The sequence below is a fragment of the Staurois parvus genome, unplaced genomic scaffold (genome assembly GCF_062004578.1).
Source record: "Staurois parvus isolate SC_StPar_1 unplaced genomic scaffold, SC_StPar_1.0 ptg000394l, whole genome shotgun sequence".
NCBI classification, from domain to species: Eukaryota; Metazoa; Chordata; class Amphibia; order Anura; family Ranidae; genus Staurois; species Staurois parvus.
In genome coordinates, this window is record NW_028318190.1 from 1,349,739 (window position 1) to 1,421,827 (window position 72,089).

The following is a 72,089-nucleotide window of genomic DNA, read 5'->3' on the forward strand; positions in this document are numbered from 1 at the left end:
CCATGGCATCCAAAAATCAACCCTTTAGGTCAAAAGCGGTTTTAGACCAGCTAGAGAACAGCGATAGTAAATCAGAACCACTTGCAGAATTGAGTGATAATGATTTGTGGGGAAATTCGTCATCAGACACTGAAAACGATTTTGGGACTTTGCTCAGCGATGTGCGAACTTGGCGCTCTATTTCAAATTTCAGTGTTTTTGGTTTGATTATATTATTGAATTAAATTTATTATTATATTATTATTTTTTATGATTATTTATTAAATTATAATTTATGATTTCGTGTTTCAAATTGTAACATACCCAGGATGTTTACTAGACTCTTGTTCGGACAGATTTCAGTGAGTTATTCCTAAAAATTACAGGCCTACAATAAAAAAAAATACATATTTCCATGCAAAAAAATGGTACCGCTTTGAGCACAGAAATATGGACATAATCAGACCGCTAGGGAGGTTAATTATTATTATTATTTATTTTTCCCCTTGCATGATAGTCTCATAAAACAGGATTTGATGAAAGCCATTCTTAAGCTGGCCATAGATGGACAGCAAATTCATCTGGTTCAGCAGGGACTGGCAGCAGTTCCATCCATGTGAGACCACTCCTGAACAAAAGGAGTTGATCTAATGATGGGCTTTAGTCAACTGGTCTTGTTGAAAATGTTTCTTTATCAGCAGCTGCAGCTGTGTATTCTGAATACAATTGTTTCACCAGGGAGGATTCCTTTATCCACCTCAAGTGTGTGAATGGAGGAAACCTTTTGTTTTTTTGATCCATCTATAGCCAGCCTTATGCCCCGTACACACGATAAGAAAATCGTACACAAAATTTTGCGGAACCACTGATCGAACGATTTTCTCTTCATTGATGAGCAGAATGTTTTAACCGATAACGATATTGTGAACAAAAAATCCAGCTGAGCAACAGTGAAAAATGTTGTCATTTCGCATACAAACAACTGATTTTCTATGCGGTGGTATGACGGTCGTACGAAAAAAGCTATTACGCATGAGCGGAAACAGAAGATGACCCGGATGTTTATGTCCAAGGAATCTTCGTAAACACGAACGAAAAATCCAAATGTTAAAAGTAGATTGGCCTAATGAGATAATGAAACCAGAATGATGCATATTATATTTTATGTATCACTATTTATGTATATAGATAATGTAATAAACGATATTATACTCATTGCTGTTAATTGTTATGTATATCGCTCGTTCTGGCCGGAAGGGCATGGCTACAAGGTCACACGCACACTGCATCACTTCCACTTGTACGGAAGATGTCAACACTACGTATTGCCCGATGAACTATTTTTCCAGATTGGTTAATGTGGGCCACGATTTTGACCAATGAACAAACGCCTCTCAGTCGACAGATGACCAATCGCTCAATTTTCTAATCGTGTATTCCCACCTTTAGGCAGGCCATAGGTTGAAGGAAAGAAAATTGGTGGATTCCCCCATCAACAGATTCTGTGAATCTATTCTGACAAGTTTCCCAACCATCAGAACACAATTATCACTGCTAGCAGCTATAGCCACCTGCAGTGATCGAATTAAAAAAACCCAACAGGCTGCTTTTGCTGAAATTGATAGATTGACTTCAGTACAATCGGCCTGCTCATAGATGGATTGAAATTTGGCCACTTCCTGCTGAACAGGCCAATTTTGATCTGTCTTTTAGTGTACTTTATTACAGCCATCCTATGTACAGTTTGTACCCCATATCTGACACCAAGGAGAGTGCAAGCTGTGCTAGCACACAAAAGCTATCAAAATGCCTTTTTATGTCATTGAAAGAAAAGAAAAAAAAAGGACACTGCAGAGCAGGGGCGGACTGACAACTCATGGGGCCCCCGGGCAATAGGGGATCATGGGGCCCCTGTGTCCTTGCCCAAACTCAAAAAAGCCTATGAAAAAAGGTACCAGGGGCATCTCATGGGGCCCCCTACTGACCCCAGGCCCTCGGGCAGTGCCCGAGTTTCCAAATTATTATTATCGATATTAGCAAAACTATACATTGAAATATTGGTGCCCAACTCTGACTTCTGTGTCCTGCAGTGACATACGGGACCAGTGCATAGAACCACAGAGCACAGCGGAGATGCAGGCATTGGATACTCCTGGGAGTGTGTTAGATCCAGAAGATCCAGATGGAGTTTGTAACGCTTGAAGCAAAGTGAGGACTCGCCACCTACCAGAGAGGTAAGCAACAAGTCTTCCTTTGCTGGTAACTTTGTTAACTCAAGTAATAGGATCACTTTAAAGGATATGTTCACCTTTTAGGCAAAAATAATACATGCACATTTTTTGCATTTATTATTTTTGTCCAAAGGAGCCTGGAAAGGATTGCACCAGCGATCAGTAGATTGCTGGTGCCATGCAGGTCTCCTGCAGACCTGTCAGTGTATCTGCTTGTCATACGGGATGTACAAGCAAGCAGCTATACTGATAGGATGCTTCAATGAACTAGAACGGCATTCCACAGCACAGTGGTACTTCATTGAAAACTACAAGCCCACAGCCGCTAAGGACTTGTAGGCACTCATTCGCATGACTCTGTGAATGAATGACGCGGCTGTGTGGGCGGAGCCCCGTATGGCTGCGCTGTTTTCAAATCTGACAGATAGTATGGGGAAACCTCCGGGTGGAGGGGGAGAGGTGGCGGACGCGGCTGTAGCTACGGGTGGAACATGTAACATGTTCCCAAAGCTGAACTTATCCTTTAATCAGCTTCTCATGGTGCCAACAAACAAAAAACTGCCAGAGGTGCATCTGTACCTACCTCTGTGACCAAGCCCTGGTGGGCGGGGTGAAACACATCAGAGGGCGTGGCCGTAGCAGCGGCTGAGACAATCTCATATATCGGACTCTCTGGGCTGGTCTAAGCAGCATCTGTTATGTCAAAGCAACCGTGCTGCTAGACGTGTTAGGTCACATTTCACCAATGTAACAATTTATAATCAACTAGAATGCATGACTCTATTCCGAAAAGCGGAGCATTTGGGAAGAGGTAAAAACAGGGCTCAGCTGCAGGGTTTTACCGCCCCTCAAGCCCTAGTTTGAACAATCCTAAAATAGAACCATTTTTGAAATATTGCTTTATATTTTCAAAGGGGTAAATATTAAATGCTGCATTTTATTGTGGTTACTAGACTGAGTTTATGTTTTAAAACAGATCAAAAGTCTGTTGTTTACAGAGCTTAATAGGTTGTGCTAAAGGTAGAAGGTTTTTTTACCTTAAAGTGTTACTAAACCCAGGACCCTGCATTCACTATATCTGGTCTCCCACAGTACACAGGACATAGAAATGTAATTATTTTAGTAAATAGAAACTGCTAAATACCTTTTCTCATAAGCAGTTAGAGCAGTCTTGTGACTTCTATCAGTGTTCAGCTGAGCACTGGTTACAGCTTGTAGGAGTTTTCATCCTCCTGTAGGAGGATGCAGGACCCTTGATCTCTGTATGGACAGTCCTGATTGGCCCTGTGCTGATCACATGCACTCTCCCAAAGAAAAAAAAAACTCTCGCCATAGACACCAAACTGAGCATGTGCAGAATGTCTCCACAGGATATGTCTTATCAGGAGATAAGAGGGCAACACTGGAAGGAGGGGAGGAACAGAGAAATCAGGATCAAACAGCATTTTAACACAATGAAGAGGATTAACCCCTTAGGTTCCACAGTGAGTATAACAAGCATGCTTTACTGCATATAGACTGATTTTACTGTTGTGAGTTTAGTAACAGTACTCACAGAAAGGTCCCGATCTCCTCTTGCGATCGGGACCTTTCCCGATCACCTGACCCTAAAACCCCACCCCGCCTCCCGGCTTCTGAAACCCTTTCGCGGCAATGATCGACAAATCAGCAGATCTTTTTACCGATTTTGACCTGCAAGAAGAAGGAAAAGCAGAAAAAAGAAATAGAATATGAATAAGAAGACAAAAAAGAAGAAATAGAATATGCATAAGAAGAAGAAAAAGAATATGAATTAGAAGAAGAAAAAGAGAAATAGAATATGAATAAGAAGAAGAAATAGAATATGAATAAGTAGAAAAAGAAGAAATAGAATATGAATAAGAAGCAGAAAAAGAAAAAAAGAATTTCAGTCCAATATTATATTTGACATTTAAAAGTATTGCAGTTGCAACATTGTATCTGTTTGTATCCGAATAGAAACATCTGTATCCAAAATGGATATAAATAGATACAATGTTGCAACTTCGCTATACTTTTAAATGTCAAATATAATAGAGGAGCTCGCTGCAGGGACACCGCTATTGTATTTGCCGGCCGTAGACAGGACGAAAATCAGCCAACTTTTTTTTAACCAATGGTGGTAACGTCGGCCGATTGAACGACCGATTTTTCATTTTTCTAAGAGAAAAAATGGCCGATTTTTGGATCGTTAGTGGGGTAATCGGTCTGCCATTTTTCGTGATTTTGACACTTTTTTTGTCGGTAATGTTTGAAAAAAATCGGCCAATTTTGTCGGTCGCCCGATTTTCGCAGCAATGATGGACAAATCGGCCGATCTTTTTACCGATTTTGACCTGCAAGAAGAAGGAAAAGAAGAAAAGAAGAAATAATATATGAATAAGCAGAAGAAATAGAATATGAATAAGAAGAGGAAAAAGAAGAAATAGAATATGAATAAGAAGAAGAAATAGAATATGAATAAGAAGAGGAATAGAATATGAATAAGAAGCAGAAAAAGAAGAAATTAGTGGTTAGCATGTCTGCCTTGCAGTAAATGGGTCATGGGTTTGATCCCCAAGCATGGCACCTCCTGCATGGAGTTTGCATGTTCTCCCTGTGCTTGTGTGGGTTTCCTCTGGGTGCTCCGGTTTCCTCCCACACTCCAAAGACATGCTGGTAGGTTAATTAGATCCTGTCTAAATTGGCCGTAGTATGTGTATGTATGAATGTGAGTTAGGGACCTTAGATTGTACACCCCTTGAGGGTTAGGGACTGATGTGAATGTACAATATATATATGTGTAAAGCACTGCGTAAATTGACAGTGCTATATAAGTAACTGAAATAAATAAATAGAAGAAATAGAATATGAATAAGAAGAAGAAATAGAAGAAAAAAAAAATTTCAGTCTGATATTATATTTGACATTTAAAAGTATTGTAGTTGCAACATTGTATCTGTTTGTATCCGAATAGAAACATCTGTATCCGAAATGGATACAAATAGATGCACCTTTGCTATACTTTTAAATGTCAAATATAATAGCGGAGCTGTCTGCAGGGACACCATTATTATATTTGCCGGCCGTAGATGGGACAAAAATCAGCCAACTTTTTTTTTACCAATGGTGGTAACGTCGGCCGATTGAACGACCGATTTTTAATTTTTCTAAAAAAAACAGCCAGTTTTCTCCCCGTCTATGGCCTGCCTTAGACTCTGTTCACACCTATGCCGTTTGCTTTTTGTCCGTTTTGCAGTACTTTACGCAGTTCGTTTTGCGTTTTTCTACACACATTTTTATGTGTTTTTACCACATTTTATGTTGTGTTCAACTGTTTTTAGTTTTGTTAAAGTGGGCAGAATAAAAATGCAAAACTCAAAAACGCAGCAAAAACGCACTACCATGCATTTCAGCAGCTTCTCCATTCAACTCTATTGTAGCAAAAATGTTTCTTTTTGCTTTTAAAAAAGTCCCTGACCATTTCTCTAAATGCAGCAGCTCAAAAAAGCATAGATGTGAACATGTTCCATAGGAAACCATGTTAAATGGACTGTAGTGTGTTTCTGCAAAAAGCACTAAAAAACGCACTGGTATGAATGGAGGCTTTGAAGAGGAGAGAGAGGCTACAGTCAAAGCTGTGATTCTGGGTGGGGGGGGGGGGGGGGGGGTAAAAGTGGCAACAAGGTCTTGATGAGGGACGGCGTCGAAGGTGGTGGGTTTTAAAAATGTCACTATTAATGATTGTTGAATTATTTTGGAGGGAGGAGAGTTATAGTGTTTGGGGTTTATCCATCTAGCCGTTGCACACAATGCAGTTTCATCCCCAGGGAACATTTTTTCACTAATAATGAAAAGCAGGCACTTATTAGACTACTAAGGCTAAAGGTGGGAATACATAATTAGAAAATTGACTAATCGGTCATCCGACGACTGAGAGGCGTTCGTTCATTGGTCGAAATTGTGGCCCACATTAACCAATCTAAAAAAATAATTCATTGGGCAATACATAGTGTTGACGTCTTCCGTACAAGTGGAAGTGACGCAGTGTGCATGTGACCTTGAAGCCACGCCCTTCCGGCCAGAACGAGCGATGTATACAACAATTAACAGCAATGAGTATAATAAGAAAATCATCCGAAAAATTTTGTGGTACCACTGATCGAACGATTTTCTCTTCGTTGATGAGCAGGATGTTTTAACAGATAACGATATTGTGAACGAAAAAATCTGGTTGAACAAAAGTGAAAAATGTCGTTTCGCATACGAACAACCGATTTTCTGTGGTGGTATGACGGTCGTACAAAAAAAATCTATCAAGCGCTATCACGCATGAGCGGAAACAGAAGATGACCCGGATGATTATGTCCAAGGAATCTTCGTAAACACGAACGAAAAATCCAAATGTTAAAAGTAGATTGGCCTAATGAGATAATGAAACCAGAATGATGCATATTATATATTTTATGTATATGGGTAATGTAATAAACTATATCGGGTGTACGGGGCATAAGTGACCTAAAACACCAGCACCGGCCCAGGGTCAGTAGGGTGCCCCATGAAATGCCCTTGGTATCTTTTATAGAGTTTTTTCGTGTGTGCTTTGAGTGTGGGCAAGGACACAGGGGCCCCATGATCCCCTATTGCCTGGGGGCCCCATAAGTTGTCAGTTCGCCCCTGTTCATATCAGTCCCTAACAGGGTGGACTGACAACTCATGGGGCCCCCGGGCAATAGGGGATCATGGAGCCCCTGTGTCCTTGCCCAAACTCAAAAAAGCCTATGAAAAAGGTACCAGGGGCATCTCATGGGGCCCCCTACTGCCCCCGGGCCCTCAGGCAGTGCCCAAGTTTCCAAATGGTCAGTCCGCCCCTTTTCCCTAACTCTCAAGGGGCGTACAATCTAAGCTCCGTAACTCACATTCATGCATACACATACCAATTTGGACAGGAACCAATTAACCTACCAGCATGTCTTTGGAGAATGGGAGGAAACCCGTGTAACTAGAGGAAACCCATGGCACAGGGAGAACATGCAGGCAGGTGGTGCTGTGGTTGCGAATCGAACCAATGACCCTAGTGCTGCCAGGTGGAAGTGATAACCATTTAGCCACTGTGTTCTTCTACTTATATCTGGTGATCCAGCCAGCAAGTCTGTTGTTTTTCAAAAGAACAAGCAGAATGTATCAATTACAGAGATGAGACAATTATTTTACGCTGACAGGGGTGCTTACAATGATTAGCATTCATTTATTTATGTAAAACCTTTGACCCAAAAAGAAAAAAAAACTGCTGTAACTGTGTAAAAATTGTTAGCTGGAGTTTGGCTTCAGTTTGTTAGTGTATTTAAATCTGCTAGTCCATCTAAGGCTGGCCATACACTATACAATTTTCTGTCCAATTTCTGCCCAATTTCCTTTAGATTTACCTTCAACTATGTAGTGCAAGAGCCTGCCTAATTGGATACAATTGAAAGTACTGTTTAGGTTTGACCTCATATTATATGGTTTTTGGTAAATCTAAAGCAAAATTTTCAAGAAAATTGTATAATGTATGGCCAGCCTTACACTCCCCTCCCCCAGACTGACAATGCTGCTGTCCAAAGGCGCCCCCTGTGCTCCTTCATCCAGACTGGGGGCATTCTAATACCGGAGGTGTGTTACTGGCCAGATCACACGGTAAAAATAGAGGGGGGAAAAAAAAGCCTAAAAAAGAAAACTATTGCACCCACCACATCTAATGATTGGTAAACGGCAATATATTACATTTTTGGTTTAGGGTTTAATACTGCTTTTAGGCATTCTGACAGCTGCTGGTGCCAGCTGTCTGAATAAAAAAGCCAGCGCTGCAGTTTCCTCTATCCATACTGTAACTTGGATGTGAGAACAGGGGCAGACTGACAACTCATGGGGCCCCCGGGCAATAGGGGATCATGGGGCCCCTGTGTCCTTGGCCAAACTCAAAAAAGCCTATGAAAAAGGTACCAGGGGCATCTCATGGGGCCCCTGGGCAATAGGGGATCATGGGGCCCCTGTGTCCTTGGCCAAACTCAAAAAAGCCTATGAAAAAGGTACCAGGGGCATCTCATGGGGCCCCCTACTGACCCCCGGCCCTCGGGCAGTGCCCGAGTTTCCAAATGGTCAGTCCGCCCCTGTGTGGGAATCAAGTGACTCCTCTTGTTCTGAAGAAATCTGATGCTGCATGGCTAGCTTTAGACAGTTCCCATCAGAATTGGCATCCCCATCGAAAAGGGTTCCCCTCCATTGCTGATCGGATGACAACTGGAAAACTGTTGGAATTTCCATCAATAGGTAGACACAGAGAAGGTGCATCCACCAGTCAGGACAGAACTAAACACCTGACAGGGATTCTAACCTTTCCTTACTCCACCCAAAAAATAACAAAAAATAAAGTTTTGAGTTTAGAAACACTTTTGAACCAACATAATAAGATGGTGCCACATACTAATGTATTACAAGGATTGTAAATTCTAGAAAAACCCTGCATTACTACACCCATAATAAATGAATCTATGTTGATGTGCTCTTTCTTGACATCAGAATGTATTTTTATAATGACTGGTAAAAGGTTGTTCAGACGCTTTTAGTCCTCATGCATGCGGGACGTTTTGATAACACTGGTAACGTTAGCTGTGTAAAGTCACGTTAAAAACGTGAGTTTTTAGCATCTTTGCATTAGTATTTAGCAGTGTTTTCGTGCATTTTTAGATTAAAAAAAGTCCAAAAATGGCAGTTTGCGGCGTTTTACAGTGTTTTTCAGCATTAGAGTGTTTTTACAGCTAAAAAACTCCTCTAGAAACCCACTAGTCCTGGGGGTTTTTTCCAGCCAAAAAACGTCCCTGCCAAAATACGTTGATTACAGCCTATTTATAATGTACAGCGCTGAGCAAACTGTTGGCGCTATATAAATACTGTATAATAAAAATAATAATGTGTGCATGGACACATAGGATAACATGCTGGGGGGTTTGCTGGCTGTAGAAAAAACCCTCAAAAGCTAAAAACAGCCGCTGTAAAAAAATGTACAGTGTACACGAGGACTCATTGCACACTGCAATTTTGATTACAACACTGATCGGTGCCCCATTGACAGCCAGAAACCCTACATTAGCATTGATTGACCCTTCAGGTGAAGCTGTGTATTCCCAATACTTCAGTGATCTGGATTATAATGAGCAGATACAGTTGAGTGTCTTCCTAATGGGTTATCTAGCAGTGTGCAAAGGTGAATTGTAAGCAGGGACATTAGACATCATCTTCCCCCACTGGAAAGGGGCATTACATTGCCTATTAGGCTGAAGAAAACCAATTGCCATAATCTCCTGTTAAATGCCTGGTTACAGACCACCCATCAGTTGCTCTTGTTGGTCAATGAATGAACCATGGGAAATTTTTGGCCGGCTGCTTGCTTCCCCTCCCTGTAAATTGCCAGGAATCCCAGCTATGTTGGGTATATTTATCTTCCTTTCTGCCCCCACTACTCTTGTTTCCGTTGCCTAAAAAGGTGAAAGCAATCGGAAGCTCTCTCCATCCCTCCCCCCACCCTCATGTTCCAGCCAGAAGAGGTGATTGTGACCAGCTTCCCACCCACTGTTGGCCATGCTGGACCCTATAAACCCAGTGATGACCCTACATGCCATTAAAGAGACATCACTGCTATGAGCCATCTTGTATTCATCAACTGTGTATGGTGTCTCAATCCCAGTGTCATTACCTTTCAGCAATTGATTTACATTCCCATCGCCTGTGCAGCATTTAGGCCCCATTCACAGTAGTGTAGCATTACATTGGACTTTGTGGATATGTATGTTTTTTTTGTGCCTTGCTGCTCGCAAGTAGGTCAGTCCATCATTTTAATGGGCTGCCCAACACAGGACGAATGCGGCAACAAAGATAATGTACTCATTTTGCACTTTTAGTAACACATGTTCTTGCACATTTTTTTTGTACGCACAAGAACTCATGTCTTGCTTGGTGCACTTGGGGCACCATTGCGAGGATTGGCTGAAAAGCGTGAAAAGTGTGTTTCACCAAAAACTGTGCAATTTTGCATGCCTTGTCACGCTATGTTAGAGTAAAAGGGACTTTAATAAGGTCTCCACTCTATATCTAATGACATCTCTGCTGTGTGTAAGGCTTACAACATTTATAGTATCCCATAGTCTCCTAGATTGTAATCTCTAATGAGCAGGGCTGTTATGTCTACCTTAATTTTGTAAAGCGCTGTGCAAATAATGGCACCACCTGCCTAGAGTTTGCAAGTTCTCCCCGTGCCTGTGTGGGTTTCCTCCGGGTACTCGGGTTTCCTCCCACACTCCAAAGACATGCTGGTAGGTTAATTGATTCCTGTCCAAATTGTCCCTAGTATGTGTATGTATGAATGTGAGTTAGAGATCTTAGATTGTACACCCCTTGAGGGTTAGGGACTGATGTAAATGCACCATATATATGTAAAGTGCTGCATAAATTGACAGCGCTATATAAGTACCTGAAATAAATAATAAACTGTTGCCGCTATATAAATCCTGCATAATAATAGTAGTTCCACAGCAGTATAGAAAACACCAACTATATCCTGGGTAGACAATAAAGAAGAAAATGGGGAAACAATTTTAAATTAAACTTGTGCTCTATGGCCAACACATTTCCTAAATTTGTTTTCTCCATAGCGCCATAGATGTAAATAATTATACACATCCTACACACAAGGGACATATATGAGGCAAATATTATTACAGGTACTTATATAATCAATTTACACAGTGCTTTACACACACATATGTATATATATATATACACTAATATTGTACATTCACATTAGTCCCTAACTTACATTCATACATATACTAGGGACAATTTAGACAGGATCCAAGTAACCTACCACAATGTCTTGAGTGTGGGAGGAAACCAGAGTAGCTAGAGGAAACCCACGCAGGCACAGGGAGAATGAGCAAACTCCAGGCAGGTGGGGACATGGTTTAGATTGAAACCAACTACCCTAATGCTAACCATTTAGCCACTGTGCTTTAAAAATTCACATTTCTAAATTTAAAAAAAAAAAAGACTGAAAACAATGGTATGAGACTTTTAAAACAAAACAAAAAATGGTCAATGGGAACTTTCTCTGATCAGAGGACACATATATAAGATTATATATATATATATATATATATATATATATATATATATATATATATAGCGAGAGAGAGAGAAATACTTTTATTATTAGTATTTTTTTTAACATTTCTATTCTGTGATGTACAGAATTCCCTTAAGTATTCCTTTTAGGTTGTATTGAGCCCTATTGCAGCTCTTTGTGTTGGTTAAAGATGGAAACGGGTGCATCCTATTCAATGATAGGATCTTGGAGTAGACATTCCAGGCAGTCCACCTCCCCACCATGGTGTCACCACAGGCATTGAAGAGTTAAAGGTTTCAATTAAAGCCAGGACCAGTTTAAACTGACCACCGGAAACTGCAGACTGGTTGCAAGGCCTTTGTCCAATGCATGGGTGTGACACACAAGCATGATGGCCTTTTAAACCTCTCAATGGGGGTTGAAGGGAGTTATCACCTTTTAAACAGAAGCTTGGAGCCAGCAGCACACAGGGAGTCTGACCCTGCTGTCTCCAGAGCAGTGCATTCCTAATGGCAGCAACACCTAGTAACAAAAACAGCCAAACAGGTTAGCAGCTCCAGCTGATATGTGGAAGCAGACATCAATGTAAGTGGTTTGATATGCACATTCACAATGTGGATGCATACATTTTTGCAGGAAGCAAGACATCTGTAAAAAAAAAAAAAGACTGTACCTATGACTATACTGGAAATTTAAAATAGGTAAGATAGCTCAATCATTGGTCTTAGACATGTCCTCCAACTCAACTATCATAGCAATATGTGAAATTAAAGGTGCACCTCTATTTACAGAGATCCTTCAAAACCCTGTATCATAAGCATCATCTTTAAATATCTCTATGAAACACTGCCCATTCAACTTCAAGTGTTCCTTAACACCCCCTCCCTTCTACTCTCCTGTGCCCTGGGGGAGGGGACTGATTTAAGAGGAGATGGAATTGGGAAATCATTTCAGGTCAGCTCAACCCCTGACTGGTCATCTTTCAGCTACATTTGTCCAGGGAGGTGGGCTTCATATGGGAGGTCTTAATAGTGTGCCCAAGTGTGGTAGTCATTCATTTCTGTCCTGGCAGGTGGTCTCTACTGCTGATTGGATAGCTTGGGTACCCAGAACCACAAGGTGCTCTAATTTTCAGAGAGAGCCCTTTTTGAATCTTTCTAGACCAGGAGCATGTGAGTGTGACAACATGACAACATTTCGTCATGAGGACCTACGTGGGAGCTCTGTTTGACCTCTGATAGAAGACCATTACTTAACCTTAGACTCAGCATGGCACAAGGTGATTGGATTGAGGGGGTAGGGGCGGGCCACAGAATTAAATCCGAAAGGTGATTTTGCCAAATTTTTTTAAATGGGTTTCTTTAGGAGGAGAGGGGGAGGGCTGCGTTGCCAGTTGAACAACCATTGTCTTGCAGAATTTTGGATCTTTTCAAAGGCAATTGCCCTCCCATCCCCATTGTCCTAAGAAGATGTAGCAAACCTTGTTGTCTCTTTTGTGCATTTAATTTCTTTGGTTTTTTTTTTAACTACTTTTGGGGGAGGGTGGGTGGCTTGAGAAGGTGAAGGATCTTGTTAGACTGGAGACCACAGGCTTTTGGCTGGGACAAGACTTCAAGGGAGTTCCTGAGATACTTCATTAACTCAAGAGGAACTCATAAATGGGTTCTGTTACCAACGCTGAGATGCCAGGTGATGAATGGTGGCTGTGGGAAAGGTCTTGGATGTGCTGACCGATAGAGATGGGTGTCTAGCCTGGGTTGGAGCTGGCTGGGTGCCACTAAATTTTTTTTTTTTTTTAATTTTCTTTGTGGACATTAATGTATCCAGATTTTGAAAGAGGTTGAGATTGCTCTGATCTTGTAACCGTGGATACTAATTGAAAATAGAGAGAGTTTTATGGTCAAAATGGTTTGGGGTTTTTTTTATGCTTTTTGGGAAAAAAGCTAGAATATATTACCTTTGCAGTGCTTGTTGTTGTAAAATTTTGGTTTTGTTGTAAAACAAGTTTGCAGTGCTCATTCGTGTTTGGGTCCCTTTATTATTTAACTATGTTTCATTTTACTTTAACTACTAAAAGCTACTGCAATTTTCATAATCTGCCTAGTTGTACTAGTCATGATATACTACATCTTTCTATATTATTGCAAGTAATCATTTTGGATGTTTCTAATAAGTTGTCTAATGTCCAAATACTGGATTTGGATGCATGGGACTGACATTTACTCAATGGTTAACATTAATGATAACCTAATGAGTAAAGAATTGTTAAACACAATATTGAACTCCTATGTCACGTTAAAGATGTAGACTGGCTAAATAGTCATGGCTTGTATTCTATATAATATGTGATTTTTTTTTTATATATATATATATATAGTGTGTATATTTGTTTTTCTTTGGTCATGCATGTTACAGTCTGCACTATGACAAATTGAAAAGGTCTTGCATTTTGGCCAGCATTTACAGCCTGCAACAATATAATTTAAAAAAAAAATTCTCCATCTTATCCAATCATTCTTTCATATAGCCTGAGTACACTGGATCCTATGTAAGCCTGCACACATTTAGATTTCTGTACAATTCCATCTACACATAATGGCTTATACATTCGGATGGAACATGTATTGCTGACAGAATAAAGCTGGCCATAGCATGCACTAATGGCTTTGACAAATATCATCATTCAAAAGTAATTTATTATTTAGTAGGATTTATATAGTGCCAAAAGTTTGTGCAGTACTTTACAACATACTTGCAGTGAACTAGACCCACATACTCCTTTTAGAAATTCATTTATTTGAAAAAATGTTTTCATCCTGGTCCCTCACATTCTTGTCGCTGCAGTCTAAAATGAAATTCGATTTGCCCCCCATTAACAATGAGAGTCAAAATATATATATATTTGTATGTGTGGTGTGTGTAAAGAGCTGAGTAAATTGACAGCGCTATATAACTACCTAAAATAAATAAAAACATAATTAAAATTTCAAACAAAGTTCTACTAGGGTATGGCCAGCTTTACTGCATGCATGCTGCCATTGCTGAATGTTTCAAAATTGCAGCAATAGAAATCTGGGTGAAACCAGAGCTTCTGATCTGCGCACTTGTTCCAGGTCAGCGCATCAGAATGTATTGAATACACTGCATTAGTATGAGCGTCTGGCAATGAGCATTTCTGGCAGCCTCCACATTCTTTAAATACAGGTTTCCATTAAGATCCATAAGCTGACCATACGCTAGAAGACTTTTGTTAAATTTTTGAAATCGTTAGTGGGGTTAAATTTAATGTTTGTTTTCAACCACAGTGATGAGAAAATTTGAAGTCGCAGGATAGTAAATTTGTGTGGATGTGTGTTTTTGTTTTTTTGGGGGGGTTTTTTGTTTTTATTGTGGGATTTTTTGTGAGTTTTTTTTTTTTTTTTTTATTTGGGAGAATTTGCATTCATTCAAAAATCTGTGTTAACGCAAATACAAATTTTGAAGTGTTTTTGAACAAGTCTGTCTAGTAATATAAGGATTTGTTTGTACGAACGTTCATTCAAAAATCTACTAGTACAAGGCCTCCTTATGTTCACTTAGCACTCGTCAGCTGTTGAAAGACTATGCTGACCTGAATAGCTCAATAAACACAAGTGCTCAGAAAAATCTTCACTTATTCTCAAAGAAAATGCACATGCGTTTGGCAGATATTGATGTTACAGTGTTCTATGCACTAAATATCGTTTGTGAATGCTGAGGATGCTTATGCTTAAAATATATATATAACACTATACTCTGAGCACAACTGGAGGTGATATCACTGCCCCTCCACTCCATGTGACTGGGGAACGTTTTTGCATTCATTGAGAAAAATGCAAAGCATTCTATCAATGGTAGTTGTGCCGGACAAGCGCCACCCTATGGTTATTCTGTAGAAGGGCCGCTACTCAGCATGCACCCAGAAGATTTCAGCTATCATTATAGTAGCTATAGTGACTTTACAGCTACCAGAGAGGCTAATTGGGTATCACACAGGGGCAGACTGACCATTTGGAAACCCGAGGGCCCAGGGTCAGTAGGGGGCCCCGTGAAATGCCCCTGGTACCTTTTTTTTTTTTTTTTTTTTTTTTTTTTCCCCCATAGGCTTTTTTGAGTTTGGGCAAGGACACGGGCCCCATGATCTCCTATTGCCTGGGGGCCCCATGAGTTGTCAGTCCATCCCTGGTATCACATATGCATATTTGCAATATGCCAAGCTGGTCCCAATGTATGTATGCAAAATATATCATCCCTGGAGTTCAGCTTTAATGTACAGGTCATCAGTTTGTGTAAATGGTGCAGACAACTGGCCTGTACAATTGGCATGTTCTCCAGCATTAAATGTACATAAATGCAGCTATCTGCTCATTGTGCTTTAGATATCATTGTCCATACGAATGATACAAAAGTCTGCAGGGTGTCAAATGCCTGAATAATTCAACCTTTTTTAATGGATCCATCATGAACTTTTCAGAGACCCTAAGACACACATACACAAAATTTTAAAGCCAGCAACAGATGGATCGAATCTCAGCTGGTTCAGCAGGGACCAGTTGAGATTTGATCCATCTATGGGCTTGCTGGTTGTACTGAAGGCAAAGGACTGACTTCAGTACAACCAGCAAGCCCAGCCTGTCAGATTTCTTGGCTATAGCTGCCAGCAGTGATCGTTGTGTTCTGGCAGCAAGGAAGGCTCCCCGCTGGCAGAATGTAATAACGCATAGGAAGGGCTTCTCCCATCAACACGAACTGTGTTGATGGGAGAATCCAAATTATTTTTTTTTTTCTGCAACCCCTGGCAAGAAAGAAAATTGCTCCACCTATGGAGTCTAGTTTTCCAAAAATTATATTGATTTAGAGCAGTCTAAATTCAAGATCACTGTAAGAGCAGTTTAACATTTTACAGTTTACAATTCAATTTTAGGCCGAAAACTGTTTTTATTTATTTATTTATATATATATATATATATACATACACTATATTTGAGTTTTTTTGGTCTAGACATTTTACAGCATGTTGAGGATCTATTTGCCCAATATTGGTAGATTTCTCTTATTCAAACACGTGTAATTTAATAAGTTTGATTCTAGGAGAATTAATCCATTTGATTAGGCTTAGTGGAGACATAGATATAAGCTGTCAATACATGCTTAGATTTTATTTTTCCATTCAGCTCAGGTGGACAAATCTGCTAGTCTGATGCAGCCCTGTTTGACTGAAATTTTTCATTCAGCTCCTTTGATTTTTGAATTGAAGGATGTCATGCAGAAGGAGGCTGATTGGGCCACCCGCATAGTGAATTTTGCATACTCTGGGTGGCTTGGGGAATCCCAAGCTATTCTATTCTGACGGTGGGAGGACTTCCCGCCATCAGAATACACTGATCAGCGCAGCCGGCTATAGCTGGTAACACTGAGCAGGGAAAATGCAACAGGATGGTTGTGCAGAAGTCGATCAGTAGACTGACTTCTGTACAATCTCTCTGCCCATACATGGATCACGATTCGTCTGTCCCTACCAAACCTGCTGAATTTCAATCCATGCATAGCCAGCTTTAGGAAGAAATGTTGTCATTCAACAGCATGGATTTACTTTGTGTTGATGTGCATTATTGACATGCGTTGTTCACATTAGGCCAATATGCCTTTTGATGTGTTGCCATTGTCTTATTTGGACCTCCCAACACATTAAAACCAGAAGAAAAAGGCACTGCATTACTGCACATTAGCTCTAGCTTGTTTCATAAATCTAAAACAGCACATAGAGTGGATGTGGTCAATCAATGATGTTGCCATATGTTAATGTTTATGCCATCTAACCATGATGTTAGGAGTTGACACTGCTGGCGTAAAAATATTTAAATCCAAACGCTTAAAGAAAATCTGTACTGGGAAAGAAAATCTGTACTGGGAAAAACATTAACGTGGTTGTAAACCTCAGACATGAAATATGAACAAAGCATATCCTTCTATATTGTATACTTGTCTCTGTCCAGCGCATTAAATGTAATTTCTGTCCGCTGCCTCGTTCCTCTATCAGCATAAATCGCTTCTGGCAACTTTTCCTGGCACCAAGAGAAAAAAGGTGACAGGAGAGGGAGCTCCAGCACGCAGTCTGAGTTTCACAGCCTCAGCCTGTATGCAGGGGGGGGGGTATCCCTTTCCTCCAATCAGCTCTGCAGTGTGTAATTTCAGCTATCTGCCTGCCAGCTTTTTGTTCTGTACTTCCAGACAAGCTTTATAAATTCTGGAGTTCGGATGTAAAAAAAGAATACTGCAGATAAACAGGTACAACTTATGTAGGAGAATGTGTTTCATTTGTGTGTTTCACTTGAGACCAGTCACATCACTGGGCATACAGTATGTTGGGGTTTACATCCACTATAAAGCTGCTAGTGGTTAACTCTGCCTTTAATACTTTGAGTCACTGACTTGGAACTACAGTAGCATCCAGCAAGTGAAGTCAGAATTTTTTATCTGCTTACTTGTTGAAAGACTGAGAAAGAAATATAGCAATTGGATCACTGAGACAACCTGAAAACTTGACATTTTTACCTAAGGCCTCTTTCACACGGGCGTTCCATATGTCCGTTTTTCATCTGTTTATGGATGAAAACCTGACCCCCATGTATTTCTATGGACTTGCGGGTGTAAACGGATGAACATCTTTTTACATCCTTTAATGTCTGCATCCATTAACATCTGTTTTTTTGAACGGAAGAAAACCCTATTTTTCTTCCGCAAAAAAAATGTAAACGGATGAAAAAGTTCTTCCTAGAATTATTCTATGAATATTAAAGCCTAAATTTAGTTGAATTAAAAAAAGAAATTGGCAGGTGATGGTTCAGATTGATAGTTTGTCCCTTGTTTATTTTTTTTTATTTATTTTTTTTATAAAAAAAATGGAGGCCCTAAACAGCCATACAACACGTCTTGACAACTGCATAGTGCCATTTTTTACATTTTGTTTGGGCTTCGGTTGTCAAGCAATCAGTACTGGAAACTGCTGGCCATTTATTATTTATGGGTTATGGCAGGGGCACTGCCCAAGGGCCTGGGGACAGTAGGGGGCCCTATGAGATGCCCCTGGTAATTTTTTTTTTTTTTTTTTTTTTTTTTTTTTTTTTCATAGGCTTTTTTTTAGTTTTGGCAAGAACACAGGGGCCCATGATCCCCTATTTCCCGGGGGCCCCATGAGTTGTCAGTCTGCCCCTGGGTTATGGTTGAGCACGAGGTCATGTGAAACGCATTATCAAGTCCTGTATTCATGTCCTGGTGTTTTTGTGTCCTATGGATCAATAAATACACACTATATTCATCTATCCTCCGGTGTGCAGCTGACCCTTCTTCCTATTGCATCGTGTGTGGTGGTGAGCCAGTTGTGGATTGATCTGGATTGTTTGCCTGAGCGGTATACCTTTTTGATTCTTTGGAAGATGTCACTTCTGACATCATTGCTTACTACTAGTAAAATCTGTGAATGATCACAGAGGTCACATGGTACAAGGCTATTCACAGCAGCCTTGTACAATGTGACAAGCTGTGACCAATCACAGCTCACACAATATTTCTCAATTGCTGCAAGAATGCAGCCAGAGAAAAGGAGAAATGATTGCTTTTACAGCCTCTATGGGTGTAAAAGCAATCCCTGTAAAAAAAAATCATCAAAATATAAAATAACAATGTAAAAAAAGTTATAATTTTTGGTTATAAACTAATTTGGGTTGTTTTTTTGTGTTTTTTTTTTTTTTTTTTTTTTTTTTTTTTTTTAACTAAAAAGATAGTTGAATACATTTTGGCCAAAATTTATGAAGAGAGATTTATTTGCAAAATCTATAAGAACATTTTTTTCAAAATGTTTGGACTTTCATTTATATAGCAAAAAAAATAAAAATCCCAGTGGTGAATAAATACCACCAAAATTAAAGTTTTATCTGTCTCAAAAAAAGCTACAAAAATTCATATGGGTACAGTATTGCATGACCGCGCAATTGTCCTGGACAGGAAGGGAGTACAAGTGTCCGGACTTGAAGTGGTTGATAAAGCAAAAAGCTATTTACAAATTTTACTTGGCAATCGGCTAGCAATAATCTTTAACAGCTCTGATTAAACCTCAAATTTGACTGGGTGCTATGGTTTACTGCACTTAGAACATTATCGCTGCACTAAAAATTAAGGTTAAGCAAGGTGTGTGTATATATGGGAGTAGTTTAGTAATATTCCTTGTGGTCTTTGTGCAGGTCTGTGTACAGGGCACTTGAAAGGAACTTCAGCAAACTTAAAGTGGTTGTAAAGGCTGAAGGTTTTTTACCTTCATGCATTCTATGCATGAAGGTAAAAAACCTCTGTGCAGCAGTGCCCCCAGCCCTCTCAATACTTACCTGAGCCTCATCGTGATCCAGTGATGTGCGTAACAGCCTTGGCTGTCCCAATCTCTGCCTCTGAGACAGCAAGCAGGAGCCATTGGCTCTCGCTGCTGTCAATCACAGCCTGTTGGCCACCAAGGAGAGAGGGGGTGGAGCCAAGCCGTGGCTTCGCGTGTGAATGGATATACGGAGCAACGGGTGCCCCCATAGCAAGCTGCTTGCTGTGGGGGCACCCAACAGAAAGGAGGAGCCAGGAGAGCCTTCTGGGGACCCAAGAAGAGGAGGATCCAGGCTGCTCTGCTCTGCAAAACCATTGCACACAGCAGGTAAGTATAATATGCTTCCATCAATGGTTATTGTCAAATAATTATTCTTATTCTTCTCTTTTTTCCCTTTTTGAATTTTACAAAACTATCTGTATAATTGGTCACATTCCTGATGAAGGGGTCCTGCGAGACTCCGAAACATTACCTTGCTGTAACTATGTGATCGTTCATTAAAACTTTTGGACCCATATTGGTGATCCTCGGTGTGCTGGTGACATTTTCCCTTGTCTGTATAATTGGTCTTGTGTTTTTTGTTAATGCTCTATTCGCTTTTGGTTTAAATTCTTTCCTAAGTTAACTGCTTTATATTTACAGGAGGGTTCTTGAAGCCTGTAGAAGACTCCTCAGAGTCTGCTAAAAATGGCGAGTCGGAAATCTTTCAAGGATCTGGGATTTGTAAATGGTTCAATGTTAGAATGGGCTTTGGATTCCTCACAATGACCAAGAAAGAAGGAGCTGAGCTGGAGACTCCTGTGGATGTCTTTGTGCATCAGGTAAGAAAACTATCTGATCTCTTTAAAAAAAAAAAATAATAAAATTCCAATGAAGCTCTGGATCTGTATTTTTTTTGGACACGCTAAGGCTAGGTTCACCCCTATGCAGGTTGCGTTTTTTCACCTGCGCTATTGATGCATTTTGCGTTTTTTATTTTTTTTTGTTTTTCTCTTGTTGCTAAGCAGATTTAAAACGCAAAGCACAGCAAAAACGCACTACATGCTTTTCTGCAGCATTTCCATCGAAGTCTATAGAACCAAAAATGCAACTTTTTGCATTCAAAAAATCCCTGACCCTTTCCAAAAAATGCACCGGGTGAAAACACAGAGATGTGAATGTCCCATAGGAAAACATGTTAAATGGACTGTACTGCATTTCTGCAAAGCGGAAAATGCTTAGGTGTGAACCTGGGGTAACTTGACTTAAATATTTAAAGTGGAACTACACAGCATCTGAGCACCACAAAATGAAAACCCTATTTAATTCATTTTTAATATTCAAAGCAAACTCGCCCATTCATCCATGTTTCTGTGCTTTATTTTGCTGAGAAATCATTTTGAAAAACACCCCCTAGAATTTCTGGCCAATTTATGTAGCATTTATTTCTGGGAATCCATCTGTCCTTAGCTCAGGCATGCAGACAGGAGGATGTGCTTAGCTGTGAAACCCCCCCACTTCCCCTGCTGAAGACTCCTGGGATATATGACATTTGCCTAGGTATGTAAACCGGGAAGTAACTGAAGAAATGTGTTTTTAAAAAAAGTTTTAAAACAAGTAAATATATTATACTTTTCTATTTACTATTGCTAAGAGCATAAGGATAAAAAATATTAAGGGAGTGAAGTTTCACTTTAACTGCTATTCAACTATGGACAGTGTCTTTACAAGGGAACAGGGGCGGACTGACCATTTGGAAACTTGGGCACTGCCCGAGGGCCCGGGGTCAGTAGTGGGCCCCTAGTACACTTTTTTTTTTTTTTTTTTTTTTTTTTTTTTCCATAGGCTTTTTTGAGTTTGGGCAAGGACACAGGGGCCCCATGATCCCCTATTGCCCGGGGGCCCCATGAGTTCTCAGTCCGCCCCTGCAAAGGAAGTTGCACTTTGCACGGGAGTTTGCCCTTGAGCTTAGTGAATTTCGGTGATGATCTACTTTGCAAAGAATACTCAATCAAGTGCAAAGAAAATAACAAAAAAAAAGCGCGTTATGCCCGCAAATGATCAGATGATGAAGTCAGCAGCTTCACCTCCTTCACTAAGCTCTGGGGCAATTTCCTTTGCAAAATGCAACTTCCCTTGCAAAGTGAACAGCCTATTTGCTGTAAGTCCACTCCAATATATGAGACTGCTAGAGATCAGTGCTATTACAACCCTTGTACATGCAGATCAATCCTTCCATATGTGTTCTCTCTACAGCCCACTGTGTGTGCGTGTGGTGTGTGGGTTTTTTTTTCTTTTAATGCTTCATGGAGCTGCATGCAGGCAATTTATATTAGGCAATGGAGATGCAGTGGGTGTAGAGACTGTAAAAATGGTATAGCGAGCGCTACAGACAGAAATATGTAAGCAGCTAGAACACCAAAAAAGGCAACCAACCCACCTTACAATGATCAATAAAAAAAAAAAAAGCAAATGGGTGCAGCGCTAGAATCAGAATGCAAAAAATCTCTATAAGGTATATATGCGTATAAATGTCAATGATCAAAAAAGATGTGACACAATGGTGAACAGTGCGCTCATCAGTGAGAAATATTAAAGCACACATAAAGTCCTCATCCCAGATCAGTGGTTGAAGAGAAGTGAAAAAATCCTAGGAGCAAATAGAGTGCGCACTCACCAGAGGTGCGTTAAAATAACGCATGTAGAGAAGTATAATCTGCAAAATCTCTCCAGCATCAAGGCTCTGGTCAGATCGCACTCCGTACTATCCTCTGTCTCACCGCGAAGAACAGTAACCAAGATTCATCAAACCGTGTAGGCGTCAAGGTACTCCTTAGTCCAGATAGGTACTGTGGGAGATGGTGCTCTCAAAGAGAGCCCAAAAAAGGACGCCACATAGTGTGATGCTGTTTGACTAAGGTTTATTGGTCAAAAAGGGTGAAACAACAAGAAATTACTGACCATAGAATGTTGGCCACATAGAGTGGCTAGATGTTCATAAGCTGTAGCCCCCCTAACACGTTTCGTGCGATGCACGTCCTCAGAGGGTCAGGGCTTCAGCCCGCATCGCACGAAACACAGTTTTTTGCTAAAAAAAAAAAAAAAAGAAAATTCCAGAAAACAGATCTTATCTGTATTTACCTGACTGTAGATGTAAGTGTGCCCCAATACAGTAAGTATTGACCTTAAAGTATTACTAAACCCACAACTGTAAAATCAGTCTGTATATACAGTAAAGCATGCTTGTTATACTCACTGTGGATTAATCCTCTGCATTGTGTAAAAAGGATGTTTGATCCTGTCTTCTCTTCCAGTGTCTCCACCCCCCCCCCCTCCCTCTTATCTCCTGATAAGACGTATCATGTGGAGACGCTCTGCACATGCTCAGTTTGGTGTGTATTGCTAGAGAGGTGTTTTTTGTTGGTTTTTTTTTTTTTTGTTTTTTTCTTGGGAGAGTGCATGTAATCAGCACAGGGCCAATCTGCACTGCCCATAGAGAGGTCAGGGGTTCTGCATCCTCCTAGAGAACTCCTACAAGCTTTATCCAGTGCTTGGCTGGACACTGATAGGAGTCACAAAACTGCTCTAACTGCTGATGAGAAAAGGTATTTAGCAGTTTTATATTTATTAAAATAATTGCATTTCCATGTTGTGTGTACTGTAAGAGACCAGATATAGTGAATACAGGGTCCTGGGTTTAGTAACACTTCATTAGAGTGCAACTTTTTTGGAGCAATAACCTATAACCACTAATGTGTGTGTGTGTGTGTGTGTGTGTGTGTGTGTGTATATATAATGGATAATATGTCCACCTGCGCTGCTGCGTTTATAATGTGTAATATGAAACAGCTGCTAACATCCAATCCTCACCTTCAAATGGATATAAACATACAAATACTAAATATTGATGTAGCGCTATAATATTTGATACACCATCAATATCTATTAGACACAAATATACATCCCAATTCAATAAGGTGGATTTCAATAGTGAAAAACAGTGCACTGTGTCAAACAACCTATGCAATCGTGACACACAGTGATTCCCTCTGTGGAGTATGGATCAACATGCAAGTGGTGGGTGACAATCCTTATGTGGCTAGCATGCCCGCTCACCTTCCCTTTGTGACCTACAGGGGCCAAATAGCCTTACGGGTCACACCTGGACCCTGCACGCTTCCCCTGGGTGAAAGGTACTCCACACTCTCCAATGCTCTCTCCTTCACCATCTGCTATTCCCCCTGGACAGGTACCGCTGTATATATGCTTTAAAACTCATGGGGTGGTGATAGTCCTGAAATAAAAGCACAAAGATCCTCCATAGTGCAAAATTGTATAAAACATTTATTCTGAATAAAACCGCCAAGTAACTCGCATTTCAGCAGAAAAAGATAGGGCTTGTGACACCTGAGGCACTCTGGTGTAGCTATATATATATATATATATATATATATATATATATATATATATATATATATATATATATATATATATATATATATATATATACACATATATATATATATATATATATAAAGCTCCAAGGAGCAGGGCCCTCCTATCCCTCTTGTATTGTTGCTGTATTGTCTCCCGTTATATTGTAAAGCGCTGAGCAAACTGTTGGCGCTATATAAATCCTGTATAATAATTATATATATATATATATATAATTTTTTTTTTTTTTTTTTTTTATGTTGCGCTACTTTCGGCAGCATGATTGATCACACCTTTTGAATGAACACTCCTCTTAACAAATATGGCTGTAAGTGTATAAAATTATACATGGAAATGCGTCCATTGCTAGGAAAAAGTTCCTAGTATTTCTCATATACCGAATGGCATTCCAAATGTTTATCCATGCAGTCAGTATAAAACAAAACTGATTTAAAACAACTGTCTTTCTTATCTACATTGATCAATCCTGTGTATTTATATATCTCTCTGGAGATGAGACCACCTGCAAGCACTGGAATGAATATTCGGGGAAGAATCCCATGCAATGGATTCCCAGTAACCTTTACTTGACCTGTGCATTCTCAGGAGATTTTGGAAGTGTGTGGGTGGGATAATTGTACTATCTCCCTATTATTGTCTCAAATGTCTAATTTCCTTATTGCAGCCTCTAATGTTCTCAGCATCAAAAGGTCTACTTGACCAGAGCCACCATCACCTCCCTCCATAGGGCAGCATATTTCCTATCCCAATATCTCCTGTGCACACAGGACACAAAGTGAGATAACACATCCTGCAGAAACCGGAAGATAAGAGCAAATGACATTGTCTTCAACAGATCCTCAAATGGGATACAATCTGCACAATGATGAATGTTTTCTCCTACAATCAGAGCCTTATCTAAACTATTAGAATGCAAGTATCCAGTGTTTCCTTAGCACCTAGAATGGATATTGTCATGGAATGGGGAAAATAAATTACAGATTCACACCAGCAACACTTCGATCATGCATGCCAATACTTATTGCATCATTGTTTGTTTTTTAAATCCCACATGCTGCAATGGGACAATAAATTGGGGACTCGAGTTATTGTAGGGAACAAGAACAGATTTAGGTCTCATGCCCACAGGGCATTTTTGCAGCCACTGCCAGCCCCTAGCAGTGGCTGCAAAAAAAAAACAAAAAAAAAAACACCGAATGCCCCATTAGGTGTGTGTGGGGGTTTTTTTTTGTTTTTTTTCATAGGCTTTTTTGAGTTTGAGCAAGGACACGGGGACCCCATGATCCCCTATTGCCCGGGGGCCCCATGAGTTGTCAGTCTGCCCCTGCCCACCCCCATTTACAGCATTGCCCCCCCTTCACATCACCCCACCCCCTTTTACAGCACTGCCCCCTTCACATCACCAGCCTCCCTTCATAGCACTGCCCCTTTACATCACACCCTGCCCCCCCCCCCTTATAGCTATTCTTGTTATATATTTATATAACACCAACAGTTTGCCTAGCACTTTACAAAATGAAGGCAGACATTACAGTAACAATACAAGTTGACTCAGAGCTTGTTAGTGTTTACAATCTAATCAGATTACATCACCAGCCCCACACAGCACTCCTCCCCCCTTTAAAATCACACCCTACCCTCACAGTAGTGTGCTTTGCCCTCTTGAGAGCCAGCCAGCCCCAGTGCTGCCCCCTTTCACATCAACCCTCCCCTCCACTCTACTTCAGTAGTACCCTCTGCCCCTTCACTCTCCTACCTAACACTTTAAGGCTATGTTCACAATAGTTTTGTTAGGCATTTGGGAAGTGTTTTTAATGCTCCTCAAATGCCTATGAAAATTCTACATATGGCAGCACACAGCGCTGTTCACACTGAAGCGTTAGCGTGGCGGCAAAATTGACGACTCATGTTGAGCCAGGAGTTGAAGCCTCCCATTAAAGTCTATGGTGATGCTCCTCAAACCCCTGGCAGGTGTTTGCGGAGCACTTAATACCTTTAAACTTTATTATAGGCATTTTTGGTGCAGAATTAACTCTTGGAAAATGCTTATCAAACGCCTCAAAAACGCACATAGAGCATTTGAGGAGCATTAAAAACTCTTCCCTAATACCTGTCCAACACTATAGGGGCAATTGATTTGGCAAGAGTTAGAAATTAGTCAAGTGTAAACGACCCCTAAGGATGGCCATACGTGAATTGAAGTTCAGCAGGGACCGGATGAATTTTTGATCCATGTATGGGCAGGCAGGTTGTACAGAACTCGATCTACTGACTGACTTCTGTCCAACCAGCCTGTTGGGTTTTTCCTGAACAGTCAGTGCCCACAGCTATAGCACACAGCATTCATCAGTGTATTCTGATGGCTGGGAGACCTCATTGGAACACAATAGCATAGTGGAAGTGATTCCCCATTCATCTCCAATGTGTGGATGGGGGAATTAGGAATTCCTTTTTTTTGTTTGTTGTTTTTGTTTTTTGTGTTTGTTTGTTTTTTTGTTTTGTTTTTGTTTTTTTGTTGTTGTTCATCCCCATTGGTTGAATGAAGAACAATTTTATTAATGTATGGCCAGCTTAAAAGCTTAGCACAGGGGCATAGATATTTCTCGCCTAAAGGTTTTTATGTAGGCCTTTAGTGACATTTACCCCATACTGGGCAGCACAGTGGCTAAATGGTTAGCACTTCCACCTGGCAGTACTAGGGTCGCTGGTTCAAATCCCAACCCCTGCACCACCTGCCTGGAGTTTGCATGTTCTCCCTGTGACTGCGTGGGTTTCCTCCAGGTACTCTGGTTTCCTGCCACACTCCAAAGACATGCTGGGAGGTTAATTGGATCCTGTCTAAATTGGCCCTAGTATGTATGTGTGTGAATGTGAGAGTTAGGGACTTTAGAATGTACGCCCCTTTGAGGGTTAGGGACTGATGTGAATGTACAATATATATGTAAAGCGCTGCGTAAATTGACGGCGCTATATAAGTACCTGAAATAAATACTTGAAGTGGAATTAATCACAGCAGCTGAACAATGCATAGAGCACATGGCTACCTGCATAACAAGCCCCTTCCCCCTCTGCCTATACCTCCTCCCCTCCCCCTCTCCATTAGGAATGCATGGAATGTATAGCATGTCTGAGATCCCTTTGTTCTTCCATTCAGTTAGGAAGAATATCCGCTCTGTCATAAGCTGGGAAACCCTGCAGCCCCCACCTGGAGAGAGAGAGATGGCTTTTGTACATTTATTAACATGTAGGCATAACAGGGAATCCCCATGAGTTAAAGGGGGAGAAAATCGCTCTGTCCTACAACGAGGTAATTATGTCCCAGTACAAGAGACTTGGCTATATATGAGCAGCTTGGTCAGCCATTTACAAATTTGTTAACCGTCTAAAGATCCTTTTTCATCATGTATTGCTTTTTGGGTAGTGTGCAATCAACCTTCATTTGTTGTGCACATCTATTTATAATACTAATAGGTGTGTGTAACAGCACCCAACTATATAATGTGCAAAAAAATTCATCAGTAATCAAACTGGAGTAGAATCAATATCACACTAATCACATAAACAAAATTATAATCTATAAATATCATGTAATATAAAATGTCCAGTGCTTGAAAAGTGTCCAGTGCATTCAATTCATTAAGTGCAAGAAAGCGTCATTTAAAAAAAAAAAAAAAATACTTGTACCTTTTTATTTTTTTATTGTAATATTTCGGTTCATATATAAGACAGCGATCGAGTTTTGTATTTTCTAACATCAAAATTATTCAATAAAAATATTGAACGGAAAAAAAACTTGCTCCAAAGTGCAAGATTTACTAAACCTGGAGAGTGGAAAATCTGGTGCAGCTCTGAACAGAGACCAAACCGCTTTCAGGTTTTACTGTCAAAGCCTAAAGTGGTTGTAAATGTAGCACTACCCCCTTAGGAGTTGCAGTGTATTTGGGTCCCCCTATAGTCCTGCACAGCCAGGCAACACTCATTTGCACACCGACTTGCATTCAGGAGTCAGTAACCAGTCCTTTTGAGCTTGTTTTTCGGATTGTTTTAGGGGGCAGGGGCGGACTGACAACTCATGGGGCCCCCGGGCAATAGGGGATCATGGGGCCCCTGTGTCCTTGCCCAAACTCAAGCCTATGAAAAAGTTACCAGGGGCATCTCATGGGGCCCCCTACTGACCCCGGGCCCTCCGGGCAGTGCCTGAGTTTCCAAATGGTCAGTCTGCCCCTGTTAGGGGGATTTCAACTTGGTTAGGGTAAGAGGTGTGTGGGATGCCCAATGGAACTGAGAAACCAAGGACAACTTCCTGAACTATGTACAAGTGGTCACAGCAAAGTCTCTTCTGGAAAGCTAGCCAGCATCTACTGTAGTACCACCCCAGATACTCCTTATCCAGCTGTTCTGGGTGAATCCCTGAGCAGGGGATCCAGTGTGTGCCACAAATTTAATCAGGGCCATCTTTAATGTTAGTTTGGCCCCTGGGCAAACATTTTCTTGGGGTGGGCATGCAATTTTGCTCTCCACCTGCTCTGAGACATACAAAAAATAGCAAGTAGACTCAAAATCAGTTTATTTAACAGATCAGACAGCAGTTGAAATTGGTTTTCGGAGGTTGCAGCATTTTATTACAGCTCACTGACTGGTTGGTAGAGGTTACAGAACATATTACAGCTCCCTAATTAGTTACTATAGCACATGATTTCTGCTTGCTGATTGGTTGCTAGAGGTTACTGCATATTATTACCGCTCACTGATTGGTTGATAGAGGTTACTGAACATAATTACTGCTCACCCATTGGTTGCTGCACATCATTATTGCTCACTGATTGGTTGATAGAGATTACAGCAGATCACTACTGTTCACTGGTTGCTAGAGGTTACTGCACATTATTACTGCTCACTGATTGGTTGCTATTGGTTATTGTGCATCATTACCACTTATTGATTTCTAGAGGTTGCAGCACATCATTAGAGCTCGCTGATTGGTTGCTGAAGGTTACAGCACATCATCTCTTCACTGCCTGAACACCATGGACTGGGAAGGTGAGGGGACCAACTAATAGACAGAAAACCCCTCGGGATTCTAGGACTCCTGGAATCAGTGGTAGTGCTAGGGAGAGGGTGTGATCAGTGGCAATGCTTGGGGTGGGTGGGATCAGTGGCAGTGCTAGATGGGGGTGGGAGATGACATTTCTACATCAACCACCAATGTAAGGGGGATTTACACTGACCACCAATGTAATGGGGAGTTTGAACTGACAACCAATGTAATGGAAGATTTTACTCCAACAACCCATACATTTCTACACTGGCCACCAATGTAAGGGGGAATTTACAAGGACCACCAATTAAAGGGTGTCTTCTACATGGACCACCAATGTAAAGGAGGATTCGACACTGACTACAAATGCAAGTGAGGATTTTTTACTGATCACAAATATAAAGAGGAGTTTCTACAGTGGCCACCAACATAAAGGGGATTTACACTTACCACTAATGTAATAGGAGCATTCATAGTGACCACCAATGTGAGGAGAGTCTTACACTGACCACCAATGTAAGGGGCGCATTCACACTGACCACTAGTGTGAATGAAAGGATTCTACACCAAGCCCCAATGTAATGAGAAGATATATACTGACCACCAGTGTTTATTGAGACATTTAACCTATGTTCACATTTCTACGTGTTGGAAACACGTGCAAAATCGCCTTCCTAACACCAAAGAAATGTGCTGCCTTTTAGCAGATACACAGCAGTGCCATTAATTGTTAATGACACCCTCGTGCATATGCTGATCCATGCATTTTCACATGCACCAAAATTCAAGGTGCTGTGGCTCTGTGTGATTTTGAAAACAGGTCAGGGACTTTATTTCTGTATTTCTAGCGCACAGAGCAACCCATTGAAATGAATGGACTGTCCTACATGTAAAGTACACCTTTAGCCAGAGGTGATGGTGGCTAGAACCTCAAGGAGGCATAATATACATACGAATGCCCCTTCTATTTACATATCTATGTCACCAGCCTGTCTCTATTTACATATTAATGTTGGCTATTTACATGTGAATGCTGATACAGTCTGCATGTGAGTCATAGCAATAGGGCACAGCTGGGCAGCATAAGGGATAGTACTTCACACTGAGATCACTGGACACAGCATGGGACAAGGCAATGTAACCTTGGATAGTTGGCAAATATGGGGCAGCTGCTTTGGGCCCCACAACAATGATTGGGCCCAGGGCAGCAGCCCCTTTTGCCCCTCCTTAAAGACGGCCCTGAATTTAGTGAAACAGTCCTATGTGGCAGGCTAATCCAGCTTCCCGCTAGAGTGCCTCCTTTCCCCTATCTGGCCCAGGGGGTGCAGGTCTACTCACTCAGTCCTTCTACTATGAGGCTGGTGGGTTGGTAGTCACTCCTTCCCTACTACACAGGTGGTCCTCGCTCTGTGAGCTGGTTAAGGTCTGAACTTGTCTCCTTCCAAGCTCCACTGCCTGTAGCTGAGCCCCTCTCCACCTGGACCCCCCCTTCCAGGCTCCTCTCTCCAGCCTCACTCCATCTTCAACTTCCACCCGAGTTCTTCTGCTGCTGAACAGGCTCCCTTACTCTTAAAGGTTGTCCTGGCTCTTTACCAAGCCACCTGTTGGGGATTGGCCAGGATCCTCTAAAAATACAGACCAGCCACTCTCCATATCCACCCACTGCTTCTAGACCTCTCTCCAAAGTTTTAGAGCGGGGGGAAATGCCAGAAGGCTGGTCTGCAGAGCCTATCAACTCTGACCACAATTTGACCCCTGCTAACTGTCACACCGAGGCTATTGTACAGCGCTGAGCAAACCCTTTGGCGCTATATAAACTCGTAGTAATAATAATAATAATACTACTCAGAACTCCCTGCTAACAATTGGAGTCTAGACCCCCCTAGCTGACTAGGAGGGTGGTACATAAAGGCTCAAGGTTTTTTACCTCTATGCATGACAGCATAAAACCTTCTGTGTGCAGCAGCCCACCCCCCAGTACTTACCTGAGCCCCACTGTGCACGGGAGCCTCGACTCCTCAGTTGGCTGTGACAGTAGTGGGAACCATTGGCTGCTGCTGTCAATCACAGTCAGTGAGCTAATGGGGGGGGGGGGGCAAGCTGTGCCTTTGTGTTTGAATGGATAAGCAGATAACCCTTTCTTCCTTCCTGGCCTGGACCAGCCACATGCGTTCTCTTGGTGGGTCACCAATGGATTTGTTCACATTCAACATTTTCTAACCTCCAGGTCCTTTCCTACATAGGCCTCTCTCCAGGAGACCCATGACTTTCCTCATTCAGGGTTCAAGTTTGCCTTATTACACTGCCCTATACCAGGTTTGTATGCTCCTCAGCAGAGGCTCGCCTCCTACCATTTTTTTTTTTTTTGTCAGCCACCAGAACAATAACCCAAGCCTGAAAAAAATCTGTCCCCTTCCAGGGGGTGAGAGATCATAGGGGGCAGCACAGTGGCTAAATGGTTAGCACTTCCACCTGGCAGTACTAGGGTCTGCCTGGAGTTTGCATGTTCTCCCTGTGTCTGTGTGGGTTTCCTCCCACACTCCAAAGATATGCTGGTAGGTTAACTGGATCCTGTCTAAATTGGCCCTAATGTGTATGTATGAATATAAGTTAGGGACCTTAGATTGTACACCCCTTGAGGGTTAGGTGTGTGTGTGTGTGTGTGTGTGTGTGTGTGTGTGTGTGTGTAAAGCGCTGCGTAAATTGCCGGTGCTATACAAGTACCCGAAATAAATGACTATCTTGATGCTTAGTGGGCAAATGTCGTCTAGTGTCCGCAATGACTCTCAAGCTAAGTTTCTCAAAGTCTGGGTGCTGTGGCTGACTTATGCCTTTCCCACTTTTCCCCATGTCAGTTTAGGCCTACTCTGACAAGTCCTTCCCCTTTCCCCCCCCTGATTTCTGGCCCTTGGGCCAATTCTTTCTCTTCCCCGCTCCTTCTTTTACGCCCTGCTTACTGGTGTGTGACCTTTTTTCTATGTCACATCACCCTCTAGCCTAATCCTTTTATATTTATGTTCAACTGCCCTACTCTCTTGTGTCTCCATGAGCTGTGGATGGTGAAGTTGCTTGGGTAAAGACGGACCAAGAGGACATCATGCTGCCATGGGGAAGGCCCTTTCGGCTCGCTACCCTTTGAACTCAACAATAAGTGTTGAATTACTGCTGCCATGTCAGTCCAGTCAGACTGCCTCGTAATGTCTTTGTTTTACTGTCTTAGCTTATCTGTAAGCTTATTCCCAATACAAATTTCATTGCTAGCCCCTGTGTGGGCGGACCTACTGCTTGTTTTATTACTTGTTAAAACCAAATAAAATTATTGAAATAGAATGGACAAGCAGAGTAACTGCTCAGGAGCGAGCCTGTTTAGGTGCCCCCATAGCAAGCTGCTTGCTCTGGGGGCACTAGGCAGGAGGGAAGGCCCAAGACCTGAGAAGAGGATTGGGGCTGCTCTGTGCAAAACCACTGCAGTGAGCAGGTAAGTATAGAGTGTGTGTGTTCCTTTTTTTTTTTTTTTTTTTTTTTTTTTTTTTTGCCTTTTTAATATCCCTGTAATTGAACAAGCTGACGTTAGAAGCTGATTGGCTACCATGCACAGTTGCACCATATTCTGAGTGCTCCAGTTACTACAGGTCTTGCCTAGCTCAAATACAACACTCCACAGGACCAGCTCTTTATCCAAGAAGCATACTTGGAATTCCAATTAAATATTAGAGGACATAAGGTATGATGGCATATCATAAAATAGTTTTATTTTTAGAAGGAAATTAAAAACAATGCAATGCACTCACATGAACACAGTATCTGTTGAGATGCTCAAGAATTAACCACATATACAGTAACTTTAACCTGTGCCTGGCTCCATCCACACACTCTGGCTGCAAGTGGGCATGACGTCATTCCACACTGCAGTGCATGCTCTCAGCCAGAGTGCGTAATAATATATAATAATTTTAGGCTACATATTTACACAATTGGTAGTACTGTCCTGCTTTTACCAGTGATTATTGTTAAAAAGAAGAAAAAAATTAGGTAGTGGTAATCATGAACCATTTGGATTGATGCTTCATGAAAAGCAAGAAAACTTTATGAAAAATGACCCAATTCTCTTTTTTTCCCCCATTCTGATAAATTAACCCATTTGTCCCATTCACAGAGCAAGCTGTACATGGACGGTTTCCGCAGCCTTAAGGAGGGGGAGTCTGTGGAATTCACATTCAAGAAATCATCAAAAGGCTTGGAGTCCACCCGAGTAACAGGGCCAGGGGGTACCCCATGCATTGGAAGTGAGAGGCGACCAAAAGTAAAAGGGCAGCAGAAAAGGAAGCCTAAAGGAGATAGGTAAGGATACAGACGACAATAATAAACAAAATACAAATTGGACCAGAAACATCCAATTTAGTGTAGTGTCTAATTTCCATCTTTCATCAACTGGGACAAGGTGGCTTATGATGGACGTGCAAGGAGATTGATATCAAAGCAAGAATGGTCATACCAACAGTACCCACTCTGACTTTTCTGCTGCTGCATTTTATGTGTTATGTGCTTGAGTGTAACTTTTTTATTTTATTTTTTTTTCATCCCATAGGAGACACAAAGTCCCCTATGTGATGATTTTTTGGTAACAGGTCCTCTTTGAGACATGTAGGGTTTAAAGGGCCCTGCATGACTCCTCTGTGATCCATTTAGATGTATTGCAATGCAAACCGCATTGCAATACAGGTTTCCCTGGCTATTCTAGCCGGGAAAGTGACAGCTCTGACCTGGAAGTGACATGGCCATTGCCTTCCAGGTCACACAAAGGGGAGGGGAGCTTGTTCGGTCTTCTCTCTCCCCTCCACCCACCAGCACTGACTGAAAGAGACAAAAGGATATTGCGCAGGATTGTGACCCAGAATAAGAAAACAACTGCTGCAAAAGTGACTGCAAAGCTCAATATCCATCTTCATGGGACTGAGATTGAGCTCTGCAGTCACTTTGCGTAGGATTGTGACCCACAACTGCTGCAAATGTCCTTTTTGTCTCTTTTCGTCAGATCATAATGTTGAATGCGCTTATCGGACGACTTTTCCCCAAAAACTGTTTATTTGCCATGTCACGAGGTACAGTATCAAAGATTATGATGGCATAAATTGGCAATTTCAGTGGCACCAGCTAAGCAGTCGCCAACAATTTGCCTTCTTTGAAGCTCAGTAAGCTCTGAAACGACTCCGTATTAGTAACAGTGCACAGTGAATGACAGAAGCGAGCGCCCACCTGTCTCCCGCCCCCATTTCTGACCTGCCAGGCTGCATGCTCCGATAAGCGTCTGGCATGAGATTTGGGGGGAACCCCATGCCATTTAAAAAAAAATAAAAAAATGTTGGGGGGGGGGTTCTTAAAATCCATACTAGACCTGAAGGGCTTGGTATGGATGGAAGAGAGGAACCCCATGCGTGTGGTGTTTGTTGTTTGGTTTTTTTTTTTCCTGTTTTTTTTAATTGCCAGGCAATGCTGGCACTTTTTTTACATTCAGCTGTCAGCAGGAAATCCCGCTGACAACTGAAACCTTGCAGAATGTTTTCACTACTAAATACTGCATGACTTATGCAGTATTTTAGTAGCTGTTCAGTATCTTACCGCGTACTCAGTGAATGTTCGAAGATCGCGTTCGAACTTTTATTAGGTTCAAATGTTCTACCATGAGCCAAACTGGGGTGTTCGGCCCATCACTAGTTACATCACGTCTGCCTGTCTGCTTTCAATGCAAAACATGTGGTCACTTTCACACTTGCAAATCATGTGGTGTGTGTTTTTTCTTTTTTTTTTTTTTTTTTGGGTCTAACCCCAAAAAACAGGCAGGCTGACACAGGCAGCACTAGTTGAATGATCAAGTGGCAGCAGGAGTGGTGGTGGGGTAACAGATCCATAGACCATAGCAGCCAAAAAGGGGAGAGGCATCAAAAGGCTGAGGATGCCAAATCTTGCGGAAATGTTTTTGTTTTCCTGCACTGTGCCGACGCAAGTTCTCAAGAGATTTAGGATCCTTAGCTTTCTCAAAAGGTGTAAGGAGGTTAATTGTTGTCACCCTGAACCCTTGGAAATCAGTTGGAAGCTAATGTTCAAGGTAAGTAACTTTTACCATTTCATGTTCACTAATTCTTTTTCATTTTATTACACTTATAGAATGGGGAGTGTGGGGAAAGAAGTGAGCGGATAGTAACTAGTTAATTGACATGCAAGGTTCATTTTAGACCCACCAAGTTTTTCCTGCCGCTACTTTTCAGAAAATAGGCTTGCTACTACCTCAAACTGCTACATTTCAATTGTTGCTTAAAGGCTGACTCCACTTTAAAAAAAAAAAAAAAAAAAAAAAAAAAAATACAAATGTGTTTTAGTAATTTAGTATTAAATCGTGATTTGATTTTTACAGATTAGCTAGTTGAAGTGAACATTCACACAATTCTATGAGAGAAGATTCTTCTTCTTATTATTTATAATTTTTTGGGGGGTAAGTAAATCAGCCCAACTATATAGGTAATGTGTGTTATTTAATGATCAAACCTGCGTCCAGCCCCCGTTGCCATTGGTGGCAATTTGTATATTTTGAGGGTTCCCAATATACATCTGGGGGTTTATAATTTTTATATAATAAAAAAATAAATCTATATCATATTTTTTTTTTTTTTCCTGGGACAGTGTTTTGACCTTTTTACCTCTTATAACAATATTCTAGCGTAGTGGGCATCTCTAGTTTGTGTCCTTGTTTTGTTTGTGTGCCTATTGAGTATTATTGGTGTATACACTACTGCACCCACTGCTGTTTTACTTAAATTCAGTTTTAAAAATGTACAAACATTGTTTTATTTTGTTCTTGCAGATGTTATAACTGTGGAGGACTTGATCACCATGCCAAGGAATGTAATTTGCCACCACAGCCCAAGAAATGCCATTTCTGCCAAAGTACTAGCCACATGGTGGCACAGTGCCCAGAGAAGGCTGCACAGTCAGCCATCTCTCCAGGAAAACCTGCCAATGAGGAGTTGATCCCTACAGCTGCAGAATAGCTGACACATAGCACTAGATTCACACTATGAGATTTTTTTTTTTTTTCTGGTTTATTAAACATTCAAAGATGAAAACTTGCCCCCTCAAATATGGTGGTGCCCATACTTAGACCTTTCAGATTATTGATGAATTTCCTACTTGGGAAAAGCTATGTATGGGCATCACCATGGCTTGGCTAGCCAGTATTAGAGCTGATATTGTCAACTCTATGAAAGCAGGTTACAAGTTAACAGTACTTAAATTGGGGGCAAAATAATAGGGCTGCTTGATAGCCTGCCTCCTCCACTGGTGGTACTTTACAATCCCTGGTCTTCCACATCATCCCCTTAGCCTACTGGAGCCCTCTGAAATGCCCACAAATTTGGTATGGTGGAGCATGTGACTTCATCTTCCTCCGTTGAGACATACTGTGTAGGCAGATCAGCTAGTCACTAGAACAGATTGCTGTAAAATGAGGGTTGGGAAATGACCGGGCCAGACCTGGCCTGTCTGACCTTAGGGTGCAGTCAAGGGCCGGTTTTCTAAACTATAAAAAAAAAGATGCATAACAGACCACTAATGTAATTTGCCCAAGACCATGAACTAGGTAATGTTTGCCAAGTGAAGCACACAGACTGTGTTGCACAGACTTTGCTATGCTACATACCACACCATTTTTCTGTCTCTCCAGTTTCCCTATCCTTGGACCGTACTACAAAAACCCTTTCTCTGGGGGTTTGACAGAAATGCAGGTTTACATTGATAATTGGCAATAGGCCAGAGATGCGGGGAACCTACTAGGGATCCAACTGAAAGAGCTCTTGCAAAAGTGAACCTGTATTCCCTCGCTGTACCGAGAGGCTATGTTCACACTAGCCTACATGGTAAAACACATGGAGCTTTGTGATGCATGTCGCAGAGCATTGCACTGCTAGCTTGTTTTCAAATATCACATTATGAGACTTCATTCATGCCACTGCACCACAGCATATGTTTGAGTATAAACTCCAAACCAGACCAGCTCAGATCTTGTAAAGGGCTCTCTTTCGGGGCACCAGTAGGGAAAAGGGGCAGCACTGGAGCGCACAACAGGACATTATTAATGGTAGAGGAGATAGGCTATCAAGCAAACCTCTTACTAGGTTCTCTTTAGATACTTGAATCGACATCTGATTTTTGCATTGGCACAATGTGACTTATTTTGTTCACTGGGATAGGCTACCAAAATAGACCAGTTAAATCTCACAGTGTGAATACAGAGCTGGCACCAAGGCAAATGTTACAATGTTAATGCACAAGACTGAGAACAATGAACAATGAATGTATTGTTAGACTTCTTTTGTTAAAGTATAATTAAGGGCAAAACTTTTTTCTTTAGTTTTGAACAGAGTGGAGAGGGATTAGAACAGTGGTGGGGATTTTATTGCTGCCTGTGTACCCGTTGATAGAGATTCACCCTCTTTATTTGTCATGTTTTACTGTTCTCATTGAAAGTGAAAGAAAATACAAAATTTTGTATTAATAGAGGGGAAATCCTCCAATGGGGACACTCGTCCTGGTGAAAACCAGGCATTTATTTCCTCACTTTGGAGGGTTTTTCTGTCCTGCCTGGTTTGGCTATGGGACAGGAAGAGAAGTTAAATCTTCCCAATGGGACACAGATGGCAAAAAAACCTGATGGGTCATAACCATCCTTACTCGATCCAAAATTCCCCCCAAATTTGACTTTCATTCTACTTTAAGACTACATATACAGGAAACACTTAAGTCTATATATTTAAAATATATATTATAAAAAAAGTTGATCCTTCATTCTGTCTGCAAGATTGAACAAGCACATATGCTCAGTAAACCGTAAGACCCCTATGCATTCACTGATTACAGTGGTAAGGAAAAAGAATTCTGATTTGCTCTAGACTTTTCTGCACTGCTGTATGTTGTTGCTGGATTTACTATTTTTATAATCATTATTTTGCTATGCTAGGCCAACCAACAAAATTTTTCAGGAGAAAAATCTAATTGTGTACAGCCAGCATGACTCCACACCAAAGCTAAACTAATGTGCTTAAAGGAACATGGCAGAAGCCAATGAAGATTTATATTTTACTAATACTTTAAGTCATGTGCCAATTCAATAGGAAATATGTTGATTTCTTTAACTGACCCTCTTAAAGGGCACGTTTACATGTGCAGCTAACAGCAATCATCTCACAGTTACCAATTACAATTGGTCTTTACGTAATTAATTTGCCCTTTTTTCTCGCCATCTCTTTATACATTTATATCTTTTCTTCTCTAATGTCTGACGTTGTTTGTACTTTGTATCAAGTATTTTTTTGTATTTTGATCCCTTCTATGTTTTTTATATTTTATTGTAAATGAATTTTATATTGTTGATAACTTACGGCTGCTTTGAATACTACAGTCTTATTATTCTGTAATTAATGTGTAAAATGGCAACATGAACATTTTTTTTTCGTTTTGATTGAAAGCCTTGTGCATACCTAACTGGCAATTAGATTTTTAATGCGTACATTTTAATTTAGGTTGTGTGGGTGTTTTTTTGGTTTGTTTTTAACCAATAGTTCATTTTTCATTGATTGTGCACAACTTAGACATACGTGCCCTATAATATGAACCTAAACTTGAACTGCATTTTTTTTTATTACGAGAAAACAAGTAAAAATTGACTACCTTTTTTAGACTCCAGCTCACCTAGGCCTAGTGATTTCACTCAGCTTTTCCATAGGTCCATGGGAAACCTGAGGATCCCAAATCTCACAGTGCTGGAGCATAATCTACATATATGCAATCAAGGCAAATAAAGTGCCTTGTGTGTCTTGTGTCAGCAGCAATTGCCTTGGTATAGGCAAGTTTAAAGGTTTGATCATTTTGTATAAAACCATGTATGCGTACCTTAACAGCTTAACCACATGGCAGCTTTAGTGCAACCATTCACCTTAGATTAGTAATAAAAATGTGTGGCCAGGTAGTCTGCCAACACCTGCATTTGCATAAAAAACAGCCTAATGTGACACCGTGATTTAGTGACACCTAATTTTATTTTTTTTAAAACTAATAAACAAGGGAATTATGTTTTCACCTCCAATGTACTGGGTTGGGTACAGTACTAACAAATACTATCACTGAGATTTCTACTTAAAAGCACTAAACCATGTTAACTTAAATGCTTTTTTTTGTTTTGCTATTTCAGATTTGTGAAAATGGCCCAGTTTGACTTGCTATTAAAGGCTTATAATAAAACATTTTACAACTGCCTATTGTGGGCTACAATGGCACCAAGAATTGTTTGCACATTAATTACAGATTGCTGTAGAGAATAAGACTCTGTATTAGGCCCCGTTCACACTTGTGTATTTTTAGGTGCAGTGTGTTAAAAAAAAAAATGTCCTGCCTGCTACATTTTATGCGCTTTCAATAAAACGCATGTTATATAAAGTTCAATGGTAACACACCTAGACCAAAAAAAAATGCATCTTAAATGCACAGATGTGAACCAAGCCTAAGAATCTCTCCTTTCTTCTGTAGCCATTTCTGATGCAAAATCAAATTGTGGCACAGATCAACCAACCATAGGTTGCTGGGTAATATGAGTCTGATGTCTACAATATTGCACTTCCCCCTACAAGCTTCCCTTGCTTTGAGGTGACACTGTCAGGACGGCAGCTAAGGGGCTATTATTGGAGGACTATAGTTCAACCAATTAGAACAATCTAAAGCTGGTCATACACCAAACGTTTTTGGAACATTTTGTTTGATTTTCTAAAAGCTAGTGGGGTCAACATGACAATTATTTTCAACTGTAGTGATTTAAAGAAAATTTGAAGGGGAAGGATGGAAAACAAAATTCGAAGGCCTCGTTCACACTGGCGTACTACAGCATACACCCTTGTGAGAGCTGTGTTTACCTGCATGGGAATGCACAGGTTTTCTGTTTAGGCGCTCTGCATTTGGGGATTGCACCCACCCCGGGGCGGACTGACCACTCATGGGGCCCCGGGTAATAGGGCATCATGGGGCCCCTGTGTCCTCGCCCACACTTAAACCACACCCAAAAAAGCCTATGAAAGGTACCAGGGGCATCTCCTGGGGCCCTTTACTGACCCCAGGCCCTCGGGCAGTGCTCGAGTTTCCGAATGGCCAGTCCGCCCCTGACCCACCCACACTCCCATGGCTGTCAAACTGGGAATGGCATCCCAATTGACATGAATGGATTAATTGGGCTGCCTCCCTGGGGATGCATGGAACACCTGTGCATCCCTGTAAAAAGAAAAAAGTCCATCACAAGGATGTACGCTGTGGTACGCTTGTGTAAATGAATTGGAATATGTTGGTGTAAAATAAACCTGTTTAATACTTCTGGGATTCCAATCAAGATGCAGGTCTAGACTAAATTTTAAGAGCCTTCAAACAAAATGAGTTGACTCGATGCAAGATTGAATGCTCTAATGATTTTTGAAAATTCAGTACGAATGTTCAAACAAAATTTGTATTGGTATATAGCTAGCTTTATTCAGATGCTTAAAGAGGACAGTGCTTTGCATCCCGAGTTTTCAGCTCCTATCACAAGCAGACATATATATTTATATAGTGCATAGAATCGGATATATAAAGCATTATATAAATATATATGGATACAGTGTATTATATACACAATAAATCTGTACATAACTTTTTTTTTTTTTTTTTCTTTTTTTATCTATTTATCAGCCTGTTTTAACCTAAGTTGCCCTCCATACCTGGTATTACGTTACTACAGCATGGTTAGAACTTGCTGGGTATATGTCGTATCAAAAAACATATTTATTTGTTTTATATATGTATATTGCGTTGTACAAATATATAGTTTTACACAGAACTATATAGGTATTTTATGAGTACATATTACAATATATATTTATAGATATATATTTTTAGTATCGGTGATGGAGGGCACTGATATTTGGAATGACAATACAGGGGTAATTTGTACATATGTTATGTCCATCTTTGTGGAAAAACCGCCTGCTCTCTGTTTTTGTCTTGCTGAAATTGGTGTGGTTAGTATTTTGAAGATGATTATGTAGACAAAGACGTAATGGACCCATAGTATAAAAGAAACTATAGGTTAAAGGGCTCATTCACACTAGAATTCGGTGCAGGAAACGTGTTCCATGCGCATTTCCCATACCGCAATCAAGTTGTGTGATTTGCTGCATGTGTCGGTATACTCCTGACTTCCCAAATGCAGATCGCAAACGCAGTACATTTGCCTGCACGGGATCACATGGTACTGCAGTACCGTGCAATCCTGTTGCACTGTGCTTTCAAAGTAATGCATGCACTGCTTTTGGTGCAATCCAGCATGATTTTAGGCCATTCAAATGAATGGGATGAAAATTGCAAAACACTGAATCGCATAGGAATGTGGACCGCATTCCTGTGCAAATCTGGTGTGTAGCGGCCCTTATTATAGAACTCTACAGGTTTGCATTGCCCATAGCATCCTATCTTGGGCCTATGCTTTGTTTTTATTGGCCCTCAAAACATTTGAGCATCAAGAATCAGCAGGTAATACCATGGAGCAAAAGGTTACCTTATGTATACCCCACGCACGTGTATTTATACAAATATATATAAATGTATATTACTCCGGATTGTCTCAGGTAACAGTGTTAGTTTGGATTGGATGGGTGGGAATGTTTCTATGACTATACAAACGTATGAAATCTACCTCAGGGATGTCAGGCTGTGTATGTACCCCGGTGTATATACATCAAGCTGTGCACAAATATCCAGCTGATGCTGAGCTCAGGAAACTTTTTTTGAATCTATGTATGTGTGATTATTTTTATTGTTATATATATATTTTTTTTTTATCATGGTGTTGTTTTTTGTGTGTTTATTGGTTTTTTTGTTTTTGTTTTTTTACTGCAAATAAAATCTTACTGAAACGTGAAAAATGTTGATGGATTTTTTTATTCCTTTTTTATGGAAGGGTTTCATTTTTACAATTGACCTATAGGAGAGCATTTATGGGTGCATTCACACCTGCAAAGGCTCCCACACTCCAAACTGAGAACTCCAGTGAGGGTTCCTGGCGATTAGTGCCCGCAGCTAATCACGGCCACTCACATATCATCTCTCATGCAGCAATCATATGAAAGTAATCAGCCTTGGATACAGGCAGTAATGATAAACCTATCTCTTTCCACATCCTCAATGTAACTTCTTCAAAAGGGAAGTCTGAGACAAAAGAGTGTGCCTAAAAGGAAACCACACTTGTTCTCATTTTGGAAACCTTTTTAGATGAGTGTTTGGCACACAAAAGACTTAACACATATAGGAACTCAATAGGGAACACATTTACATAAAAACAATTAACTCTTTCAAGGCTCATAATAGCTAGATTTGCATATGGGGGATATTCACACTGACAATTGGATCATGGGGTTAAACACAGAGCAGATTATAAACCACTTGCTCACTCCTACTGTTTACTTTCAAAGGTAAAATTTAAATTTTAAAATTAAAATAATGCACCTAAAATGTCAGCTATCCAATAAAGATTGTAATGGTATAGACAGTGATTAGATGGTAGCTGTACTGAAAAATACTAAACAGATCTTACAACACGTACACCATTTTAATCTAAAATTTAGAAATAGAAAAAGACTTGACTACTTTTTAATTCTGTAAAAAAAAAAAAAGTATTAACCACTTGCTCTCCAGAAGATTTACCCCCCTTCCAGATCAGGCCATTTTACGGTGCTGCACTATTTCAACTGGTAATTGCACATGCAATACTGTACTAAAATGAAATGCATGGCCTTTTTCATGTAAATAGAGCTTTCTTTTGGTGGTATTTGAACACCTCTGGGTTTTTTTTTCACACAAAATGGTATATTACTCACAGATGCCATGGGTATATTTGGAATTACACCTCTGCTACTTCTTCTGAGCATGGGGATACCACATATGTGAGACTTTTTGGCAGCCTAGCCACATACAGGAGCCCAAAACGCAATGGCACTTTTGTAAGTCTGATGATGGTGCGTAAATTCCTCATTTCACTTCCTCACTACCTATCACAGTTTCACGATAACACAAGCCCCTCACAAATTACCCCTTTTTGGAAAATAGACACCCCAGACTATTTGCTGAGAGGCATTTTGAGTCCATGGAATACTTTACTTTTTTACCACAATTTCTTGGAATATTACAATTTTATTTCTTTTTTTTACACAAAGTTGTCACTTAAATAATATATTCACACATGCCATGGGTATATGTGGAATTACACTCCAAAATACATTCTGCTACTTCTACCTAGTATGGGGATACCACGTGTGAGACTTTTTGAAAGCCTAGCCACACACAGGATGTAACTACCTCATCTCACTACTTATCACAGTTTTGGAAGCCCTGAAATGCCAGGATAGCACCAACCCCCCGCCCCCACATCACCCCCAAATGAAGTAGACACCCCAAGGAAATTAAAGAGGCATGGTGAGTATTTTGCAGATTTTTTTTTTTTTTTTTTTTTCTTACAAGGTACTGACAAATAAAAAAAAAAAAGAGAAATGTTTGTTTTTTTTCTTCATTTTCCAAAAACTTGGGGCAACAAACAAGATCTGCAAAATACTCAGCATGCTGCTTATCAAATTCCTTGGGGTGTCTACTTTCCAAAAAGGGGTCATTTGGGAGGTTTTGTACTATTCTGGTATTTCAGGGCCTCCGAAACTGTGATAGGTAGTCAAGAAGTATAATGAGGAAATAAAGCCTGAAGGTCCTGTACGTGGCTAGACTGGCAAAAAGTCTCTCGCATGTGGTATCCCCATACTCTGGAGAAGTAGCAGAATTTATTTTGGGGAGTGTGAGCAATAAATCATTTAAGTGACAACTTTGTGTAAAAAATAAATACTTCTTTTTTTGGTCATTTTCCAAAAATGTGTGATTAAAAAATAAATTCTTATATTGACTTTCAGCAAATAGTTTGGTGTGTCAACTTTTCAAAAAGGGGTCATTTTGGGAGGTGGGTTCATTTTATGCCCAGCATTAGAAGTACTGGTGATAGTTTGACGTTTGGAGGGATAGGCGTTGGAGGACGAGGAGATGGAGAAGGTAATGAGGTTGTGATCAGAGAGAGGAAAGGGGGTGTTTGTGAGGTTATGGGGAGTGCAGGGATGGGAGAAGACAAGGTCTAGGGTGTTCCCGTCGGAGTGGGTGGTGGACTGTATACACTGTGCGAGTGCAAAAGAAGAGGTTAAATGGAGGAGTTTGGAAGTGGCCGGGTTATTGATGTTGATAGGGATGTTGAAGTCTCCAAGGATGATAGTGGGTAACTTGGAGGAGAGAAAGGGTAGCCAGGCTCTAGACTGTGCTGTGCCCCATACTAATAGTCCACTATTGTATGATAGTGACGGAAGCAGTCCTTGAGGCAGAGACCAGGTTGGCCAGGGCAGAAGGAACAAAAAAAGTGGGTGTCACGCCTAATTCCACATCTGCTACAGACACATTTTTTTGGAGTGTCTTTTGGGTTGGGGTACCAGGCATGGCATTGGGAAAATGCCTCTCATGCAGCTGGCTAACTGCATCTGGGTTAGGGGTTTGGGCCACAGTACCTTGTGGATACAAAAGGGCCGTGATTACCTCTTCCTGGAATTTTATGAAGGTTCCACTTCATTCAGTTGCTTTGTAAAGCACAAAAGCGGTATATAAAGCGAACTCAAATAAACGGACACTTTTTTTGTACCAGCATCTGGCTTTTTGAGAAACTAAGTACGGCTTCATCATCTGGTCGTTGAGGTCCATCCCTCCCATGTTAAGGTTATGGTCGTGAACTATAATAATATATAGTGCAGCGCTGGTGTATCGATTAAAAAATGAACATGATTAAAATGAATACAAATAAAAATAGTTCATAAAGTCCTTCCACAATAAAGTGACCATAGGTGTATGAAGGTCTCCTCCTTATTTAGGTGACTGGTATCAAACAGAAAAAATGCGCACTCACCGACCGCACATTTTAAATGCGCCTGTGTACACTCTTATGCGGATGACCAGCCAGGCATGCAGATCCTAAGGACACATGAACCATCCCTCTCAAATACTGACATCGGCCTTGGGTGTAGTACTATACCTCCAGGTACAGAGAGCCCTTTCGCTCCAAAAGATAGGCAGGCAGGGGTCCCCCTCCCGGCGAGAATCAAAGACCACCGGACCTCCTCGTGGTCCCAGTGGTCAGGAATTCACACGTGCTACTGGCTCCTCCTGAGGCCTTTCGTGCTACAGCACTTCATCAGAGGGTTGGATGCCATTGAATGGCATCCAACCCTCTGATGAAGTGCTGTAGCACGAAAGGCCTCAGGAGGAGCCAGTAGCAAGTGTGACTTCCTGACCACTGGGACCACGAGGAGGTCCGGTGGTCTTTGATCCTCGCCGGGAGGGGGACCCCTGCCTGCCTATCTTTTTGGAGCGAAAGGGCTCTCTGTACCTGGAGGTATAGTACTACACCCAAGGCCGATGTCAGTATTTGAGAGGGATGGTCCATGTGTCCTTAGGATCTGCATGCCTGGCTGGTCATCCGCATAAGAGTGTACACAGGCGCATTTAAAATGTGCGGTCGGTGAGTGCGCATTTTTTCTGTTTGATACCAGTCACCTAAATAAGGAGGAGACCTTCATACACCTATGGTCACTTTATTGTGGAAGGACTTTATGAACTATTTTTATTTGTATTCATTTTAATCATGTTCATTTTTTAATTGATACACCAGCGCTGCACTATATATTATTATTCTTGTTTAAAGGTCCAGTGATTCCTTAGAGTGTTCCAGCAGCTGAATTTTGAGCGCTCGCTTTACCTTTATGCCATAATTTTTCATATGGTCGTGAACTAAGATGGGCTTCTCAACAACACCAGCTGCCGTGGAAATTTGGATGGTCGTGTCTGCGTGAATGGAGGACAGGATGAAAACATCCCATTTGTCTTTCCACTTCATTGTGAGCAATTCATCATTTTTCAAGCAGGCTTTTTCCCCCTTTCTAAGATGGGTATTTACAAGCCGTTGGGGGAAGCGCTGGCTCTTAGGTCGCACAGTGCCACATGCGCAAATTCCAAGATTGTATAAATGTCTAAATAGTGGCATGCTTGTATAAAAAATGCCCACATACAGTTGCAAGAAAAAGTATGTGAACCCCTTGGGATTCCATGGAGTTTTGCATGAATTGGGCATAAAATGTGCTCTGAACGTCATCTAAGTCACAACAATAGAAGAACACAGTCTGCTGAACATAATACTACACAAACATTAGATGTTGCCATGGTTTAATTGCACATAACATGTAAACATTCACAGTGCAGGGAGGAATAATTATGTGAACCTTTGGACTTAATAACTGGTTGACCCTCCTTTGGCAGCAATAACCTCAACCAAACGTTTCCTGTAGTTGCAGATCAGACCTGCACAACGATCTGGAGTCATTTTGGACCACTCCTCTTCACAAAACTGTTTCAGTGTAGCAATATTCTTGGGATGTCTGGTGTGAATCGCTCTCTTAAGGTCATGCCACAGCATTTCAATCGGGTTGAGGTCAGGACTCTGACTGGGCCACTCCAGAAGGCGTATTCTGTGCTGTTGCAGCCATTGTTTTGTTGAATTACTTGTATGCTTTGGGTCATTGTCCTGTTGCATCACCCATCCTCTGCGGAGCTTCAGTTGGCGGACAGATGGTTGTACGTTTTCCTGCAAAATGTCTTGATAAACTCTGGAATTCATTTTCCCATCAATGACAACAATCCGTCCAGGCCCTGAGGCAGCAAAGCAGCCCCAAACCATGATGCTCCCTCCGCCATGTTTCACAGTGGGGATGAGGTTTTGATGTTGGTGTGCTGGGCTTTTTTTTCTCCACACATAGTGTTGTGTGTTCTTCCCAAACAACTCAATCTTGGTTTCATCTGTCCACAGTATATTTTGCCAGTAGTGCTGTGGAACATCCAGGTGCTCTTTTGCAAACTTCAAACATGCTGCAATCTTCTTTTTGGACAGCAATGGCTTCCTCCGTGGTGTCCTCCCATGTACTCCATTCTTCTTTCATGTTTTCCTTATTGTAGATGTGTCAACAAAAATGTTAGCATGTGCCAGAGATTTCTGTAGGTCTTTAGCTGACACTCTGGGATTCTTCTTTACCTCATGCAGCATTCTGCGCTGTGCTCTTGCAGTCATTTTTACAGGACGACCGCGCCTAGGGAGAGTAGCAACAGTGCTAAACTTTCTCCATTTGTAGACAGTCTGTCTTACTGTGGACACATGAACATCAAGGCTTTTGGAGGTACTTTTGTAACCCTTTCCAGCTTCATGCAAGTTAACAATTCTTGATGGTAGGTCTTCTGAGAGCTCTTTTCTGCGAGGCATGGTTCACATCAGACAGTGCTTCTTGAAACCAGTAAACCCAAAACAGGTGTGTGTTTTTTAAGGGCAGGACAGCTGTCAGCAACACATCCAATATCATCACACTGATTGGAGTCAAGGTTGGCTCACCCCTGGCTCCAATTAGCTCTGGGAGAAGTCATTAAGCTAGGGCCTCACATACTTTTTCCTCCCTGCACTGTGAATGTTTACATGTTATGTGCAATTAAACCATGGCAACATCTAATGTTTGTGTAGTATTATGTTCAGCAGACTGTGTTCTTCTATTGTTGTGACTTAGATGACGTTCAGAGCACATTTTATGCCCAATTCATGCAAAACTCCACGTAATCCCAAGGGGTTCACATACTTTTTCTTGCAACTGTATAAGTGGTATCCCATATGGAAAAAGGATAACACCAAGTCCCAAACTGTATAGCCACTGCTCCTCATGTAGTCTGGGTATCCAGGAGGCTCCATGTGACTATCTTTTCCCTCATAAATCAGAAAATTACATGTATAGCCTGTTGCCCTCTCAAAGGTCTTATACATCTTGACCCCATATCTGGCACGCTTGCTGGGGAGAAATTGTTTGAATGCAAGGCGGCCAGAAAAGCTAATGAGGGATTCATTATTATTATACAGGATTTATATAGCACCAACAGTTTGCTCAGCGCTTTACAATATAACGGGAGACAATACAGCAACAATACAGTTCAATACAAGAGGGATAGGAGGGCCCTGCTCCTTGGATCTTACTATCTAGGAGACTCATTAGCGCAGATATTTTTCTGGGGAGTATACACAACTGCAAATTTGTGGTTAAGATGATTTATGAGGGGCTGAATTTTGTGGAGCCGGTCAAATTCAGGGTCACCCCGAGGACAACAGAGTGTATTGTCATTGAAATGCATAAATCTCATTATATTCTCATATCTATGCCTGGTCATGACAGCAGAGAACACGGGCATATGATGAAACAGGTCTGTGGACCAAAACAACTGCAATTTGGTTTTTTTAGTAATGCCCATATTGAGGGTTAGGCCCAAAAAAACTTTAAATTCAGAAACCATAATGGGTTTCTATGCGAATGGTCTAGCAAGGTTTGAATTTGGGTTGGCGGCGATAAATTGTTGTGCATAAAAATTGCTTTGATCCACAGTCAATCCATACAGATCTGTGAAATATAGCTCCAATCAAGGGAAGTAGTTAAATTTTCTGTTTCCACCTGAATTCCGGGTTGGGCAATAAATGGGGGAAGTACGAGTGCTGCAGAATTTGTGGGCTGCCAATCGGGATTTGCAAGCACTAGGGGCTCTATGGGCCTGTGTGCGATTTCTCGGTGGCTTGTGCTCACCACCGCACCAGCTTGTACTGCACATACGGGACTCGTCACGTCACCAAGTGATACTGCAGTGCTGGTATGTATAAGACCAGGATGTACTAGGCTGCTGGTGCCCGCCAGTTCACCAAAAGGTAGAGCGGCACTAGTAGAGTTTGCCTTCCTCTGGATCAACTGTGGGTATAGGATTATAACTTTTTTTTTTATTGGTTGAACTGGATAAACTTTTGTCTTTTTTCAGCCAGACTAACTATGTAACTACTAGTACTCTGCTGGATATGAGAATCATCATGCAATTGTACCATCTCAGCAACCTGGGAACGGGGTTGGCTACACCTGACCTTAGAAGGGAACTCTACTCCATTGTCTGAGCTATCTGTCAGGGTGCCGCTACTGTCTACAGGTTCGTATTCTGAGCCTGATTCTGTCAGTAAGGCATCCCCTTACTAACCGGGGGTCGATCAGGGGGTTAAATGTGACCTAGCAGTGCTTTTACTGTAAGACGTAGTGCTTTTGACTCACGTGGATCTGCTTTCTGCTCTCTCTGGAACGGAATGTGCCCAGGGAGAGAAGATTGCATCATTTCCTGTACCTGTGTAAATGTAAACACAGGTACAGGAAGATCTGTGATAGAGCAGGGATCAATAGTCAGATCCAGGCTGAACATCATTGGCCGAATCTGCTTACTGATCGACGCAACACCGAATCACAGCACCGCTGGGTTGGTGGGCACGCGCGCCCCCAACCTGTGATCACGGCAGGAGCGCGGATCACACATACATATATATATATATATATATATATATATATATATATATATATATGCACAGTTGTGTTCAAAATAATAGCAGTGTGTTGAAAAAAGTGAATAAAGCTCAAAATATTTCTAATAGCTTTTATTTCCATACACACAAATGCATTGGGAACACTACACATTCTATTCCAAATCAAAACATGAAGAAAAATATATCAAATTTGTGTTGTTCCTCTAAAAAAAATTGAAGAAAAGTGAATATTAGACTGTTCAAAAAAATAGCAGTGTTTGTATTCTTCTTTACAAACTCAAACATTCACTATATAAACTGAAAAATGTTTGAAGATTTTGCTTTCCTTTGAATCACTTAATTAATATTTCGTTGTATAACCACTGTTTCTGAGAACTGCTATACATCTGTGTTGTATGGAGTCAACCAACTTCTGGCACCTGTGAACAGGTATTCCAGTCCAGGATGATTGGACTACATTCCACAGTTCTTCTCTATTTCTTGGTTTTGCCTCAGAAACTGCATTTTTGATGTCACCCCCAAGTTTTCTATTGGATTAAGATCCGGGGATTGGGCTGGCCACTCCATAACGTCAATCTTGTTGGTCTGGAACCAAGATGTTGCATGTTTACTGGTGTGTTTGGGTCGTTGTCTTGTTGGAACACCCATTTCAAGGGCATTTCCTCTTCAGCATAAGGCAGCATGACCTCTTCGAGTATTCTGATGTATTCAAACTGATCCATGATCCCTGGTATGCGATAAATAGGCCCAACACCGTAGTATGAGAAACATCCCCATATCATGATGCTTGCGCAACCATGCTTCACTGTCTTCACAGTGTACTGTGGCTTGAATTCAGTGTTTGGGGGTCGTCTGACAAACTGTCTCCGGCCACTAGACCCAAAAAGAACAATCTTACTTTCATCAGTCCACAAAATGTTGCGGCATTCTCTTTAGGCCAGTCAATGTGCTCTTTGGCAAATTGTAACCTCTTCAGCACATGTCTTTTTTTCAACAGTGGGACTTTGCGGGGGCTTCTTGCAGATAGCTTGGCTTCACATAGGCGTCTTCTAATTGTAACAGTACTCACAGGTAACTTTAGACCTTCTTTGATCTTCCAGGAGCTGATTGTTGGCTGAGTCCTTGCTATTTTGGCTATTCTTCTATCCATTTGAATGGTAGTTTTTCGCTTTCTTCCACGTCTTTCAGGTTTTGGTTGCCATTTTAAAGCATTTGCGATCATTTTAGCTGAGCAGCCTATCATTTTCTACACTTCTTTATATGTTTTCCCCTCTCCAATCAACTTTTTCATCAAGGTACGCTGTTCTTCTGAACAATGTCTGGAACGACCCATTTTCCTCAGAATTTCAGAGAGAAATGCACTGTAACCAGCATGTACAACATTTGCTGCCTTCCTTCCTTAAATAAGGGCAATAATTGCCACCTGTTTTTCAAAGAATGAATGACCTCACTAATAGAACTCCACACTGCTATTATTTTGAACATGCCCCTTTCAATTAGTGATTCAATTACACAGAATCAGCAGCATGCATGTCATGACTGTTGGGTCTGTTGGATTTCTATTACTCTACTACACCTGCTAGTAAATTATTTGCCATGTAGAAATATCATTTCTACCAAAAACAGTGATTGATCAGGTTAGTGATGTCTGACTGCTATTATTTTGAACACAACTGTATATACACGTGATTTTGTGCAGGGAGTCCGCTCTGTAGCAGTAATCCTGCTACAGGACGGAGTTAAACTGGTTAAACCCAAAAACAACAATGTAATATATTGCAGCTAACCAATGCTTGGATGTGGTTGCTGAATTAGTTTTTTTTTTTCCTTATAGGCCTCATTCATACAGACATACTGATCCATACACCTGTGTGAAGGGCATCTCAGCCGCCTCGGATGCATGGGTGTTGTGAGCAGGGGTGTGGTGGGTCATTGGCGGGTGACTGGCTGCACAGACCTTCATGCACACTCTGGAGTGCACATCTGTGCAGGTCTGATGCACGGATCAGGATGCGGACAGACTGCACATAACACACGTGCATCCCAGGCAGTTGAAGTCGGCCCTTCGCCTGGGTGTATGGATCGGTATGCACGTGTAAATGAGGCCTTTTTTTACCTGGTGATCCTGCCAGTCACTGTTATTGTAAGTTTAGTGTTGTGGTAAATCATTTAACACTGACAGGGGTGCTTACAATGGCTGGCGTTTATTAATTTTTGTAAAATCTGTATTCCAAAAAAGAAAAAATCTATTTCAGTAGCTGAATAAAAGTGTTAGCTGGAGTTGTGCTTGAATTTGTTAGTTGATCTAAATGATCAAACACTATCCTCCCACAGGGTGACAATGCTACTGTCTAAAGGTATCTCCATTGCTCCTCCAGGGCAGTGGGGACACCCAAAGATGGGAAGTGTGTTAATGACCAGATAACCAGGTGGAATAAAGGTTCAAATTGCAACCATGGTACTACCCGTGTGGAGTTTGCATGTTCTCCCAGTGCCTGTGTGGGTTTCCTCCCACACTCCAAAGATATGCTGGTAGATTAATTGGCTCCTGTTTAAATTGGCCCTAGTATGTGTATGTATGAATGTGAGTTAGGGACCTTAGATTGTAAGCTCCTTGGGGGTAGGGACTGATGTGAATGTAAAATATATACAGTATGTAAAAGCACTGTGTAAATTGTTGGAGCTGTATAAATACCTGTAATAAATAAGGTGAAAAAAATAAACAAATTCAGCCACCACATTTAAGGGTCAGTAAACTGCAATATATTACATTTTTGTTCTTGTGTTTATTAATGCTTTAAGCATATCCAATCACACCATTTCTAGAAGAAGAGGTGAATCTAACCTATTAAGGCTTCACAGATGCAACCAGGTTTTGATCCAACTTTAAGTGCGATTATGTACTGTAACTGGGATGCAGCTTTGATAAGGTTTGCATATTCTATGTGGCAAAAATTGCACTGGAATTGCCCCAAAGTATAGGAATGTTTTCCAGAATCACTCTGTGCTGAGTCACATTGATGTGAATGGGTACCATTGAAAACAATGTAATTTCCCTTGTCATACTTATGCATGGAGGAATGTAGCGCTACTCACATGAACGTCTATACATCGGTGCATAAATTCAAAATACCACTACTAAGTTGTGTATCAAATAGGTGAACAAATAATTAGCTATTACTGTGCCCACTAAAGTGAAATCATGCAAATAAATACCATCAAGTGACACTGATACATGTGAACAAACCTACAATTTCAACAGTGATAGTGATTGGAATTAATTGATGCTTCCAACTGTTAAATATAAACTCAGCTTCACAAAATTGTGCCTCACAGAGTATATGTTTAAATACACAAAAAAAGGAAAAACCGTGTGCATCAACACACACACATATCTATATAAACCCCATTCTGTGAAAGAGCAATTAATAAAAAACAATGAATAAAATCAATGTGCATACATGTGAAGAAAATCAGTGTAACCGCACACAACAATGTCTATTTTCTGTGCTCATAAAGTCAAAAAAAACATGGATGACAACACTCGTGCTGGTATTTGTGTGAAAAGTGGGTTGATTGTTGACAGAAGATAATCCGACCACCAGCTAGATCAGCCTCTCACCTTAAAACTTCCCACCACACACAAATCTCCCTCTCGGGGTCAGCTCTCCAATAATGGCTCTTCTCCAGGCAAGATCAAATGCTGCGCTATCATCTCATTTGAAACATAAAACACATGCTCCCATTGAGTAGTATGTTTATTGCCAGTAATAAGATAGTAACAAGTAAATAGCGCACTCACATCGAATGATAGAAATCACAGCTCCAACCTCATGCTTTTGGATGTAATGAATATGCATGGGTGCACAAGGCTGTACCAAAATGGCCGCCACACCGGAAGTGCGTCACTACGTCAGGCCGACGCGTTGCGTCACAGTACCATGTGACTTCCTCAGGGCTGGCGTTCATAGTGACGAACCTCCCTTAAATATCCAGCATAGGCAGAGGGAACTCCCCGAGGGTAGATCAATACCCGCATCACCAATCCACCCTCATTTCCCGCAGCCATATTCTCGTAGACCACACAAGTGGGCACAGTAATAGCTAATTATTTGTTCACCTATTTGATTCACAAGTTAGTAGTGGTATATTGGATTTATGCACCGATGTATAGAAGTTCATGTGAGTAGCGCTACATTCCTCCATGCATAAGTTTACCATGATCATTGGTATATGATTTTAATGTTAGCAGCTTCTCTAAGTTAGGTGGGTTGGGACATCCCCTTTTTTTGAGCGCAGGAGGTTCACACCATTATTTCCCTTATCATGTAATTCTGTGCAACTCAAATCGCATCTGAAATTGCACTAGTGTGAGCCAGGCCTTAGAGACTGTGGAAGGTAGGGTTTAGTTCATGGTAGATTCTATGGTCTACATACAGCTCCAAATTTCACACATACTGTATAGCCTTAGGTGCCCCACACCTTGTGTTAGACACTAGGCATATCTGAAATTTTTTCTAGACACGCCACTGAGCAGAGTATTGAACACGTCTAGCGATAATGAACTTCAACTGATCACAAACAGTTTGAAAATAAAATAAATTTATTAGAGGTACTTACATAGCGCTGTCAATTTACATAGTGCTTTACATATACAGGTGTACCTCAGTTTACTAATTTAATGTGTTCTCTGGGATGTTCCGTATTGCGAAAAATTTGTAAACTGAAACGCGGTTTTCCTTCGTAATGCATTGAAAACCAATTAATGTGTTCCGGAGGTCAGAAAAAAGTTTTTAAAAAGTCGCTGTCACTATAGGTCAGTGCCCGTTTTTAACCTCTTCACGCCGGCCGCACACAAATGTGCGGCCTCCCGGCGTCTGGGCCTAGATGGCGAGCGGCCGCATATTTGCGGTCTATTAAAAAAAGGACATATGTGCCGAGAGCGTGCGCCCTGTGCGCTCCCCGCACACATGTCCAGTACTCACGGAAAGGTCCCGATCGCCTCTTTCGATCGGGACCTTTCCCAATCATGTGACACGCCGTAAACCCCACCCCGCCTCCTGGAACCCTTAAAGGGCCGGGAGGCACCGGCGTGAAGGGGATAAATGTAATTACCGTTTTTTTTTCTTCACTATAGCTCAGAGAATCAGCTGTCACTTTCCCTTCAGCTAAAATAAAGAAAGTTTCCTTTTAGTTTATTTCCCCAAGTTAAAAGAAACAATATTTCCTTTTAGTTTGTTTCCTGAGATAAAAAAAACAAAGTATTCTTTAGCTCAGTGGTATATTTAGGTATTTTGCTGCCCTAGGCAAAAAAAAAATCAGAGCCTGACACCTGCCAACACCAGACCCCCTACCACCCCACTTCCAGTGAAAGTGACAACTAATTCTGTGAGCTATAGGGAAGAAAAAAAAAGCCGGCAATTGCATTTAAAAATCAACACCGACATACACTTCATATTGCGAAAAACATTTGTAAAAAATTCATAAACCGAGGCATTATTTTCAATGGATTTTCATTCACACCTGAATCCTGCACTCTGTATGAAAAACACTCCTGAATCCTGCACTCTTTATGAAATGCACACCTGAACCTTGCACTCTGTACGTAACGCATTCCTGAATCCTTCACTCTGTATGAAACGCACCCCTGAATCTTGCAATCTGTACGTGACGCATTCCTGAATCCTGCACTCTGTATGAAATGCACCCCTGAATCCTGCACTCTGTATGAAATGCACCCCTGAATCTTGCAATCTGTACGTAATGCACTCCTGAATCCTGCAGTCTGTACATAACGCACTCCTAAACCTTGCACTCTGTATATAACGCATTCCTGAATCCTGCACTCTGTATGAAATGCACCCCTGAACCTTGCACTCTGTACATAATGCATTCCTGAATCCTGCACTCTGTATGAAACGCATTTCTGAATCCTTCACTCTGTATGAAATGCACCCCTGAACCTTGCACTCTGTACGTAATGCATTCCTGAATCCTGCACCCTGTATGGAACACACACCTGAACCCTGCACTCTGTACATAACGCATTCCTGAATCCTGCACTCTGTATGAAACACACTCCTGAATCCTGCACTCTGCACATAATGCATTCCTGAATCCTGCACTCTATATGAGACCCATACCTGAATCCTGCACTCTGTATGAGATGCACACCTGAATCCTGCACTCTATATGAGACGCATACCTGAATCCTGCACTCTATATGAGACGCATACCTGAATCCTGCACACTGTATGAGATGCACAGCTGAATCCTGCACACTGTATGAGATGCACACCTGAATCCTGCACTCTATATGAGATGCATACCTGAATCCTGCACACTGTATGAGATGCACACCTGAATCCTGCACTCTGCATGTAACGCATTCCGGAATCCTGCACTCTGTATGAAACGCACTCCTGAGTCCTGCACTCTGTATGAAACGCACTCCTGAGTCCTGCACTCTGTATGAAACGCACTACTGAATCCTGCACTCTGTATGAAACGAACACCTGAACCTTGCACTCTGCATGTAACACATTCCTGAATCCTGCACTCTGTATGAAACGTGTTCCTAAATCCTGCACTCTGTATTAAATGCACTTCTGAATCCTGCACTCTATGTAATGCATTCCTGAATCCTGCACTCTGTATGTACTGCATTCGTAAATCCTTTACTCTGTATGAAACGCACTCCTGAATCTTGCACTATGTAAGTAACGCATTTGTGAATCCTGCACTCTGTATGTAATGCATTCCTGAATCCTGCACTCTGTATGTAATGCATTCCTGAATCCTGCACTCTTTATGAAACGCACACCTAAACCTTGCACTTTGTACATAACGCATTCCTGAATCCTGCACTATGAAACGCACCCCTGAATCTTGCACTCTGTATGAGATGCACACCTGAGTCCTGCACTCTGTATGAGATGCACACCTGAGTCCTGCACTCTGTACGTGATGCATTCCTGAATCTTGCACTCTGTACGAAACGCACTCCTGAATCCTGCACTTTGTACGAAACGCACTCCTGAATCTTGCACTCTGTATGAAATGCACTCCTGAATCCTGCACTCTGTATGAAACGCACTCCTGAATCTTGCACTTTGTATGAAACGCACTCCTGAATCTTGCACTTTGTATGAAACGCACTCCTGAATCTTGCACTTTGTATGAAACGCACTCCTGAATCTTGCACTCTGTATGAAACGCACTCCTGAATCTTGCACTCTGTATGAAACGCACTCCTGAATCCTGCACTTTGTATGAAACGCACTCCTGAATCTTGCACTTTGTATGAAACGCACTCCTGAATCTTGCACTTTGTATGAAACGCACTCCTGAATCTTGCACTCTGTATGTAATGCATTCCTGAATCCTGCACTCTGTATGTACTGCATTCCTAAATCCTTTACTCTGTATGAAACGCACTCCTGAATCTTGCACTATGTAAGTAACGCATTTGTGAATCCTGCACTCTGTATGTAATGCATTCCTGAATCCTGCACTCTATATGAAACGCACCCCTGAATCTTGCACTCTGTATGAGATGCACACCTGAGTCCTGCACTCTGTATGAGATGCACACCTGAGTCCTGCACTCTGTACGTGATGCATTCCTGAATCTTGCACTCTGTACGAAACGCACTCCTGAATCCTGCACTTTGTACGAAACGCACTCCTGAATCTTGCACTCTGTATGAAATGCACTCCTGAATCCTGCACTCTGTATGAAACGCACTCCTGAATCTTGCACTTTGTATGAAACGCACTCCTGAATCTTGCACTTTGTATGAAACGCACTCCTGAATCTTGCACTTTGTATGAAACGCACTCCTGAATCTTGCACTCTGTATGAAACGCACTCCTGAATCTTGCACTCTGTATGAAACGCACTCCTGAATCCTGCACTTTGTATGAAACGCACTCCTGAATCTTGCACTTTGTATGAAACGCACTCCTGAATCTTGCACTTTGTATGAAACGCACTCCTGAATCTTGCACTCTGTATGTAATGCATTCCTGAATCCTGCACTCTGTATGTACTGCATTCCTAAATCCTTTACTCTGTATGAAACGCACTCCTGAATCTTGCACTATGTAAGTAACGCATTTGTGAATCCTGCACTCTGTATGTAATGCATTCCTGAATCCTGCACTCTGTATGTAATGCATTCCTGAATCCTGCACTTTGTATGAAACGCACTCCTGAATCTTGCACTCTGTATGAAACGCACTCCTGAATCCTGCACTTTGTATGAAACGCACTCCTGAATCCTGCACTTTGTATGAAACGCACTCCTGAATCTTGCACTCTGTATGAAACGCACTCCTGAATCCTGCACTCTGTATGAAACGCACTCCTGAATCCTGCACTTTGTATGAAACGCACTCCTGAATCTTGCACTTTGTATGAAACGCACTCCTGAATCTTGCTCTCTGTATGAAACACACTCATGAATCCTGCACTCAGTGCATAATGCATTCCTGAATCCTTCCACACTTTGTGTAACGCACACTTCCACAGACTCTTGCTTGTGGCACAGCAATCAAAGCATATTTTATAGGTACAAGGAAGCCCAGGTTTTGCTCAACCATGCCCCTTAGGCCCCTCCCACTGTTAAGCATTTGGCCACACCTATTTTTGCCATGGCGCCACACATGGCGCAGGTCACTTCCTCTCTCAAGTATCTCCCATTCTGAAGTTCAAAAGTTGGGAGGTATGCAATACAATGAAAAAAGTGACCTTAAAAGAGAACTCCATGGCCTGGACTTGACATAGCCTGTAGCTACATACCTGGAACGTTGTCCTCTGTTGTTCGAGAATTTTTGTACCACTAATGACATTCTCCTTTTCAACAATGGATGAAGAAGCAGAAAAAAATCGAATGATTGTTCGTCTGATTTTTTAATAGTGTGTACTAGACTTAAAAGACTTACTAGGGACTGTACTGTCCACTGTTAAGAAATAGGCTGTTAAGAGGCTAAAATACCTCTATTCCAACAGATGCCCCTGGGCTTTTTGAGGTCATACAAAAACTATGCATATAACATATACAAATCAACAATTTTATTGAGAGTATATGATTAAAAATAAATTTAAAACAGAAAAATGCGCCAGAAACGGGCATAATATATTATGGTCACAGATTTCTTCATATACGCATTTTAAGGATCGATGTATGAATCAACAGCAGAAAATGAAGAACATTAAAATAACGCGGTTTGTGAAACAGGTCACTTCATCAGGAGTCTCATGTTGCTGGCAGGGTGTCTGTTAAATCCAAATATTATTCTAAACATAAATTGACCAAAAATACACCTCCAAAATTATTTTGGTATAACCTGTATAAAAAATCCCAGATTCAGCTGATTCTTGACTTCTTTGTAAGTGCACTGTCCACTGTTAACTCTTTCCTGTGCAGACTGGAAGTGCAAGGAAGCAGCACTAAGAGAGTAGCCAGCAGCATTGAAAATTGTAAAGTGCAAGTGCTCATGTAAGTATTTTAACAAATAGTTTACTGGGGAATGTTTATTTTATTGTGCTCAATGTGTTAAGATAACTATATTGCCAAAAGTATTTAGATGCCTGCCTTTCAGGGCCCTATTTAACGCGGGGCAAAAGGGGCAGCTGCCCCGGGCCCAGTCAATGTTGAGGGGCCCAAAGCAGCTGTCCCTTGAGCCACCCGCTGCCCGGCCCGCAAATAGTTTTCCTAAACAGGGGCGGACTGGCCGATCAGGCACTCAGGCACTGTCCGAGGGCCCGGAGTCAGTAGGTGGCCCCATGTCATCCCCTCCCCTGGCTCCTCCCCCTCTCCTTAGATCTCCTGCCTGCCATGTGAAGAGCCCACCCGGATGATACCCGCTGCGGTTCCCTGATCTACTCTCTAGAATGGATTTCAGTTAGGCCGGTCTGTTCGGAAAAAAGTATTATTATTATTCTCATCTGCATCCCCCTGTACCTGGTATCCTACCCCTTATCCTTCTCATCTTCATCCCCCTGTACCTGGCATCCTACTCCTTATCATCATCATCCTCATCTTCCATCTACCTGGCATCCTACCCCTTATCATCATTCTCATCTTCATCTCCCTGTACCTGGCATCCTACCCTTTATCATCATTCTCATCTTCATCCCCCTGTACCTGGCATCCTACCCCTTATCATCATTCTCATCTTCATTACCCTGTACCTGGCATCCTACCCCTTGTCATCATAATCTCATCTAAATCCACCCTCTACCTGGCATCCTACCCCAGTCATCGTCATCCTGATCTTCATCCCCCCATATCCCAACTGCCAGCTTCTTACCACCCCACCCCTGTCATCATCATCCTCATCTCCATTGTACCCCACTGCCAGCTTCCTACCACCCTACCCCCTGTCATAATCATCCTCATTTTCATCCCCCCTGTACCACACTGCCAGCTTTCTACTACCCTACCCCGTCATTATCATCATTCTTCCTGGTACCCCACTGCCATATTCTTACCACCCCACCCCGTCATTGCCCGTAACCAACTGCCAGCTTCCTACCCCCTGTCATCATCATCCTCATCTCTCCTGGTACCCCTTTGCTGGCATCCTATTACCCTACCTCCTGTCATCATTCTCATCAATCCTAAACTCCACTGCTGGCATCCTATCACCCTACCCTGTATCATTATCATTCTGATCCCTCCTATACCCCACCTCTGGCATCCTATCACCCTACCTCCTGTCATCATCTTCATCCCTCCTGTACCCCACCTCTGGCATCCTATCACCCTAGCTTCTGGTATCATTATCCTCATCCCTGCTGTACCCCACCTCTGGCATCCTACCACCTGTCATCATCATCATCCTTATCCCTCCTGTACTCCACTGCTGGCATCCTATCACCCTACTCCCCTCTCACTATAGGGGAGATATGATCTCAGCTTCTCACCCCAAAGCTGCCACCATCACCCCAAACTGCATCCTGCTATCCAACCAGCTGTACCCCAACAGCAGCATCACACACCATAATACTGGCCTGCGACCCAACTATCAGTGACGTTAACTGCCATCTAACTGACATCTTGGTATTCCAATTGGGGTATGGGGGATGGTCATTTATTGGGGGGTCTCTATAGTGGGGTATATATAGAAGTGTAATTATGACTCTCAAAACTTTACAGTGGCCTCCCCCAATGATTTATTATTATTATTATTGTTGTTATTAGTTCTGTATTTGTTTCGCATTACATGAAATCACTTCTCCATCAATGACCAATAATGATATGCAGTAACCTCTAGCAACCTGCCAGTGAGCAGTAAGGATGTGCAGTAACCTTCACCAACCAATCAATAAACCTGGACCAATCGGTGGGTGTTCTTTATGTTTACAATATTTACGTTTTTTCAGATAAGTCTATGTGTGTGTTTGTTTATTAGGATGCTGGGGAGGAAAGCAAAATTGCATGAACAGGTAGGGGCGCACAAAAGTGTTTGCACAGGGTATGAATAATATTAAAGATGGCTCTGCTGCCTTTACATGCACATGAACTTTAAGGGCATCCCAGTCTTAGTCTGTAGGGTTCAATATTGAGTTGGCCCACCCTTTGCAGCTATAACAGCTTCAACTCTTCTGGGAAGGCTGTACACAACATTTAGGAGTGTGTCTATGGGAATGTTTGACCATTCTTCCAGAAGCACATTTGTGAGGTCAGGAACTGATGTTGGACAAGAAGGCCTGGCTTGCAGTCTCCGCAATACATCCCAAAGGTGTTCTATCGGGTTGAGGTCAGGACTCTGTGCAGGCCAGTCAAGTTCCTCCACCCAAAACTCACTCATCTATGTCTTTATGGACCTTGCTTTGTGCACTGGTGCTCAACAGGAAGTGGCCTTCCCCAAACTGTTCCCACAAAGTTGGGAGCATGAAATTGTACAAAATGTTTTTGTATGCTGATGCCTTAAGAGTTTCCTTCACTGGAACTAAGAGGCCAAGTCAAGCCCCTGAAATACCACCCCACACCATAATCCCTCCTCCACTAAAACTTTACACTTGGCACAATACAGTCAAGCAAGTACTGTTCTCCTGGCAACCGCCAAACCCGACATGTCCATTGGATTGCCAGACAAAGAAGTGTGATTCATTGCTCCAGAGAACACATCTCCACTCCTCTAGAGTCCAGTGGCAGCATGCTTTACACTACTGCATCTGATGCTTTGCATTGTACTTGGTGATGTAAGGCTTGGATGCAGCTGCTTGACCATAGAAACCCATTCCATAAAGAGCTCTACGCACTGTTATTGTGCTAATCTGAAGGCCACATGAAGTTTTGAGGGCTTTAGCTATTGACTCTGCAGACAGTTGGCGACTTCACGGATGGATTTATTGCACAGGTGACAACCTATCACGGTACCATGCTTGAATTCACTAAGCTCCTGAGAGCGATTCATTCTTTCACAAATGTTTGTAGAAGCAGTCTGCATGCCTAGGTTTTATACAACTGTGGCCATGGAGGTGATTGGAACACCTGAATCCAAAGATTTGGATGGGTGTCCAAATACTTTTGGCAATATAGTGTGTACGTGTATATATATATATATATATATTTGAAAATTCATGAACAATCCTGCTGTTCTGACTACCTATTTCATTTCTTGAGGTCCTAAAATGTGAGGTCAGTACAAGTACCCCCAAAATAACAGTCTTTAGTAAAAGGCACGGTGAAGATGGGGACTTCTACGCAGTGTGCACTTCAGCATGCACTGACCACGCTCTGTCATTTTACATTTCCTACCACTTCATGGCTGAGTTGCTGTTGTTCCCAGTTGCTTCCACTCTGCTATAATACCACTAACATTTGACTGTGGAATATTTAGTAGCAAGGAATTTTCATACATACATACATGGAGGTGATTGGAACACCTGAATCCAATGACTTGGAGGGGTGTCCCAATACTTTTGGCAATATAGTGCAGGTCACCACAGCCTCTTCTCCCTTATACTCCAGTCAGGTCCTCTGACTTCAAGTACAATGCAGAGCACATACTGTAGATTTGTATTGGATGTGAGGAAGCCAAGGAACATCCCACCATCAAAGTTAGAGCGCCAGTTAAAGGATGAAAAAAAGTGAAAACAAGTATTTTAGTTTGAATGACAATTATTTAAAGCAAGCTAAATGTCACTCAGGTAGGGTTCACTTCTTAAGAGGTTGCTGCCACCTCATGGATGCCAGAATAAATGCATGATGCCAAATTACCCAATTGTATTCTGATACTGTTCAATGAGACTTGATTTACTATTTGGAATGAGGGATATGTTGCCATGCTTGCATTGCAGGATAGCATGAGCAAGTAGACATGCCAATGCATAGAAAATGTGATTCCTGGACCTATGTAGACAATAATACACTAATGTTTAATAAGTACAGTGTGGTCCCAGAGTACAGTGTGCATTAAAATTCCAAATAAAGTTGCTTTGCCTTCTGATCCAGTAAAGGTCCATTAGGAAATGGGCATGTTAGCCTGTTGTCATTCAGTTAATGCATATGTGCGGTAGCAAATGGGGTGGGCTTTTTTTTGTGCTGAGAGTGCGCTCACAGCACGCTCCAAACATAGTACCTGAGCTGCCAAAGACAACTCAAGCAATTATCAGAAGCTGGTGGGACCAACTCCCGATTCTTGATCATGAGACTAATGCTGCGACAATGAAGCACTGTGGTCACGTGATTGGGCGAACCTTCCTGTGCCACCACAACCCCACACCAGCAGCAAAATAGCCAAATTAAAGGAATGCCACTGCCTGGCAGGAAGGGGTTAACATTTTTACCTAACACAAAGGATTTTTTCTTACTTTTTTTCATACACATACAAAATGGATATCAAAATATTTCCAGATACACTTCAGAACAATTCAAGCTACTTATTGAATTCAAATGTTATGATGTGTTCCAACAGTGATTCGGTGGTATCCCCCATAGCTGATTTCTAAATTTGATTACAGATATATTCAGCCTAGGATCCAACACATTTCGAATATTTATCATAAATTCTTCTTCAGGGATATGATACCACTTGAAAATACAAATAATAATTGATAATCAAATTTAACAAAACTTTTTTATATAAAGTTATAGATTATTAATACAAGACCAACCCATATAAGGTAAGGATTACATAACCACCAAGGATATTCTGAAAAGTGTCTCAATATGTCAAGAGATAAGTCCCCTCCAAGAATGAAGCTGTCATTTGGTGTGCAAAGAACACAGGTGCCGCACCACAGCACTGCCATAATGAAAAAAAATATATAGAGTATAATATATAATAATGGTAATAAAAGAGATAGGGGCACAGGGAGAAAGCATCACCAACAGCAAGTAATATATGTAGATCAGTAGAGGTCAATATAAAAAATACTCATATCAATATCAATATATGAACCCCTTTATTAAATATTAATAGGGGCATACATTCCAACTAATTTAATGCTGCCCATCAATTAGTACTACACAGGGAGGCATCAAAGATCATTTAAAAAGTACCAGAAAGTGAGACATACAAGCTTAAACATTACATGATTATCTACTAAGGTTAAAAAAATTGCCATAAATGGCAGCAACCAATACCTATGCCTGCTTCCCAACACACCAATTATTGTAATAAGATAAAATAGTGTTTCTCCAAGATGACCAGCAGCAAAAAATTGTCGCTCAACTGGGTTCTGATATCCTCACCCAGCTACTCTAATTGTGGCCTTAAATATGATGAATGGTAAGTGTGGTGTTTTCTATTTCCTCCCTGAAGTGGACCAAGTCTGCTTGATGTAAAGTGAGGAAGATGGCGGCCATCGTGTGGTCCCCAGCATTCTCCGAAACTGCTCATGCGCTGCTGTGCTATGCGCATTGATGTCACGTCTGGCTCCGGAATGACGACACAGAAAGATAAGGCTTGCACAGTACTGTGCATAATGCAGGCCATAGACGGCCGATAAAAAATCGGTCATTGCCAATGCTGCCACCAATGTCCACGAAAAATGGACGGTTTTCATGGATTTTTCAGCATGACCGATAAAAATAAACGAGAAGACCCGCAAAAAACAGCCGACCCCACTAACGGCGTGAATATTGGCCGATTTTTCGTTCGGACAAACATTTGGCCGATAAACGACCTGTCTATGGCCTGCATTAGAACACACGGAAGGAGATATTGCCTCCCCCATTGCTCTACAGGACCATAAATGGGTCTTCTTCCATGAAACACGTTTATAAGAGACCCTTTCCATGCCGGGCACACCAATTAAAGACAGCCCCAACAAGAAGAGGTAGACAAAAACTCCCACATAAGAGACACTTGTACAGACTAAGTAGAAATAATACCAAAAAATTATCATATGATTCGGACAGTACATCACATACGTTTTTAGGAATAGAACACAAATACAAATGAAACGAACTTTGCAGTATGATCGAAAAAGTCCCCACATAAGGAAATGAGAATAAAACATTAGAGGAAAAGGGAAACAGCTCTAATATTTTGCAAGTCCTCAATCAGTTTTTCCAGAGGTAAAACCCTCTAGAAAGGGTCTATAGGTTTCCAACTTGTTTAGATTCGGGGGGGGGGGGGTCTCAAGGCATCTAATTCAGTGCATTTCTTGCTGGAGCAATGCCTTGGTCCAGGCGCTTCCCCTTACAGGGATATGTATTTGTACGAAAAAGACAAGGCCTAACATAGTCACCATTAATGCACTTTGCCACTGTAGCTCCTGTGTTCAGTAAATCAAGCTTTATTACTGTCCACCGCTGCACCTTGCTACTGTTTATGCTGATCTGGACACCAAGGAGTTGATTTACTAAAACTTGTGCACTCAGAATGTGGTGCAGCTGTGCATGCAAGATAACTGTAAATAGTGAAGCGCTATAAATCAAATCCTTTCTATTAAATAAAGATAAATATTATATATTACTAGCCGTGCACACACATTAGTACTCAGTGACAGATTATTGCAAACAAATAAATATCTCATTCCACAAGTATAAGTGAAATATGACCTTGAATAAGTGACAATATACAAATAATTGTGAAGTGATTCTTTAAGAAGAAAAAATTCCCGTGCTTTTTATCGATATCTCTAAAAACACACTGTGTATATACAAACATCAAAACAATCAAATTATATATGTGTTAATTGAGAACATAAAGTCCATGCAAGTGAATCTGTGCTGATGTGATCTTCACTCCAGTGAAAAATGAACAGAAATCCTCAAATGGCAGCAATGCCTACTCACCTCCACACATTGACCCGCACAGGGCCACAGGGCTATAATAAACAGTAACAGATCCTCTCCACTCCGCTCCTCATCACAAGGACCATGGGATAGGAAAAGGACCTCTGCTCAGCGCACCTTATTCACTCCTCCTCCACTCAAGGTAATATATATAGGGTATAAAGCAAGAAACCTTCCATGGTGCAGTATCTTTTTATTTAAATTGCAGATAAAAGTTGGTAAAGCACTCACATGTATCCCCAGTAACAATCGCCTTTCACCACATACTATGGGTGTACTGCATGGTATACGGGGGTGTAGCAAGATGGCCGCTGCCGGAAGTGCATCACCACGTACCGGAAATGACGTACCGACGCGTTGCGTCACGTGCCTTGTGACATCATTTATGGTACGTGATGTTGAAGTCTCCAAGGATGATGGTGGGTAGCTCGGAAGAGAGAAAGAAGGGTAGCCAGGCGGAAAAGTCATCAAGGAAGCGGGATATGGGTCCAGGAGGCCGGTAGATTACAGCAATCCTCAGGGGGCTGGAGAGAATAGTCGGATGCAGTGGGCCTCGATGGAGGAGAAGAATAGAGGGGGGGTTCAATATTAATACAGACAATGCAAACTTGGAAAGGAGATTTGGTGACGATGGGAGCACCTGGAGCGGAGACACCACGCTAGTAGAGTGCTCCACTTGACAGGTAAGTCAGCCAGATGTGCTAGTATGCAATGCTTACTACCACATTATGGCATACTACTGCAGGGCGACCATATAATCACATTTTGGTAGAGGAGTCTACAACTGCTTTAAAACTGGAAAAATAGAAAAATAGGCAATTACAAATCTGAAAGTCTTATCAATATTTAAATATTCAATATTTGCTGGATATTGGGGCTGTCTCTTGCTGGATATCAGGCTGTCTCTTGCTGGATATTGGGGATGTCTGTTGCTGGATATTGGGGATGTCTCTTGCTGGATATCGGGGATGTCTCTTGCTGGATATCGGGGATGTCTCTTGCTGGATATCGGGCTGTCTCTTGCTGGATATGGGGGCTGTCTCTTGCTGGATATGGGGGCTGTCTCTTGCTGGATTTTGGGGATGTCTCTTGCTGGATATTGGGGATGTCTCTTGCTGGATATGGGGGCTGTCTCTGGCTGGATATTGTGGCTGTCTCTGGCTGGATATGGGCCTGTCTCTTGCTAGATATGGGCAAGAAGTGCCTCTGAGCTTACTTTGTTAGTGTTACTAAACCCAGGGACCCTGAATTCACTATATCTGGTCTCCCACAGTACACACAACATGGAAATGCAGTTATTTTAGTAAGTATGAACTGCTAAATACCTTTTCTCATCAGCAGTTAGAGCAGTCTTGTGACTTCTATCAATGTTCAACAGAGCACAGGTTAAAGCTTGTAGGAGGAGTTTTCTTTCTGCTCTAGAAGGATGCAGAACCCCTGACCTCTGTCTGGACAGTGCTGATTGCCTCTCTACTGATCACATGCACTCTCCCAAGAAAAAAAACCTCTCTAGCAATACACACTGAACTGAACATGTGCAGAATGGCTACATTTCAGTCTGTCTTATCAGGAGAGAAGACGTGGACATTTGAACAAGAGGAGGATCAGAAAAGTCGGGCTCAAATGGCCTTTTTACACAAAGCAGAGGATTAACCCCTTAGATTCCACTGTGATTATAACACACATGCTTTACTGCATATACTGTACAGACTGATTTTACGGTTGTGGGTTTAGTAACACTTTAAGTGCTGGCTATTTCTAATGTTTTATATATTTGACTACACTGTTTTTTATTAACATTCCATACAAATTACTTTTATAGCCCCCCAAATTATACTTGGTTCCCTGTTCTGTAAAGGGGCGATGCTAGGAGATGTGTAGGGGTATGTAGGGGGTGGGAACAGGCGCAACCTAGGGGAGGGAGTGAGTTCCTGCATATTTTCTCTGAGAAAAAAGCCCTGACTATGAGCTTACTAAAATTACACTATACATCCCCTTTAAGTGCTTAGTTTTTAGTGTGTTTTCAGAAAGTGCACCAAACCCGCGGGTTCTAATAGAAGTCTATGGGTCGGTGCAGCTAACCCACAGGAAAACTTCAGTTGCACTGTGCCGCACCTGCGGATCAGTGTGAAAGCAGCCTAATAACCCTTTTTTATAATACCTTAATATACCTATTGCAAATGTGCTGTGTATGTGATGTTTAATACACTAATCTTTTTCTCTTCCAGCTTCTGCTTATATCTCTCTCCAGGTCCCAGGTGAAGTGCACTTGGTATCACTCCATCTGGGACAGGATCCAGTGCTACAGAGGAAGAATTGGCTTATGCGGCTCCTTCTCCCTCCATGCAGAGGAAGCTCTTGGATGGCGGATCAGCAACCTGTTGATCACGATCTGAGCTTGCTGACTCTCCATCCCAGAGCAGGAGGTTGCGGGCCACATCAGAGGGCTCAGCAACAGGTTGAGCAACCCTGTCTTACCTGGTAGGGACAAATACATATTAACTGGCATTTTTTTTTCAGGCAATTTTGGTTTTACTTGCTTACTCTCTTCTATGATGCGGTACTGAAGATCAGTGGATGAAAGTACCTGGTTACAAGAGACAGTGCCACCTTGCCCATGCAGGGTAAAGTGACTGTGTCTTTGTAAAGACCCTACCCAGGTTAAATTTACCTTAGCACTGTGCTCCTTGCAGTTTCTGTTTCTGCTGCAGAACTAAAATCCAAGGTGTCTGCTAGTGTCCGACTCTGGAGTATGGGTTGGTGAGGGGGATCCAGCAAAAGTATAACTAGTGCATGGGGCCTTTAAAAAGACACTGCCACGCGTCAAGGTGAGATTGTCCTATTTTCGGTAATCCTACAGGGCTGCATAGGTTCCTTCTCTTCATAATTGTGTGTTTAACTACCTAAGGACCGCCCTATAGCAGATATACTGCTACAGGGCGGCACCTGTGCGCAGAATCATGTATATATACGCGATTTTGCATTTCTGGGTAGGGGGCGCGCACGCCCTACCCACGCCACCGGCCACGGATGTCAATCACCAGGTTCTGGCAGGTAATTATCCGCCGTCACCCAGTGATTACCAAGCATCTCTGACGGGGAGGAAGATTGTTTTGTTTACAAACAATCTTCCTCCCTGTCAGCTTGAGCACACTGCTCGGGATGGCTGTGCACAGTACAGCTGTCCCGATCAGTGTGCTTACAGCGAAGAACACACTCCTCGCCCCCTAGTAAAACACATTCCCAGCACACAGTTAACCCTTTGATTGCCCCTCACATTAACCCCTTCCTGCCCAGTGCCATTATACAGTGTCAGTGCTTTTTTTTAGCACTGATCACTGTATTGGTGTCACTGGAGTGTCAGTGACACCAAGTTAGTTCCCCCCAGTGTCATAATGTCCACCGCAGTCCCACTATAAGTCGCCGCCATTACTAGTAAAAATATTTTTAAAAATCACAGTATATATACCTTCATTTGTAAATGCTATAACTTTCACGTAAACCTATAAATTTACACATATTGGGATTTGCTTTTAGCAAAGACATGTCGCAGAATACATTTTGGCCTAAATTTCTGATGAAATTTGATCTTTTACATTTTTTTACTGAACATGTTTAATAGCAAAAAGTCAAAATATTGTGTTTTTCTTCAAAATTGTCAGTCTGTTTTTGCTTATAGCGCAAAAAATAAGACCCACACAGGCAATCAAATACCACCAAAAGAAAGCTCAATTCATGGGGAAAAAAGGACGTAAATTTAATTTGGGTGCAGCGCTGCATGACCACGCAATTGTCAGTTATAGTACCGCAGCACCGTAACACAAAAAATGTCCTGGTCATGAAGGGAGGTAAATCCTCAGGAGGGCAAGTGGTTAATGTAGGATTGTTTTTTCTTCTTTTTATGGTTCTATTTTACCAATAGGGCAAAATTGACATCTGATTATTTGTATATTCATCTTTAGACACTTTAAACTCATGTTTAAAACTTCTAAAGAAGTTTTTTTCTTTGTAAAAACTTTTTTCTTATTTTTTTTTACATTTACATTTTTACATTTACTACCAAGTGAGCCATCAATTTTGCAAAGCATGTGTTTTAAAATACAGCATAAAAAAACTGTATGTTAAAGCTATAGAGCTCTACGAACAGGCCTTTTCAGCAAAACAATTACGATTAGTAAGCTTTGTTACTGTAGCATAGAGCTCCATCTGCTGGTTGGAAATCATAAATGTAAAATCTTTGCAATATTTAATATTTATGAGTCTAAGGTAAATATTTTTAAAGTTCAAGTGTTTTAACCACTTGCCCTCCTGAGGATTTACCCCTCTTCATGACCAGGCCATTTTTGGCATTACAGCGCTGCATTACTTTAACTGACAATCGTGCGGTCATGCAACACTGCACCCAAATGAAATTTACATCCTTTTTTTTCCCACAAATTGAGATTTCTTTTAGTGGTATTTGATCGCCTGTGCGTTTTTTATTTTTTGCACTATTAGCAAAAAAATACTGACAATTCTGAGAAAAAAAACAATATTTTGACTTTTTGCTATTAAACATGTCCAGTAAAAAAAATTTAAAAATCACATTTTGTCATAAATTTAGATCAAAATGTATTCTGCTACAAGTCTTTGCTAAAAAAAAATCCCAATTTGTGTAAATTAATTGTTTTTTGTGAAAGCTATAGCTTTACAAATGGCGGTATAGATGCTGAAGTTTTTTTTTAACTAGTAATGGCGGCGATCAGCGACATATAGCGGGACTGTGGGGGGTATCCTGACACTGGGGGGAACTGACTTGGTGTCACTGACATCCCCAGTGACACCAATACAGTGATCAGTGCTAATAAAAAGCACTGATACTAATGGCACTGGGCAGGAAAGGGTTAACATCTGGGGCAATCAAAGGATTAACTGTGTGCTGTTTTACTACTTGGGCTGTGTGTGTGCTTCACTGTAAGCACACTGTTTTGTATGGCTCTGCTATGCAGAGCCATACAAAGCAGTGTGCAGAAGCTGACAGGGGAGAGGTCTGTGTTGTTTATACACAGGTCTCTCCCCTATCGGAGATAATCGGCGCCCACCGGGTGCTGGCGAGTAATCACCTGCTGAGACCTGGTGATTGACAGCCGATGTAGCAAATGGCAGCATGGGTAGGGCGCACGCACGCCCCCTACCCAGAACTGCAAAATCACGTATATATACACGTGATTTTGCACACCTGTGCTGCTCTGTAGCAGTATTTCTGCTATAGGGCGGTGCGGAACCAGTTAAAATGAATGGGACTGCATGCACTCAACACCTGTGCATCCCTATGTGTGCAAACATGGCCCTTACACAGGTGTATACTGTAGCATGCCTATGTAAATGAGGCCTTTGGGTTGAGTTCAAGGCAGATTTGGCAAAAATTACTAAAGTTTGGATGCCTAATCCAAACCTCACTGAAGTCAATGGGAGCCAAATGCTAAAAAAACGATAAAGGTAATTTTTTAGGCTAATAGGCAAGAGATTGTCAAACAAATGGCATGGGGGCTGGGCACTGCCCTGAAGGACTTGTACGAAAGCTAAAATTTAAAAAAAAAAAAAAACATCTTTCCTGGCCTGCCAGACTGCATACAGGTTTTTAATTTATATGTGGGGATCCCCCTTCCATACCAAACCCGAATGGTCCAGTAGAAAATGTGGTGCGCCTCAAGCCACTTTATTTAGTTTTTTTGTTTTTAATTGTGCAGAGGCCCCTTAGAATTATACCAGACACTAGGGATCTGGTATTTATTATGGGGGAAACCCTGCACCTTTTTATTTATTTTTTTTAACAATCCCTAGCTCCTTTGCTTACAGGGCAGGAGATTCCTGGCCATGTAAGTGTATGAGGCTGGTGATGTCACTCCCTGTTAAGGACTCAGTGATGCCTCCCTTCACTTGCAGGCATACTTAAAGCGGAAGCAAATCATCCTATCCTTTACATCACGGGTGTCAAACTGGCGTCCCTCCAGCTGTTGCCAAACTACAAGTCCCATGAGGCATTGCAAGATTGACAGTTACAAG

General features: G+C 41.5%; 1 protein-coding gene across 1 annotated transcript; it reads left to right on the forward strand.

Moving 5' to 3' along the window:
• Window positions 1-20,385: 20,385 nt before the first annotated feature.
• Window positions 20,386-36,265, forward strand: LIN28A (lin-28 RNA binding posttranscriptional regulator A). The gene is made up of 3 exons (XM_089686209.1): window positions 20,386-20,568; window positions 33,376-33,560; window positions 36,079-36,265. Exons 1-3 carry the CDS (start codon window positions 20,491-20,493, stop codon window positions 36,263-36,265), a joined length of 450 nt encoding a protein of 149 aa, XP_089542335.1. The 5' UTR covers window positions 20,386-20,490.
• Window positions 36,266-72,089: the final 35,824 nt, after the last annotated feature.

What these genes read in the sequence shown, in the direction of transcription:
- LIN28A (XM_089686209.1), top strand. Translation starts at nt 20,491, where the DNA reads ATGGGCTTTGGATTCCTCACAATGACCAAGAAAGAAGGAGCTGAGCTG. An exon ending in TGGATGTCTTTGTGCATCAG is followed by an intron (nt 20,569 to 33,375) that starts GTAAGAAAACTA and finishes TCCCATTCACAG; the next exon opens with AGCAAGCTGTACATGGACGG. An exon ending in AGGAAGCCTAAAGGAGATAG is followed by an intron (nt 33,561 to 36,078) that starts GTAAGGATACAG and finishes TTGTTCTTGCAG; the next exon opens with ATGTTATAACTGTGGAGGAC.